Below are 69,073 nucleotides of genomic sequence, written 5' to 3' on the forward strand. Positions count from 1 at the left end.
CTGGAAGCTTTTATCATAGAGAGCTGAGAGCCGATGATGGAAAACACTATAAATTTTGCAAAACAAAAAACATCAACTAAACCTTTACAGAATTTCATGCACCAGAGGATGGAGCAGGTTAATTATATCTGCATGAGCATCATTGGCAGAATCCACAAAAAACAATGGAGCTCCTCTATTTTTCAGGTTTTAGAGTGTGAATACATAGAATTTCCAGGCTTAACCTTATTGTACTAATAAAGGCAGATGCCTGCATGATAATCTGATTTATTCTGATTTATTTGAAATTGTAACGCTTATACTTATGATACTTCCTCTCTATTTGAATGCATTTTGCTTATAAAAATAGTGGTAAACAGTCACAAAATCAAGACAAGTATGATGTGAATGCAGATGTCTAAACTTCAAAATTCTCGCAATCGTTGCAGATAATTTGTTTCCTGAAAACATACCTGGATGCAAACAGCACTTCTTACCTGCCCATTCTTCATCGGCCAGTCCTAATTTTATCCTTCACATGAGCTCTTTCAGGCTGGCCTCCATCCATGGTCCAAAAAATGTGATTATATATGTAGAGGCAAGGCTCTCCTCTCCTGACCAAAAAGCAAATCCTCTATCATCTCAGATAGTCTCTGTGTGTGTGCGCGCACTCTAAAAAATAATCAAAACACACGCCAAACAATGGTTGTAAAAAAAAAAAAAAAAGCAAGGGAGTTGTGATTTACAAAGACAAAATGAAAACACTGACTTGTGATGCTAAAGGGAATGGTATCATGGCAGAATAAAAAAAAAAGTGCAGAAAAAGCGCAACATTACAGCAGTGAGATTCTGCAAATCACTGCCAAATCCCTTAAAAGCTCTCCCTCTCTCTCTATCTACTCTTGTTCTTTTTCCTCTGTGTGCATCTCTGTCCAGGCACTCCCCCCTTTCCTCTCTCTCTCTCTCTCTCTCTCTCCCTCTCACTCTGTATCTGTTGAACCCTCTCCTCACTCGTTCTCTCAGCACACTAATGGCCACAGATTGGGATTATCATGCAGGCGTCTGCAAAGAAAGCACTAGGTGGACTAGCCCACATATTTTTTTTTCATACGGCTGAACCACATGCAGACCTCCCCCCTCAGTGCATGATGGAACTCCGTCACTTTAAGAGATTAAATGAGCAGCAATTTGATTCATACTCTCTCTCTCTGACAAACACACACATACACACACACACACACACTGCACTTTTGCACACCTGTCAACATTAGCACAATGTAGAACATATCAGAGAACAAAATAGATTTCTACAGCACAGAATGCTACTGGATTAGATTTATTATTGATTTGAGTTGCTGCTCTGGGAAAAGCAGATCAGTTTGCATCTTATCTGTCAATTTGAAACTTGAACGAAGTATAAATGTACCAATATAGACACCTCAAAGAGGGCATGACGTAGGCTATTTCATTATGAGTCATTTGGAGAATCACAAACAAAACACAAATTGTTTGTCCTTTACATGTTATTTTTAATTTCAAGTTGATACACATAAGAAAAGCTGTTCATCTAATCAGTGAACCCATGAAAAGTCTGAGGTTTGCCTGTACTCAGAAGGAACAATACCACAATGTAAAAATACTTGATTACAAGTTAAGGACCAATGCTCCATTTAAGTATTATCAGGGTGAAACAAGACACTTTTTGTTCAAATCTACCCTAAAAAGACTGATTTCTCCAAGCCGTCCTCCACTTTGGTGTATTCCAGGTGAGACTTGAAGTACTGGCTTTTGTATCGCGGGCTGTTACGAATGTACTCCAGGTAGTCGGGGGTTCCAGGGCAGATAACATTATCTGCCAACAAGATGCTGCCCTTCTTTAGGAGGCCACACTCCTGATTAAAAAAATTAAAAAGTGATCATCATGGCAGAAATGTTTGATCAGTATAAAAAGAGCAAACTTGCCTCCATCAGCTTTGTATCAGGAAGGTAACGATCTTTCCAGTGATCCAAGAAAACCAAATCAAATGTTTCCACCCCAAACTGCTCCTTCATTTTGGGGATTAAGTCACCAGATGCTCCTTCAACTAGCTGGATCTAGAAAGAAGAAGAAAAAACATGGTTTCATCTAACCTATACATCAAGAGTTTAATTTAATTAAATTCTACATTTACCTTGTCCTCTAATCCTGCCCAAGCAATGACCTGACGAGCAATTTTTGCCACTTTTGGGTTAAATTCAAGAGTGATAAACTTGGCACCAGGTGGAAGCAGACGGGCAATCCGCACTGTGGAGTACCCACAGTAGGTTCCCAGCTCCAGCACAGTGGATGGATTTACTTCAGACACCACTGAATCCAGTATGCAGCCTATGGCACACAAATAATACCAAAACGTTCAGAGAAGTTAAGTAAGGTAAGGTTTTATGCATGTACATACTGATATAATAAGCAATCAGTACCTTTCTCATCCCCCACATTCATAGCCCACTCTTTGTGTCTGCAGAACTGATCAATGGCATTTATCACGCTGCGAGGGTCCCCTCTGGTGGCATTCTTCTGTACTGCATGTAGGAGACGCTGGAGGAAACAAAAAACACACTTACAGTGCTTCTGTCTCTTCCGTCAGGTTTGTTTATTCTTTTAAGAAGATTGTGAACAATACTGTACACAGTACAGAACAGTACAGTACATAAGTATGGCCTCTCCAAACTCTGATGTAGAAATGGGCCTTCTTTTACAGCGTTTAAGTTATCACTACTTGGCAACTGCCATGAACTATGCACCTTTTTTATAGGTAGAGCATGTACAGGGCACACCTTTTTTCTAGTAGTAAGACAATCACAGGTTGAGGAATAAGCTCTTTGTACTTCCCTGAAAACACCATGCATATTTGAACAATGACCTTTAACAGAAACATTGAAGAACCTCTTTGCTAACTGTGAAGTGTATGACTTTGTGTTTGTATTGGGGCTGTAGAGAGAACAGCGGCAGTGTTCACTGTGTCTCAGATATTGTTCTTGTAGCTCTTGTAGCAGTGACATCACTGGCTCTCAAAAGAACTGTGAGCAGTTTTATTTGCTGCTTGCTTGTATTGCAAAATTTCTTACATGTTATTTAAAATAAATAAATAAATGCAGAGCATGTTGCAGTGCACCAAATGCACACAAATTCCCAGTCAAGTTTGCACTATGATGCTTGCAGAGCTAAAAATGGATTACACCTTAATGGCATATACATAAACTAAATTATCTGACTAGACTGTGTTATGATATTGTTTTCGGTTGGTCTTGTTTTCTAATTATTCCTTAGTTTCCTGGTTATTTCAGAATATTTGTATTTTCATGTTTTTTGGGGGTATTTCCTGTTTTATTTTGAAAGAATGTTGCCCTGTGTATTCCTGTGTTTTACTTCCTCTTGTGTTTCCCTCCAGTGTGATTACCTGCCCCGCCTTGATTGTGTTGCCCTGTGTCTTGTTACATAAGTGTATTTAAATCTTGTCCTCCGCTTTGTCTTTATCAGTTCATCTGTTTAATTTACTGTCATCACACTGTGTTGTTACTGCATATATGCTGTGTTCCCTCTGTGTTCCTCTTTCTCCCATGTGTCACCAGTTCTTCGTCCCCCCTTGGATTACCTGTGTCGGTGTTTTAGTTTGATTCAGTTTTTTCCTGTCTTTCTATAACCTGCTTCCTCTGTCATCATCTCATGTTCCTGCTTAATATTACACTGCTCTCCTTTTTCTCTGCCTTCTTCTCTCTGATTTCATTCCCCCTTTCTGTATCATCTTGCTGTCTTTCTCTGCAGCTCTCCATTGTGTAGAAATGATTGTATAAATTGTGTACATAAATGTGTCTCAAAATGTTGTGCCTATAGATTTTACTGCCAGAGAACACAAGTCGGCTCAGTTTGCATTGAACAGCACACTGGATGTCAATTTTATCCTGGACACACTGAAGAGTACCTACTCTTCCTCTCTCTCTACTCTTCCATCACTTCATCTCCTTCTCTTACTAGTTTTGTATTTCCTCCCTTCAGAAAGCTGAGCTTTGACTCCTGGTGTCTTTGAAGAAAGTGCATACACGGTCACTTGATATTTTTATGCAAATGTTACTCAAATAGAGCAAGCAGATCATTTTTGTAACTGATGTTTTGCCAGTTAGTGGCTACAGGCTGAAGTAAGATGGAACTTTCTGCATCCACCTATGTGCTCGTGTTGATTTTGACATATTCTAGATGGTAATTAATGTCCAAATAAACCAGCATACACCATCAATACAGATGGTCCATTGTCACAAAGATCTGACCCTGAGAAATATAAGGCAGTTAAAGCTGTATAGATGTTAATAATTAAGTGCTCATTGAGTGTGTGTGGCTACAAAGCTTTATCTTCTGTCAGCCTCAATCATCATCACTCAAGCTCCTGTGCTTGCAGGACTACAATATGCTAATCCAGTTATTTGTATGTAAGAGCTGATCTTCTAAGAGGTGAGTGTTTATGGAAGGCACACCTGAGGCCGTGTGGACCGGGTCAGCATGTCCAGCATTCGTTCCTCAATGATGTCATGCCAAAGCAGTGCCAGTCCAGTGTGGTACTGCACAACAGCAGGGATCACCCATCTGTACAGAACATACAGAAGAGCTGCTCCACCAATGCAACTGTAAAGAAGAGTCAGCAACATCCTGCAAGACAGAGAAGGTAAACACTCATTCAGCAGGGCTGAGGAGAGGAGCAGTGATAAATGTGCCACAGACACAGTGCAAAACAGCACATCTGCATTGAATTAATGAAAGCTCTCATGTCTCCCCTCACCCCCTTTGTGTCAGGCTAATGAGATGGGTGTTTACTATGCAGAGTACAATACTGTTACTGCTCCTAGTTTCATCTGCTGCTGATGTTATCACTACAGACTGTCATTTAATATCAACAGCAATAAGCACTAGTACACACAAACACTGACAACCTTTTCCACTCTTAGATATCCGAGGCACAAATGAAAAGGGCAGCAACAGAGCAAAATCAAAAAAAGAGGAGAGAAGCACTGCCAGAAGCCCAAACAAGAGCCCCCAGTGTGGGAAAGCAGGCTGGAAACGACTCTACGATGCACTCATGATGCAACTGTGAAAGACCACTGTTGGTTGAGGTAATTCCTTTTGATTTGGAGTTTGAGTTGCATGGCAACTGGCTGGGGGTTAAGAGCAGTGTCACAGAAGGCAGAGCACCATGACTTTAACCTTTACCTTGGGTTCTTTCCAACATATACCATATGCAGAGCCTTGGTTAAAAAAAACAAACACTCTTGCATCTTTTTTCATTCTGTGGACACATTGTGCCAACTCACATGCTGAGCATACTATCTACCTGAACTAAAAAGAAAACATAGACACTTTTTTGCAAAAATAACATGACTGGTATGCCTCTGCAGAGCCAGTTTGCCACTAAATGTAAGCTTTGTTCTTCCACAATTTCACAATCCTACAAGCACACTCAGTCCAAAACAGGAATTAAAACCAGACTCGTGCTCTCTTTCTTGCAAAACAGGAACAAAGTCTCATCAGGAATAAAAAGAAAAGCAACTCTTGCATTTTTTATTAGAATCAAAAAGAAAATAAAGACTTACATGCATGGGTAGGTGGCGTTCCCTTTTCTGTCCTCACCTTGTCTTGCTGCGAGAGGAAAGGCTGTGAGTTTTCTAACAGCCGGACATATGCTTGCATTTACATGCCACTAACTCCTCCCTTCTCTTCCTTCCATCCCCCTACTGGGAGCTGTGCAGAATGTGAGCATGGAAGGAATGTACAACAGAGCTAATCTCAACAGTCAACACATGCGCATACACACTCACTCAGCAATCACAGCAGTCACAGAAAAGCAGGGCATTTAATGGTTTAATACGGTTAAATCTGAGTGCAGTTTCTACAAGTAATATTATTTTATACATTGTGGATGTTTTTCTTTAGAAGTGTCTTAATTGAAGTTACACAATCTGTTTTAAATAAACCACCATATAAACATCTTTCTGAATAAATCTCATCCCTTCTTCTGGTTATAGTTGCATTTTCATTACTTAAACAAACAACGTTTACTTTCTGTGATTTAAATGTAAAAAAAAAAAAAAAAACATTCCAAACTCAAGGTCTTTGCAATCATATATGAGGGCACATATTCAGCAAAACAAACCTTAATTTTGCCATTGTAGAGCCTGACATATACTTCCATTAAAAGATCAAGACTTGAATGAAAAAGTATGTTCATGATGCCAGCACCAGGTTACACCCACAGCAGGCCTATGTCACAGATATAGTCTGCTGAGCTCTAGGTGAGGCCACTGTTAGTAGGAGGCAAGCCATGGGTGTTTCAGACACTGGGCAGCTGTGGCTCTTTTCTCTGGCAGCATCTCCAACATGGTCAAGAGGAACGAACTGAACTGCATAGCTTCCTCCCGTGGCCACTCATACTTATCCAGCAGGATCTCAAACAAGCTCCATGGTTTCAGCTTTGAGATATGCCGCAGTTGTCCTAAAGAAAGTAAAAGGAAGACTCATGAATCAGGGTGATAAACCAGGACGCCAACTAATCTCTACCCACTTCATTATCCTCCCCCACATATTACATCAATGACCAATAGCTAAGAAAAGACTACAGGCCCTGATCATATCAGCCTCTAGGCCCTTATGTGCTGTGCAACCCAGCTGTCTAGCCTTCTGTTCATCTTCAACTGGACTATGTCTGCCTAAAGGATACCAGTGCTTCAAATTCAAATTCAAAGACATTTTGTTTTAGTACTAGTACCAAAAAAGCCTCCCTGTTTGCCCCAGAACAGAAGAAGCCACCCGAAGTTCACTGATGACACAGACAAATTGTACAGAATTATTATTCTGTATTTTTTAGAATACATGACTTTACCTTTACGACTGAAGTATCGCTTAGAATTTCTCCCTGAGAGGGCAAACTGGGTTGGAAGAGGTCCCAGCAGCTCAATAATGTGGGCAATGTGATCTGGGAGAACATGGGCAGATACTACATTTTAGGCGCATTCATAGTAGTCACGACAAAAAGGGTGTCATAAACAACATCAACCTTCCTCGCGGGAGAATGTGGCTCCTGACTGGGGATCAAACAAATAGTCTCCCGTGGCCAACTCAAACGCCTGCAGGCCACACAAAAAAAATAAAAATAAACAATTGTGAGGACACAATCTGCAATGCTGAAACAAGTGAATAAATAAGAGACACACAGAGACTATCGTCAACACAGGTGCTGTGCTCACCATGCAGGCAGTGCTCCAGATGTCAGCTGGTGTGTCATAATCAGCACCAATCAGGACCTCAACTGAGCGGTACTGACACGTCTGGATGTCTTCAGTAAAATGTTTGTTCTGAAGAAAGATGAGCTTTAGTGTTACATTAAAATTTAACAAAACACCAACTTCATGGATAACATCAAATTCATCCAAATTCCTATGGCTGGTCTGGGTCTTAATTTAGCATACCCTGCAAGCTAAAATTTGCTAATTAGCAGTAACTACAAACCATAGCTTTGAATGCCAAATCTTTGGTCCTAAGTATGGACCAAATTTAAATGAGGCTGTTAAGTGAGAAGACTACAGTTTACAGTTTATTGTGAAGGGTCATGAATGTTTTGGAAAATTTCAGTTGAAATAATTCAGTCTGAGTACTGTACATTGCCATGTTTAGAGGCAAGCTGCAAGCAGGAATAAACCAAATTTAATATATGAACTCTCACTAAAAATATAACATATTTGTTGCATTTTTCCAGCTTCGCTAAATCAAGTATGAAACATGACAACCTTTACTGTGTAATAAAGAGCATGATATGTCTCTCTCTTTTCTTACATCTGCCCACACAGTCTTGTCTCACTGACACTTATGGCAGCTGTGTTTGTCACTGGAGGGCGCTGTATCATCAACTCCGAGGCAATGGAAGCAACCAAACATAATTCTTAAAGGGGAACAAAGTGAGAAACCCAAAGAATCCAAACCACAGAGCTGCAGCTGGACCCGACTTATACTTTAAGCAATCCAATGGAATGTTACTATCTTATTTGGGGTACAGGAATTTCTAAACCAGCTTTAATTAAAACATGGTGTATGTATGCACTTTGTTTACTGACCACCCAGCAGGCATTTCCCAGGTCGGCTATCTTGATGAGGATTTTGTCAGCATTCTGAGGCTTCAGTAAGTCCAGGACTACATCTGAGTCACTAACACCTATGATACAAAAAATGACCCAAATAAACATACTATACTAGTAATATAGTGTTAACACTATAGTACTAGTATAGAGTTAACACTGACCAGAAAGTTTTTACTGAAAGTGGAGATGGCCTGAAAGTTGAAAAACAACTAACCTAATGAAACTGACCTCTAGGAGCGGATGCAGAAGGTCGAGGAGGCACTTTTTCTGCAGTGTGATGTAGTAACACTGATCTGGTGCCACAGACAGGAGCATTGGTGCCACATTCTGACCAGTAGAGGGAGTCTCTGTAGCTTTGTGGATTAGAGTCCAGTCCATCTTCCAACAGCAGAGTCTGTCTGCTTAACTGGAGGTTAGAACCAAAGACCTTAGTGTGACACGTGGAGCTGGGGGTGCCAAAGGGAGCATCACCATCCAGAAGAGGTTTGTCTCGCTTATGTTCAGGCGCAGTATCTTGTTCTCGTCGTTTTCTGTCTTTGCCCATCAGCCGCTTAGTTGGATTCTTGGAAACCTTGCTGGACTGCACCATGAAGTCAGGTGAAAGGTCGAAAACATAAAGAAAAAGAATAAATTGTGCTCAATGAACAAGGAAGTGCAAATCAAGCAAATTACACAATGAGTTCTCTGGCCACATGCATCCTGCATCCTGACAGAATCTGACCATAAATAAACACTCCGATAGACACAGAAATTCTTAAAATAAAATACACATGCATACACACACGATCTATAAGGTAAAAACTGTGACTACCCTGTCACAGCTCTAATTAATAGTGTAGGATTTAAGTCCTACCCTTGTCAGCCTCACATGCACCACAGTGATATAAATTATATATATGTGTTATGACAAAAAATTCAGTGCAGCATGCTGGCATGTGCTCAATCTTTAATAGTTTCACATGCTGTGTTCCAATCATGTTTACAAGATGCAATAAGGATGTATGAGTGTTAAAAAAAGCAAACCAAATCCTCTGTCTTACCCACTCTCCAAGAGTGTGGAAAACACCTGTCAGCTTTCCCAGTAAGTTTGACAAACTCTTGGGAAGTCATAGCAGAAATGCCCAAGTCATACAACTACATTAACCATTTTTACATTGCAGTAATAATAATAATAATAATAATAATGTTTTCACACCTGTTTTTCTCTTGAGGCTTTGTTCACTGGAAGGAAGTGAAAACATCAGCAGGAGGAGCCCCGGGGATGGGGGAAAACCCACCAAAAACAGAAAGCTGATAACATTTTTAAGAACAGGACATAATCTATGATTATGAGCATAGCACCACTAACCTGAAGAGCTGTCAACTGCAGAAGACATAGGCAGCTGCCACAGCTTGGTGCTGGCTGCAAGCCTTTGAATATAAGCCTCATCCACTCTCATGAGGATGTTTTCCGGCTTGATGTCTGTGTGGATAATCTTGCATTTAGTGTGCAAGTAATCTAAACCCTGCAAAACCTATGATAAGGAATAAAAAATGAGTCACTTCTTGTCAACAAGGAGCAATCACAACAGATAATCTAAGAGGGAGTATGATGATAGTAGAATAGAGTAAATGGATGCATAACACCTGTGTGAGGATGCTTTTAACACAGGGCAGGGGGAGGCCTGTGTAGTTGGACTTGATGATCCACCTCAGCAGCTGGTGGCCCAGAACCTCCAGAACCATGCACACATCTGATGAGTAATTAAAGACAATTTCACAATACAGAGAATCTTAACTCAAGTTACATTAACAGAATGTGCACGATGGAGCATCTGTGTAAGGATACGCTCTCCGTTCACTCCAGAGATCCTGAAGTCATCAATGAGGTGCACAATTCTGTCACGTTTTAAATCTTTGGGGTCACTGTCCCTTACCTAATGGACATACATTAGATATATTTTATCTTTGAGGACTTACAATAATGGTGAAGGTAACAGTGAAGATTTAATGATGCAAGAAAAAATGCAAGTTATTGTATTGCTGTATTGTCCAGGTTCTCTAAAACTACCAAACCACTGACACATTTTAGAAGTTTGATCTCATCCAGTGCTGTCTCTGTGAAGGTCTGAGCACTCTTCACCACCTTCAAAGCCACAAAGTGCCTCCTCCTGTAGGCCAACAAATGCAGCAAATATTTAATGTCACCATATTAGGTTGTTAATAGAAAGGTAAAAAGGTCAAATGTGTACTTACACCATATCCCAGCAGAGCCATACAGTTGAGAAGTGACCCCATCCCAACTTTTTGACTACTTGGTAACGGTCAACAAATATTGCTCCAATCTCTACAGGGTAGTATCCACCTGTGTAGCACAGAGCAAACATGAAAGAAAAGATCTACACCCCTGCGTGAAATTTTAGAGTTACGGGCCCGCCTACCTATGCCATAGTCTGCAGGATTTTCCTGTTGCTCATCATATGATCCTAGAGGTTCAGGTGAAGGATTGTTTACAGGTGGAGGGCAGTGTGGTTGACTGCTAGGTTTAGGACTCCTTTTTGGGCACTGGGTTATTTGAGGGCGTGGTTTAATGGGTGGATTCAAAGAACTAGTTGTAAGTAGAGCTGATATAGCAGCAGCATATGATGATGACATGTTTAACTGGAACCTTTGTGACTTTGAGCACAGCTGAAGATGAAGAGCAAGGGCGATAGCACCAGAAGCTATTAAAACAAATAAGGAAATGAATAGAGCAAAAAATGGAAAGAGATTCCTGCTTCACATCTGAAACACGGTCACTGGCTTTGTCTTATTTTGTGTTTTTAACTACTGCCTCCAGTAGGTTGTTTGCAATGACATTTTGGAAGGACCAGTGAATGTTTATGTTTATTTTTAACTAGATGAATGGCATGTCAACGTAAATAGCTCCTGACACTGGCCCTGCTGCAACTGGACTCTTCCTGATATTGCACAGACTACTGCAGTGACAGAGCCAGCACTGGTTTGGACATGAAAGCCACCATATACGTCTAATTTCACTGTCCTGGTTTTTGTCAAGACAGATTAGATACTTAGTCCACGCTCTCACTGTACTCATTGACCTGTTGAGCTTATTTTGTGTGCATGTATGGTAAATAACAAAAGTGTTAAGAGGCACTGATATCTACAGAAGCTCAAGTCAAGGGGAGATTTTTACTTCAAAAATAAGAGTCTAACATATGTTCATGCTATTGCTGCCACTTTTTAATGGACAGTCAATAGAAGATTTAAAACTTAAATAACAAAAATGCTGCTAGCATATTAGCTTTTGAGGGCTTCACCAAAACAAAACTGTTACTGCTAGCTAGCATGTTAATTCACTGCACCTAACAACTAACCAAACATTTACCGGTGCCATGAAGTTAACTGTTACGTTGGCTAGTTTTGTTTTTTGATAAACGGTTTAATATACTGACTACATTTGCCATTTGTAATAAGAAAACAAGTGTTTTATTCTGAAGGTTTTCGCAGGAAGTCGGCTTGTTCTCGTGCTACACCGACTGAAAAGTTTCTGCTCAATAACCACGACGCTACAAAAACTCTGCCAGCGTAATTCCCTTGTAATAAATACTCAACAGCATCAGAGGAGGAGCCCACTTACCCCTGCGTGCAGTGGATCCTGTTTTAGAGTTTGTAACGCAGGAAATAACACGAGCCTGGCACGAGGAGCAGACGCCCTCAGACTCGCGCGCGGTGCTCGAGCTCACGCTCCTCTGTCTGGTCCAGGAATGACTGCAGCTGCTGGCCACCGGAGCTCCGCTTCCAGAGGCGGGAGGAAGTCACTCTCTCATATGTGTAACTACATTAAAAACAATGTTGTGGGTTACCTTAACCCTCATGCATTGTTCGCAAACACTACCCTAATGTGTTGTTCGGGGACAAAAACGTCCTCTAACTTTAACGGTTTTAAAAATATATTAGATAAATATATTTTTGAATTTTTTTTGCATAGACCTTTTAATTAACTTCAGTTCTAATCAACAGTAGTGAAAAAATCATTTTCCCCCAGGATTTTAACCCTTTAATCACCAATTTTATAAGGGGTGGTGCTGAAAATTGAAAAAAAAAACACAAAATGGCTCATTTTTAATAGAAAAGGTGAATGTGGACTGGATTCTTTTGAACCTTTATTACAGTCTTGGTCATGTCAAACATCAGTAAAAAAATTGACTTTATTGCATTATTAGTTTTTGCACAGCACTGGATTTTCTTTTTTTCTCCCTAATGTGTTGTTCGGGGACAAAAACGTCCCCTAACTTTAACGGTTTTAAAAATATATTAGATAAATATTTTTTTGAACTTTTTTTGCATAGACCTTTTAATTAACTTCAGTTCTAATCAACAGTAGTGAAAAAATCATTTCCCCCCAGGATTTTAACCCTTTAATCACCAATTTTATAAGGGGTGGTGCTGAAAATTGAAAAAAAAAACACACAAAATGGCTCATTTTTAATAGAAAAGGTGAATGTGGACTGGATTCTTTTGAACCTTTATTACAGTCTTGGTCATGTCAAACATCAGTAAAAAAATTGACTTTATTGCATTATTAGTTTTTGCACAGCACTGGATTTTCTTTTTTTCTCCCATTTTGTCCCATAGACTTACATTATAAACACACTTTTTTTGACTGCACAGCCATGGCACTACATAATCATGCATTCTTGATTGTTGGTGGTTTACCCTGTTGGTAGGAGGTAACATTTGTGATTTTTACAGTTAACAACTTAATTACCATATTAACCCTTTACCTGCAGGGCTGTGCTCATGTACTGTAGTTTCTGGCTTGTATATGGAGTTATAGGGAGTATTTTAGCACATAATTGTGTGTCTACACACTGTGTGTGTATGTTAGAGAGGAAGAGAGCCATTTGCACACTGATCTTGTTGTCTGTGAGTACACACAACCACAGAGTCTTCATAGTAAACAAAAACAAAGAAAGTGTTGCTATGCATGTGTGGCCCTTTGATGTCTACAGGTGCAGACTAAACAAAACAAAAAGGCAAGTGGTCTTACATGTGACCTTGTGGTCATTTGATGGTGAGAAGAGCAGAAAGCAACATGAAGAGAGGATTCACTTGTGCACAATCTCTGGAAATGATTGTGCAGCCTGGCTCTATGAAGGGCCAGGCTGTGAAGCTGTGAAGGCTGCACAAGTAGATCCGTCACTTGTTCACAAGCGAATCCTTCATTCGTTCACAAGTGAATCCTTCACTCATGCACAGGTGAATCCTCTCTTCATGCTGCTTGCTGCTCTTGTCACCATTAAATGACCAGGAGGATGCATGCAAGTCCACTAGTGTTTTTGTTTTGTTTAGTCTGAACCTCTCAGCATCAAAGGGCCCGTCACTTACTTTTAGGGCTGCAACAAATTTACTTTACTTTACTTTACTAAACTACTTTTAATACTAATTTTAGTAGGGGACTAAACTGTAGATTAGATTTGGTTAGTCAATGATTATTTAATATGTTATCAAGTTATCTATCTATGGTGTCTAGTTAGTAACATGCACATGTACGTATGGTCGTGTGGAGCGCAACACACCATGGAAAAGGGGCACTTAGACTTCACTTAGAATAATTCAGTGATCTCAACTGAGACACTAACCTAAAAGTAAAGTCACTCTACTGGAGGACGTGTTTTCCGAAAGCTAAAAAAAAAAAAAAACAGCTATTTTACCCATCCACAACTTCAGACGCCAGAACTCCTGGATGTTTTCATTTTACATGCTTATGCATTGCCGTTGTACGTCTGAATTAGGTACACTTCACTTACTTAGTAACTTTATTTTCCTGACTTTCCTTCCCTGACAGTGTGCAAATGGCTCTCTTCCTCTCTAACATACACACACAGTGTGTAGACACACAATTATGTGCTAAAATACTCCCTATAACTCCATATACAAGCCGGAAACTACACTACATGAGCACAGGCCTGCAGGTAAAGGGTTAATATGGTAATTAAGTTGTTAACTGTAAAAATCACAAATGTTACCTCCTACCAACAGGGTAAACCACCAACAATCAAGAATGCATGATTATTTAGTGCCATGGCTGTGCAGTCAAAAAAAGTGTGTTTATAATGTAAGTCTATGGGACAAAATGGGAGAAAAAAAGAAAATCCAGTGCTGTGCAAAAACTAATAATGCAATAAAGTCAATTTTTTTACTGATGTTTGACATGACCAAGACTGTAATAAAGGTTAAAAAGAATCCAGTCCACATTCACCTTTTCTATTAAAAATGAGCCATTTTGTGTTTTTTTTTTTCAATTTTCAGCACCACCCCTTATAAAATTGGTGATTAAAGGGTTAAAATCTTGGGGGAAAATGATTTTTTCACTACTGTTGATTAGAACTGAAGTTAATTAAAAGGTCTATGCAAAAAAATTTCAAAAAAATATTTATCTAATATATTTTTAAAACCGTTAAAGTTAGGGGACGTTTTTGTCCCCGAACAACACATTAGGGGGTAAAATTTGCCCACAGTGTACCGTTGACCTATGAAAAATTTTAAAGTCATATTAACAAAATTTATGTAAAATTAAGCTTATTGAGGAAAAATGATTCAATTTGTCCACATATTGACAAAGTTATGGCCAAAATAAACAGAAAAATTTCTCTCAGAGGACAAAAATGTCCCGAACAACACATGAGGGTTAATTTCACTGCAGACTTTATGCCATTTAAGACCAATAACATTTTCCTTTAGATGACTCACAGTGACATGTTTTCACAGGCTCATACTGAATGAGTGTGACCTTCACACATATCACAAAATCACCAACTAGGACATGATTTTTAAAAAAAAAAAAATAATAATAATAAAACCATGTAGATTAAAATAATTATTTCTTAAACCATAGAGCAAATCCTACTAAAATAAAAATGAAATTCCAGTTTTACACATGTTTGAAAAATGATTTTAAAAAAAAATGTAATAACATAAGTCACTACTCAAAGCAGGAAGCCATGATGCACACTAAAATGTGGTTCAATAATTCACTTTCACTTAAAAAAAAGTAAAATGAAAATAAATTAAAAATTACATGATTCACAGATTGGATTAGTCTTCATTGTTTTTTTTGCTCTGACAAATGATCATTACAGTGACAAACAAAAAAACAAATTCAATCATTCATTTCAACATGACACTTTATTTAGTAGAATGAATGCACAATCTCATACATACAGCTCAGAGCAGGCCATTTCATTCTGACAGGCCTGTAATAAGGAGAAGAGAAGAGAAAACAGCTGCACTTAAATATCATTTTTTTTAAAAATCAAATATTAACACTTCACACTGCTGAACGAAATGGTTTCAACACACATTACCAGGTCCCGCACTGATGAGAAAGGGCTACAGTAGATAGCTACAAAATGTTACAGGTTCATAAATATAATATAGTTTGAATACATTTGCTTCAGAGCTAAATTTATATTCATTTATTTTGAACTTATAGAGTACATTATATGAAAAATACCTTTATGACCCCCAGTGCACAGCAGTTTGGTCTTTGATTTCAGGTTTTAACGAGCTAGAAGGAGCTCTATGGAGCTGGAAACTAAGAGGACATGAACACATCAGACAGCAGAAAGAAAAAAAAAACAGGCAACACTCAGCAGTGCTACAGTTTGTATATTCCCGTAGAAAAAAAACACGACATATAATACACATAAAGAATTACATTCAAATGAGTACTGAGATGGCAAAAGAGCAAGTACATGAAATGAAGAACAAACTGAACTTGTGAAAAAGTCTGTTACATTCTGGTATGCCAAAATACAATATTTTCAGTGTCCTTGAGGAATTTATACCTTCTTCTGATTTGTTTACATCAAAGAATGCTATTGAGGCCGATTACAGTAACTTTAGGGCATTATGTTAAAAGAAAGATGAGAGGAAAGTCATGAGACATTCATACCCGCAAGCTAAAATTTGCTAATTAGCAGTAACTACAAACCATAGCTTTGAATGCCAAATCTTTGGTCCTAAGTATGGACCAAATTTAAATGAGGCTGTTAAATGAGAAGACTACAGTTTACAGTTTATTGTGAAGGGTCATGAATGTTTTGGAAAATTTCATTTGAAATAATTCAGTCTGAGTACTGTACATTGCCATGTTTAGAGGCAAGCTGCAAGCAGGAATAAACCAAATTTAATATATGAACTCTCACTAAAAATATAACATATTTGTTGCATTTTTCCAGCTTCGCTAAATCAAGTATGAAACATGACAACCTTCACTGTGTAATAAAGAGCATGATATGTCTCTCTCTTTTCTTACATCTGCCCACACAGTCTTGTCTCACTGACACTTATGGCAGCTGTGTTTGTCACTGGAGGGCGCTGTATCATCAACTCTGAGGCAATGGAAGCAACCAAACATAATTCTTAAAGGGGAACAAAGTGAGAAACCCAAAGAATCCAAACCACAGAGCTGCAGCTGGACCCGACTTATACTTTAAGCAATCCAATGGAATGTTACTATCTTATTTGGGGTACAGGAATTTCTAAACCAGCTTTGATTTCAGGTTTTAACGAGCTAGAAGGAGCTCTATGGAGCTGGAAACTAAGAGGACATGAACACATCAGACAGCAGAAAGAAAAAAAAAACAGGCAACACTCAGCAGTGCTACAGTTTGTATATTCCCGTAGAAAAAAAAACACGACATATAATACACATAAAGAATTACATTCAAATGAGTACTGAGATGGCAAAAGAGCAAGTACATGAAATGAAGAACAAACTGAACTTGTGAAAAAGTCTGTTACATTCTGGTATGCCAAAATACAATATTTTCAGTGTCCTTGAGGAATTTATACCTTCTTCTGATTTGTTTACATCAAAGAATGCTATTGAGGCCGATTACAGTAACTTTATGGCATTATGTTAAAAGAAAGATGAGAGGAAAGTCATGAGACATTCAAATATCAGCTAGTATCAGTTCTCATGAACACATTTCCTGGTGTGAGGCCTGCTCACACCGTCATTTCGACCTCAGTTTTTGCAACCTCTTAAATAGTGCTCGCGGGGGTGTAAGGAGTGGGGGGAGGTTACTTTGAATAAATATTTATTATGTGGTTAGTTTAAAAATTACATTGTTAGTACAGGAATAAAATGTTAGCATGACACTCTTCAGTACAAACCACACTATGTACAGACTAACAGACAGACCTTCAGCAGATGTCAAAAAAAGTCACTTTCCTTAATGTTGCCCCATTATAAACCCTGTCTAAACCTTCCCACTGTCTCATCTCTCTGGGTGACAATAGGGAATTAAGGCTTAAGATGTTCATAAAGTGCTCTGTATGACACTAAAATCCTCCACAACGAAATGTAGAAAAACTGACTTGATATGAGTTAATTGCTGTCATACAGTCATGTGCTACTGCTACACAGTAGATCTCAGTACAGCCCTACGTGTTTCCTAAAACGGGTCTAATTGTTCTGTCAGCGCCAGCACAGAAAAAGCTACATTTTCAGCCAGCACCGAGCTGAATCCAGAAAATAACCACTCGTCAACAAAAATCACAATATTTATGACATCATTCCAAATACCCAAATTGACTGACATCTTAAAATGCTTTCAGATTTTGATTAGGCCAAGCTCACAGAGGCTCAATGTTAGCACTTTAAAGTTTTCCAACCAAGGTTTAGTTTTGATATTAAAACATAGGCACTCCCATCTGTCTGCTACACCAGTATGCTACAGTTCATTGCCCGTTTTTTTTTTTAACAAATGTGAAAAATATGAATGGCTGTGAAACAGACGGCAGATGAGGACTGAAGCATGTTTTTGCGTTTTATATATTTTACAAACACACATTCACCAGCATGTAATAATACTTTTCAAATGAAGTGAACGCATGAGTAATGAGCAATAAATTACCTCTTTTATATAACTTTTTTATGTGTCAGAAGATACAAAATAGTTATTTAGAGTTGTATATATTCTGTAAAAAAGTAGATCTAGGGACATTTCTCAGGGTTATTAGGAAGGATATAACTGCTTGTGTTGGACCAGAAATAGTTATTTATGAAGTACAGCATGACCATATTGGTGTTATATGCACTACTGCATCAGTGCACATCCACATGAGAACACTGGGTCTGAAGTCCATACTGGTGGCCTTTTCATACTGTACAGCTACAGTTTTTCATTTACTCCAGTCTCTTTCTGCTGAGGTTGCAATGTTTTGCTTTGCTGCTGAGGTCACATTGTGTGCGTAGTCATGTAAGTATGTGAGGCTACAGTGTTTTTGCTCATATAATGCAGTGTGTGTGTGTGTGTGTGTGTGTTTTCTGCTGCTTCAGACCAAGGTACCTGGATCTGCAGTGGGCTCCTTGGAAGTCATCTCTTGTGTCTCTGGGTCAGGAGTCTCCTGATAGAGAGAGAACTCCATTGACCTGTGGGGGGAGACAAAATAAATCAATACAGTGGTCTGAAAACTCCAGACATGCAGTAGACAGTAAAATCCCTGCAAGAACACAATCTCAGAGATAAAATCTGTGAAATGTGGTCAGAATGTAGCCGAGCTTGGACAGGACCATCTTCACCCTCTGTCACACCTTATTTTTAGGGTTATATCTGGATGTTTGGATGAGGCAGCAGGAGATAGTGCTGACAAAGCAAACAGTTACACAACATCAATAATAATAAAAACAAAAAACTGACAACAACAATGCCAGTTAAGGAATGGCACTATCCACTGCCAAAGTTTTGATGCCAGTTTCCAGTAAGAAAAAATATTAAATTAACATTAATTTATCATTATCAACATTACAAATGGTGAGATCAGGAATACATATATACAGGAATACATATAGCATACAGCAGTAAGCCTTATGCCTATTGTCTCTGTGACTCTGTAACTTCTGTAACTGTGATGTTGTCATACTGAATGTGTACATATGTGTACACACATGATTCTGCATTGTACTGTACTGACCTTCCATGCAGTGGGTGACCATGGAAGCTGGCTGACTGGGGTATCTGAGGCCTTTGGGTGTTGCCTGGTTCACCTTGAACAGACTGGGTCTGGTGAACCAGTGGGTGGGGGTGGGAGAGACGAGATATCCCTGCCTCATGGCCCTTTGAAGCAGCAGGAGGATAGCCAAGAGCATTCCTCAGGTACCAGTCCCTTAGTCCCTCCAGAGCCAGGGCTTTATGCAGGCTTCTTGTTGATTCTTCTGGGGTTGGAAGAGAGAATTGTGGGGGTCTGCGCCCAAAGGAGGGACCAGACAGCTCTGTTTGATAGGGGTGCAGGTTGGGGATGGAGGATGTGGTGGTGCCAGAGGCAGGAAGGGGAGACTCATATGCCGATAACAAGATGGCATCTTGGGGATGTTGCTGCAAAGGAATAAAGGGCCCACAAGATTTGGTTCTGGTAACTTTAACCCTGCGTAGCTCAGCCTGGGACCCTCTAAGGACCATGGGGCTGTATGGTGGTGCAGCACTGGGAAGGTGCATTTGGGAGTGGGAAAATCCATTGGCATGAGGAGGCACCGCTGCAGTGGAGGAGCGAGGAGAGGCCATGTCCTGCCAGATCCTGCCTGTGGACTGATACAGGTGATGTTGCACTTGCATTCTCTGCTGTTTCCCCCAGATATAGTCCATCAATACCTCATTGTAGCCTCCACTTGCCCCCCTGCCCCCCATAGACAGACGCATTTTGACCTGTTCTGCAGAGCTGTCCACCTGTCTCTCAGGGCTGCCCAGGTGAATGTGCCGCAACTTGCCATCAGTCAGTGTCTCTGAGCTTTTGTAGGGCCCTCCTCTCTGTGGCATCCCATTTCTGGGTGCAGGATCATCTGGGAGGCTCGATCTGTCCAGCAGAGCCTCAGAGCTGTTGCTGCGCCTGGCTCGAGAACTGTACGGGCAGCCTCGGCGGTCAGAAGAGGAGCCCTCTTGAGCCAGTGGAATCATGTATGGCACATCTAGGCTGCCAGACCACTGCTTCAAACCATTACCACCTGATGCATCTGACCTAAGAGATTGAGCACAACCACAGCTTAAATGTAAAAATGTTAAATGTTAAATTAAAACCATGAAACTACATTTCACAGAAACATACACAGTTACTTATGCTCAAAGTCCAAAGAATAAACTAATACCTTGCTGGCAGCTAAACTTGACACTAATTGTTATTCCAACCCCGACTCTGTCTCTGCATTCAGTGAAGTCATTAAACTATTTCCAACCACACAGTTATCATAGGCGGCCGTGCTGCAGCAGACAGAACCCAGTGTCACACACTACCTGACATGAACGCTGATAGGAGCAGTTCGGGCCAACAGAGGAGTCGCTGGCACACTTCTGCCTTCAACATTTGAAGCACTTCTAGGTAATGAGTGAGTAGGGCTGTGAAAGTAACACAAGGTGAAGATGATTACTTGTGTATGCAGTACTGATCAGGCTGGATGTAGAACAAGGTCACTTTAGCATAAGTACCTAACAGAGCTTGTGACAGAGTTGCGGCGTGTCCTCATCTCATAGTAAATCTCTACTGGGGACAGCTTCCTGCTAATTCTGTGGTCAGGGCTGCCCACAGTGAGCCGAGGCTGAGACAGAGAACGCTGGTCAGCAGCCACACTGGGGGAAGACTCTGTTGGGAGTAGAAAAACAAAGATATAAACTTCTATTATAGCCCCATTACTGATGACTAAAAACTTTCATTAAGGCACTGCAAACATGTGTGGTCCACATTGGATTCATTTTTGCAGACTTTTTTTGCTGCTTTGTTAAGCTCATTGTGAATATGAATATACAATACAGTACTCGGCAGAAAGAGAGAGACGTTTATATGCAGTTTGACTCACCATTGTCATGGGATGTTGAATCTGACATGGAGCTGGTGCTCTCTGACATGACAGTATCCTCTGAAGGACAGACAAACTATTCAGGTCACACACAAGTCAGCAGCATGAAGTGTAGAGTCTTTAACATGACAGCATTTGTTTTGTTATTTAGTGTTTTGGTGTGTCTTATGTGCTGTGTAATCATACCTGTATGACAGCCTCGATGGACCGTCCTCTTGCTGTTTGAGACATTTCGGTCTGATTCTGAGTGTCTGTACAGAGTACCGGTGAAAATGGCTTTCATCTGCTTCCTTTGGGCAGCCTCATCCTGCAGCCAGGACAGCCAACCATGTTAGGCCACAAATACACACAGCAATACAGCTGCTGCGTAAACACAATTGATATTCAAGGTGTTGACTTACCTCTGTCTTGGTGCTGGGCACCAGGCCAGCTCTGCGCTGCACCGGTGGGGGTTTCTCTCCTGTCTCCAGGGGGAAAGCACGGGGCAACTTCCCAGTCAGCTCCTGTAGAAGACATTCATGAGTAACTAAATTTCATTCTCAATGGCCTGTAAGGGCCAAAGCATTACACTTAATGGATTACTTTCAGTGTCAGGAAAATCATCTCTACAAATGACAGTAATAGAAATGCCAGAAATCATGCTGCTATCATTATCATAATTCACCTCTAAAGCAGAACAAAGAGCAACACCGAGAACACAAATGATAACTTCCGAATCCTAAAATAGGAACGCAGAGTGAATCACCAGACATCCAGCTGAAACACAGCGACGTGTTAAACAGCTGTTAAAGAAAAGCTGAGGCAGCTGTGACTTCATTAACATGCACTGACAGGGTCACAGGAGCAATCAAGCAAAGACAAATAAGCAGCCCATCTGAGTATGAGAAAAATATCAGGTTGTCAACAAGGTGCAAGCTGCATCTGAGCTCGAAGCAACGCAAGTGTTCTGTAAAGCCAAAATACAATAAATTATAACATAACCTACAGATATCATTTAAAATCTTGAGATGTACAGAGTGAGAACACCGAATCATGTATGTTCAAAGTGAGTGCTGCTCACCGCTTCCTGCAAGCACACTTGTCTGAGCTCTCCCACCCTGGCGTTGAGGAGAGCCTCCAGCGTCTGTTTCCTCTCTTGCAGAGCAGCAATCCTCTCAGCCTGCAGTTTGCTGTCCTGGCAGCCTTGAACATCTATGTAGCACAACACATTTTCATAAGGCATCCAAGAGTGATGTAACAACAATAGCTGGATCAGTCGCTTAAATTTAGATGTGAAGAACCTTTCAAACTAGATCTCAGCAAATTAACGCTGCAGTCTTTTGTCTTTGTTTATACTGTGTCACAGTGTTGCATTTTGACATGCTGTCTATTCTCAGCTAACAGTGTTCTGATAAGATTATCTGGCAGCTGTGGTGGTAAGTGAACAATATGCCTTCACAGATACAGCTGTTTTTTCAGCTGGCTGTTCCCTTGAGAAAAACAGACAGAAGAAAAAACACAAGCTGATAGGAGTTGTCGGGCAATTTCAGGCTTGTCCAGACACAACCGTGTTAAGTCTTCACACTCTGAAAGACATCATTACTCACCAGGAGCCCCCAGACCCATGGACGTGATCAGATGTCCTTTGACCTCCATGTGACGTAACTCTTTTCAACTCACACTCCCAGCCACACCCTCACCTGATGAAGACAAACAAAGGCTTAACTGAGGCTCAATATATATATACAGTATATATAATCTTTTTTATATAGATTTTTCTCTCTGACCTTGCAGCCATGTGTTGTGTTGAGGCGTAGAATGAGTTGCATTTCTCGTAGGTTAGCAGTGGATAAGCATGTGTCAATCCTAGATCAGACGACACAGGGGACCATCAGGGGGAGCCGCTGCGCCACTGCTCAGGTGTCTAAAACTAAATCCTAAAAAAAAGAGATCAGAAGTTATATATTTATATATTATTTATATATATATATATATATATATATATATATATATATATATATATATATATATATATATATATAATATATATATATATATATATATATATATATATATATATATAAATAATATATAAATATATAACTTCCTATCGTCAGATTTAGCAGGGTCTAAGATGATAAAGAAAATCTATTAAAAGGTTAGATTTTACTTAAAGTACCTTGAACCTAGATTTTATATAAAGTCACATTCGTGCTTTTAATACAAAACGTTTAAGAACTGTCTGAATATAACTTGCATAAAAGGCATACAGTGATAAAAAGTGATACTCTATAATTAGCTCTAAGATGCAATTAGCAACCAGTTAATTTGCAAAAAGAAGGACAATGAGACATGATTAGTAATATTAATAATGTATGAACAGAGAGAGAGGGAGAAACCTAATCCCAGTGTGTGTTTCATGTCTCAAAAGCTTCCACTACCAAAAGAGGGGCAGCCAGAGAACAGAGCCAGAAGCAAGGTGAAGGAATAAATAACACAGACAAAGGGGAATAACAGCAAACGTTCAGTGTGGATCCCTCTTAGCTCCTGTCATAAATATCAAGCTTTATGTGAATTCACTTTCCAGGAAGATGCCTTTACTATATTTTAATCCTTGGCATATCAGATGATCTATTCATCTAGTGAGAAAAAAATAGAAAAACTATTTAGAAAAGCAGAACCTTAGACACTGTGAGCAATGTTTCGTGCACTTTTTCACACATAATGGAGGTTCATTACAAAGCCACTTTCCTAATACCCAACAGAGAATTGACATCCAAAAATAGAGATAGCGTTTTCTGCCAAAAGCCTCTCACTTATCGTTGTGCACAAATCGCTGCCATAAACAAGCATCTTGCTGTCTTCCTGCCAGTCGAGTAAATCATAAAACGACTCCATTCAGCCACCAGATCTAGACGGAAGGCCTCAAGGGCTGGATAAGAATTACCCTTCCCAAGATTGCTTCTGTCTTTGAAAAGGAAACATTTATCTATCAGTTAGTCTGAGCAGCTGTCTCAAAGTTCTGCTCACAGCCGACCAGCTTTTCGCTTTTTGGGGCCAGTGAGACAGTGTTCAGTTTTCCTGACTCAAACACCATAAAGAATGAGGCTCACTTTCTGTGAAGACATACTTCAAATACTTGCACAGAGTTTGCGTTGGCTCCTGTCCTGGAACTGAACCAGTAACTGCTGTTTGCTCCTGTACGTGTGAAAACCCCCAGCATGCTTGACCTCCTGTTGAAGTAGGAGCCTTTCATACAAACAAGTGGCACAGTTACAACGACTACTCAGACAAAAGCTCGTCACATGAATCCTGTTACACAAAACCCATGATGATCAGATTTTAAGTTAATCTAATATCCTGTAGAGCAGTTTTCACCTGGGAATGTACAAGGCAATGACATCTCTGTTCTCTGTTGGTCAGCAGAGCAATAAAACTCTCTGAGAGAAAAGAGAAGACAGACACAGACATTTGGTATTCCTCTGGGCCATCTCTGGGTGGCTGAACACCAGAGCCAAAGGGCTGCCATGTCTCTTAAGAACGGCTTTGAAATGTGGTGCTATCCTTTTCAGTTGGTAAAATGTGTCCACTACCTCCTGATAAAATAATGACTCCTTTAACACTGTCTTTCTTCACTGATGTAAAACGCCTTGTATATCTTTCAGTACAGCACAGTGGTTTTGTTGCTGAAGTGTATATGAGTTTACACAGTGGTCTGTGTGTGTGTGTATTTGGCTTTGCACGGATGTCAGTGCCCTCAACAAAACGCTGTGTCTGTGTGACCATAAGCTACAGTGGCTCCACATGTGCGGTGAAACCAAAACTGACATTGAATTTAAATAAAGGCTGTTCAATTATCAGTGTAAAGACCAGAATGTGAAAAGGAAGCTGCAGTGCAGAACAACCCTGTGAACAAATCTTCCACCCAGACAAAGTAGTATGATAACAACTACATGTCATGTCTTTATCCTAAGCCCATCTTTCCAAAATGTAACTCATCTTCCTCTTTTCTTTGTGTGAAATTTAAAAACTTTAAGCATATATTGACTAAATTATTTTAAAGAAATGCTTATGTGATTTGTGCATATCTTATGTATCTAGTGGCTTTACATTGAGTCAGCGAGTCAAGATTAAAGCACATAAACAAAAAAAATAAAAGAAATGCAAGGAACTGTTTGTGCAGCAATTTGTCTCATATGCAGCAACACAGTGCATGTTTTATAAAAAAATATTATATAAAGGACGGAAACACTATGATACAGTAATTGCTTCATAATCAGGGCTAAAGGAACAGTAAGGACCAACTGCAACAGGTCGCCCTTTAAGCACTACCATGTCTAACAAATTACACGCCTGAGAGGATCAGTGCTCTCACTAGTCGAAGTCTAACTTTGTGAACATCTGGTGTGCAGATGTGTGCAGAAGTGCAGGTACAACAACACAAAAGGGCATCACATTCCAGAGAGAAGCCTGCAGGAGAGATGGCAGGACAATGAAGACCCAGATAATCGGCATCAGGGTAAAAAGGATCAAAGGAGATGTGAATGCAAGAAATCTGAACGCCACGCCATCATCAAACACGTGTTGACTTAGTGTGTGTGGGGGCTCAGGATGGTGGTACAGATAGCACAGAGGGAGCCATGTTGATTAAAACATGAGCTGTGCAATGAGAGTGAGCTGCAGCTCGCATCACACGAATGCAAATCAGGGAGGAGTTTAATATTCAAGTCCAAAGGGCTAAACACTGAAGCCTGTAAGGTAGGTCTGATCCTACCATGTTCACACAAGGAACTGCACTGCACTGCCTTCAGCTGAGACATAATACATATTAGATTGCAACACTCACAGCGAAGCTCAGTTCTGACAGGCAACAGTTTTCTATCATCCCTTGATAAACACGATGCCTCCCAGCTCCTAAAGCGATACCCTCTCTCTGCTGTCGGCTTTTGTCCGGCCTGAGAGACCCAGAAACAGAAAACTCTTGTCTGCGGCATTTACAACCAATGTATGCATGACTTACTAGTGCATGTGTCTTCTTAACATGTTTCTGCATCACATTTGCCACACAGTTTGTTTGTTGATGTCTTCAAAGCAGCTGAGATGTAAAAGAGCAGCTGAAATCTCACCTCGGAACAGGTGAGGCCGGCAGCCCTTATGTTGACTGTTGGTGTTGACACAGCTGCTGCTGTTGTCAACTTACACTTGGTAACCAGAGCAGTGTTACAACTATACAGCTCCTGTTAGAGTCCCACAGCGGTTCCTGAGGAGTCAAAAGTAGGCAAACAGAATGTGCAGCTTAACATACATGTCAGACTACCATGACAACACTTCCCTGTTTGTTTCCTCAATGCACCTGACTGTAAAAAGACCTTTATCTGCACTCTCTCCATCTTCCAAGGACACTATACACCCAATGAATGATGAGAAGCAGAATGTAGAAAATAATAGATGTAATCCAAGGGTCTATGAATGAGATCAGACACTCAGAGGATGAACAACCTCCACCTTAGCAATCCCATCCAAAGAACTGTGCAGGGCTTATGGGAGGTCAGGTGACCCCACCCTCCATGAACCCCCAACAATAATATGATCTCTTCTTGCTCTCTCTGTATCCATGAAATACTGATTTACAGCGCACTTATCAGCGCATAGCAGGGCAGCTTATAGGACTAATCGACTCCACTCCATTTCTCCTCTCTGGCCTTGACACTCACCATTGCACGTTTGACACAACAACCATAGGCATAAACAAAGCAAACCTGGTGATCACTATCCACCTGGATTCTGCTAAGCTGAGGTGGGGGGAGTAATAAAGAAAGGAATGTGGCTCTAATGTCCGAGGGGATCATTCCTATACATTTTCCCTCTGCTCTGTAACACCTGAAGGGATTTCTGTATGTATTCCAACGCTGTTTCTCTGCTCCATGGGGGCTGTAATCCGCTTTGTTGATTTTGGAAGCAGCTCAGAGTTTTCCTTTTGTTCAGATTTATGAAGTGAAGCCACAGACATGCAGTTACATTCACTACTGTGTGAAGCCTGATCTGGCTCTGGTTTTAAAGAAACATGGGTGAATTCTTAATCTATCTGTGATACTACTCCAATTTACCAGAATCTGGACATCAAGTCCCTTCAATCAGTGAATGCTAAGGCATTAAAAAAAGCCTGTTTCTATTTTAAATCTATGTAAATGTGCGGACAAAGCGGTTTGATGATTTCACTGTGTGCCCACATGTTTGTAAATCACTCAAATTGTGTCACTTCACATCTTGAGGGCATCATAAGCTAGAGTATTGTCACCTTCAGTGACAAAATGGCAAAAGAAGACAATTGTGTTGGCACTAATCTGGGTCAAGTTCCAATTCCATGGTAGCTGATTGAATTGTAACACCCAGAAAAGCGTGAAAACCACAAGGCTGCTTTATAGAAAAGCTACCTATTTGAAGATAACAGAGAAGGGTGAAAACAAACACCAGCAAGTGTCACAATCCCCCTGATCAAGATGAAACAGCACAAATGGTCTAAGACACCCCTTCCATAAAACAGAAACCTCTTGTAAATGGCCTGTTGTTCCCAGCAAATAAAACAGCCCTCAGATCAGGAGCAATCAGCACTTTCAGGCAGCCCAGAGGAAAATCCTCTTCTGAAAACAGAGAGGTGTTTCCCAGACAGACCAAAAGGAGGGACAGCAGTGAATCACCCCGAAGGCACTGACCGGCCAGCATTTGGATGAGCTGCTTTACACATCCTGACAGACATCCTTGTTCAGGAATCTGTTAATAATAGGACTTAGCCCTGCTGCATGAGAACAAGCAGCATCTATTAATGTGAACAGTGGAACCAATAAGGCCCTAAAGACACAGCTGTATATAGCAGGATGCTTCTGCCTACATCGCTCCATAACAATGCAGCAACAGGGGGAAGTTGTGTATTCCCAGGAAGCTTGACACAGTTTTTTTTCTGCTCATTGAATTTTAGACCTGCCTTATATATGCAGCATATGTACAATGAGCGCTGTCCCTGCATTCAGTGCAGGCTACAGACGTGTAGCTCAGTGTGAGAAGCATGTGTTCCCACATAAGCCCGGCTGCAGCCATCCTGCTGCATCTGCACGGTGCCTTCAGACGGCAGCGCCGGCTGACAATAATAAAACACACAGCACTCATTAATGGAAGCAGGAACATATCGCAGGTGTGTCACTGACTGCCACGATGACAACCCGTCTTTTACGTGAGGAAGCCTACACGTCCAGTTCGCTCTCTTCTTTAGTAACGTCTTACTAAAGATGCATTTTAAACAGAGACAGAAAAACTGCACTGAAAAATATGTATTTATAAACGCCTACTTAAAATTAACAAGACATCTTGAAGCAGAGCCTCCTCTTACCAGAGAGCATGACCGAAGCCTTCGGAGGTCTCCATGGTCCTCTGTGGAAAAACCAAGCTGAGAAAAACCATCCCACCGTGACACCACAGGACGAAACGCGTTAATTAACTAAATGTGCGCTTATAGTTCGTGAAGAGAAGCCATTCGTCGTTCCTGGTGGCTTCGTATCCCAATTATAATTCAGCAGCAGCAGCCTCGCGACCTCCGCTGCGTCGGAGCGCTGCGCATCTCAGCAGACCCGCTCCGAGACAGGAGAAAGGATGAAAACACTGCGATTCCACGCAGCCAGCTGTCTGTCACACACGCCCCTCCCACATGCTACATGCCTACAACGTACGCTCTGCGTGCTCCGATACACAGGCTGCACATATCCAGTTGTTGCACAGACACGCGCACGGTGAAGCCGAATCAAAAAAAACAAAAAGCGTGAATTCACGTGAGGCGTTCAGGGTTCTCTCTCCACTGTCCGACATTATTATTACCGCGTTACTGCGCGTACAGCACATTTTTATTCAGTCACAAAAACCATATGTTTGTGTGTATGAAGTGCAGCTAATTTTCTGCCCTGATATTTAAATCAAATAACTAAATATTTCTTAACAATATCATAATACTTGACAACAGTTCTTAATAATACACCCTATTTCAGTTTAATCAGAATCAGATTTTTTTTGAGGGAGGAACATTCAGCCACCTCACCACTAGGTGCCACTTAGTGCTACACAATCCTTTATTACAGTTTTTTCAGTCGCTAACAAGCATTTGTCCAAACAACTGTCACATTTTCAGAACTCTTAATACAATGTGCACCGAATCGGTCTGTTGTGACCATACCATTCACACATTTCATGTCGTTTTCGCACAATATGCAGTCAGTAAACACATTTCTACAATGCTTACGTTTTAACAGATAAGCTGTACCCACCACCAAAATGATGCAACATTTTTGTCTTTTTTACAAATGTTAGCACACAACACACCACAATAAAACAACAATATTCCAAACCTATAAAACCTCTACTTCTGCAACAATATCAGCTCAAAAACAACACATCAGCTCAAAAATAAGCTGATAATTACCAAACAGCTCAATAATTGACAAACAGCTGATTTATGTTGCATAAATTGGGCCAACCGCAGCTGATTGTAGACTGGATAGCAGCGGCAGGTGCTGAGAATTCTTCAATGAAATTGACACATAAAGGAGGACCTTGAGGAGTGATGTTTTTGGGAGCGTACACATGAAAAGACAAACAAAGTAATGTCTGGACGAGGGTTCAATCTGGCCAAAAGGCGTCAGCAAGGACGGAATGTTATAGGTAAAAGGGCCACAGCTGAAGTGTCAGGACAGAGAAAGGCAAACATCACAATGTGTGCAGCATTAGGAAATACTGGGTTGATCCATCATAGATGTCCGATTGGACCTACAATACCGAGCGCCTTTTTTTAGCACCTGGTTCCAAAGCAGGATCAGGAGGGAGAGGACATGAGGATCTTTGTCATCACCTGGGGCAATGTGGCTTTCCATCACAACCATCAAGCCATCACAACATGGTTTGAAGTCCACCCAAGACTGGTCCGTCTCTTCCTTCCACCCTATTCACCTTTTCTCATTCCCATAGAGGAGTTTTTTTTCTTCATGGAGGTGGAAGGTTTTTGACCATCAGCCACATGGCCAGATGTTACTCCTTGATGCCATGGATGCAGGGACACTGCAGTTGAAGACTGCCAAGCATGGATCCGTCATACCAAGCGGTTTTATCCCAGGTGTATCACCTTGGATGATGACGATGTTGACGAAAACACCCCCCCCCCCCATCTGAGCCTTTTTGTTGCTGTTTTTTGTGTGTGTATTCAGAATGATCTTTTATGTTTCATTAATATTTTGTTCACTCTAAGCAATAAAACGTTTTCTGTTCTATCATAAACAATATTTCTACTGTGGGTCCTGTTGTATACAATGAAAAAACTGGCTTTTTACTGGAATGCTTTAGAATGTGAACATTAGGTGGACATATAGTTCCCAACCAAGACATGTAGTGTAAAAATGGTGGATTGCATGTTTTGCATGCAAAGACCTGTAAAACTGAAACATCAAAGTCTATTCAGTTTTTGTAATGCCAACAGTTGCCAGGATTTTTAAGCTTGGTGCACTTTGATTGACTGCATGTACCTTGTGAACTGAAAACATGTGTTTTTCTGTGACAGAATAATTTCATTTTGAGTCTGATTTCCAGTGTTTTGGTAAAGTTAGTGTGTTAGAGAAAGATGTATTGTATTTTCAAACGAAGAGTTAGTGTACATTTAACAAAATGTGTTTTTGAAAATAAAATTAACCGTTTGGTCAATTGTGTTTTGTCGGTGTGTGTCTGTGTTAAGAGTTTAGAAAAAGTATCTGAAGAATGGGTAAGTGCTTGTTAGCGATTGAAAAAAAACTGTAATTTATAGGTATTAGCTGTGGTTTAATTTTTAAAAAAACTTAAAAAGTTACAATATATAATAAAATAAAACAATTTAAATGACTCAACCAACAAGAACTGCCCTTAACTTTAACATTTGCAGTTTGTGAAGCAAACATCCTAAAAAGTTTACAAAAGTTCAAGAAATATAGTCAGAAAATGAAAACTCTTCAAATATGTTTTAATAAAAAGCTAAGGCTAAAGAATAGTCCTTTTTAAAGAATAAGAAACAGATTCCAAATAAATTAAAAAGTTTTACAAATACTTGAAAAAAACTAAATAACAATAATAAATTCATATAATTCTGTGAAGAATTCATAAAGTTTCACATTTTTAAGTCACTGAGTTATTACACTACACCCCAAAAGACAGGGATCAGAGAAAAACAAAATTATTATATATTTTTTTCAAAAATCATATTACTTAAAACAAACAACAAGATGGAAGGAAGGGGGCAGACTTCCATAAAACCAATGAACACAGCATTTTAGCTACAACATCAATTTTATCTGAGGAGATCCTTTTAGAAAAAAATCGTTAAACACACACATAGAACAGACCGTGGACCTGGCCTTCACCAACCTGTGCTTTGAACGTATGCACCGGCCACAGGCCAAACATGTTCTAATCCTCCTTCTGCTCAGAACAGTCTCACTATGCACATTGTACAGTTTTTCTTGCAGTAGTTTTAAGAATTTTTTTTTTTTAAAACTGACTCATTTAAATATGACAGCTGAAATTCAGAATTATGTCCTGATTCCATTTCTCATTTTACTTTAAAATAGCACAGGGTCAAAAAGAGAATAATTAGATTTATAACATCAATAATACAAATAATAGTCAAGTGATATCAAGGATTAAATATAAGGAAATAACAGAATACTTCACTTCTTCTCAAAACTTCGACACTAGCTGATCATTTATGTAATTTAATGTGATTGGACTCCATCTCATAGAATAGGCACCTCAAATGGGAGTTTTTGACTTTGATACTAACATACAGTCCTTTAGCCATGGAGCCGTGCCTTTTCCTTAATGTTCTTTTATCAAAAACTATTACAAATGTATTAACAAATTCAAAAGGTCCATGGAGTAAGAAAAGATGTTCTGTAACCGTTTCCAATAAATCAGACTACTATCAGTATAAAAATCCTTTCCTGCCTCCTTTGTTTCCATTTCTGCATACTGAATGCACAATAATTTAGAGATAAAATTAGTTAGTAATTGCAAACAAAACTCTTGCATTTCTGTATATTTAAACAGAGAACAGGCTACATTCATGTACCAAACAAAAAAGAATTAACAAACAAGCACAACTGATGCAACATTTTGTATCTATAATGGAAATTCTCAGCAAGAGGATGGAAACTATACTTTAATTGAACACGATGCACATTACACAGGCTTGGCAACATCATGACAGCCAATGCTGCTGGTGTAAGTGTAATAATGGAGATTTATTTTTTGGATACAGAATTTGGGACTATTACGCCCGCTAAATCATACGGTAACTGTGACAGGTGAGGTAAAAGGTATATTCCTCAAGTAAGTGTGGATCAATCAACGGCACACGAATCAAACAGCTCTTTCAATCACCAATTCTCTAACACTCAACACCATAGGAAAACCATAGACTAGCATAAGAAAAGATTTCAGAAGAAACGCCTGGATTATACTGTCATAGCTCCTGGAATGCCTTTGGTGAATTTTTAAAAATCATACTATTACAGGTCAGAGGTAAGTCTGTAAAATGGCATGTGTATTATTACCAAAAATTAAACAAAACAATAAAGTTGTACCAGAAACCCACCTGTTTTTTTTTTCCTGTTGAAGTTAAAGTCCTCGCAGTGCTCTGCAGTGAATACATATGCTAACGTTCTTCTTAACCAAAAAATCACAAGTTGACGCCCGCTCCAGTATGATCGGGTCCTTATCTGGTAACGGTTGTTTGGGGGGCAATCCCTGACACACAGCATACTTCTCCAGACCCAAGAGCAGATTGACCACCTCAGTGACTGAGGTTAAGCGTGCTGGGTAGCTGTCATACAGCGGGTGTGTGGGGAGCAGCGGCTGCTTCTGGACAGTGACCTGATAGCAGAAGCCTGGGTCGATCAGCACCATGGTGTCAGTCATGCTGGACTGCTTAGAACACTGGATAAGCTGCAGCTGTGGGCCCTCCACCATTATGGCATACCATAGGATCGGAAGCACAGAGGAGCGTAATGAGTGTAGTAGTTTTATGAGCTGGTTATCCATGTCCATGCCGCTTCCAGCCGAGTTATCAGCCAGACTGAAGATCTGTGTAATCTGCAGAAAACAACAGATCATATACATACATGCACTAAAGAAACAATATGGTATCCACATCATAAGAATAGTCAGGGCAGGGACCTTACCATGGGTAACTCATCCTCTTCCTCTTCTTTAGCATGCCTTTGAGCATGTGATCTCTCTGCATCCCATCTTTTTTGCTGGTCCTACATGGACAAAGGTGAACTCTTGACTTGCGATAGCTTACAAAGTTCTGTTAGTGTTATCTAAAGTACTGCCAAATTTATAGATTAGTGGGAGGGTCCACTAGCTGAAGGTTGCAACTTGCGGTCATCATATTTCAAAAAAAAATTTCCTCTGCAAGTAAAATTCTTTTTTGTTAAGTCTGGTGGCTCTGAGGAGAGCCTAGATCAACATAATGACCTCTGTCCCTCACTGGAGTCTGGGGGATCAGGTTGGACTCTTCATGGTTACAACATGCACTTCGATATATTCGAAGTATTGTCAAGCTAAAACAAAACGGTATTGGTAATGTGAACTGGACCATCGGGTATTTTGATCATGTGAAACCAAAAGAACAAACTGAAGGACAGCCAAAAAGACAGGGGTGACAAGTGGACAGCACAAACGGCTTGGCAGGAAAAATGCATCCATCTCATTTTCAAGGACGTTGAATTCACTTTTGCAGGTGGCCTGGTGCCAGGCATTTACAACACATACCATATAACTGCAACATCCCTAGTTTAGAACTGTCTAAGGATGGGGGACTTAGTTACCTACACATCCATCAGTGCAGTTAAAGACACAATGCAATCAAGGCTAAATGCCCAAAATCTTAAACTGGTCCATAAGAGAGTTCTGAGCATTCACACACTGCATTATCACACACCAGTGAAACAGACTGCACAGACACAGTTGGATCCAGGCCTGGTTTTTGTAGCACAGAGCCAGACCCTCAGGCCAAAGAACAGCTTGACAACAGATACATAAGGAAATGGACAAAACGCCAAAAGAGCCCATCATGGCGCATGATCAGTCTTGCTCAGTGCTATTATTAAGCTTTAGGCAGCAATGATTTGTACACAATCACTCAGAAAAGTGAAACAACTAATGATTACCAGCGGAACGTAAACTTACTGGTTGTGAGCTGTTATGGTTGCTGATGTGAGGGACTCTGTCAGACATTCCATTCCGCACACCAAAATCCAAATCATTCAATTGCTGAAAGACAATGTTTTGTTTAGTTATGTTTGTTTGTTTTACAGATGAAAGGAAACTGTAAAATGAAAATGTGGTAAAAATCTGCTTTCAGACCTGCATAGATTGGTTGTCTCTTACATTCCCATCTGAAGAGCTCCAATTCATCTACATCAGACAATTGTAAGCAAATCAATAAGAATTCGTTTCTGTAGTCCTATCTGCAGGGAAATGACTACAGCTACAAGCAATTGCTGTACGCTCACCGGCTGAAAATTACAGTCATCATCTTCATTGTCAGTGGCATCCAAATCAAAGTGTGGCCCCTTGTTTTTCTTCAAACTGGACTTCCGGCTGTATGTATAATGAGGTCTGGGCCTACCAGGTAGACCCGAGCCATCCGCCCCATACTCGCCTTGACCCATCTGGAAAGGCAGCAAATGTCTCTGCCAAATAAAAGCACAGGAATGTTTGAAAATGATGCCGCAGACCTACAAACAGCTACTGGCAGGGTCTCACCATCGCCTGCCTCTGACACTGACGTAGCCGACACTTCTGCCTCTTCTTGTTGCTACCTCCAAACTTTGGTTTGTCTATACAGAAATCACACGCACCACAGTCCTTCCTGCACAGGCAGGCCTTGCATTCTCCACAAGAACGCCGCTTCCGCTTCTTATGCCACTGAAAACAAGAAGAAGACAATCAATCATTCATATTTTTTAATTTTTACGTGCTTAACTTGAGTAAGAAAACAGCAGAGCAGAAACACAAGGAAAAAAACAAATAAATAAAAATAACTGCTGCAATGTGAGGTGACAAATGGTTCATGGTATACATAAAGATGTGAGGAGGTTTGGTTTGGCGCTTTTTTAATAGAAGGAGAGTTAGCACCCCCAACTGTCGAATGTGCCCAGTTCCAATGGTGTGCACTTGTTTCTCAAAATTCTGCTTATTGAATGAAAACTTGGCTAATTCTTGAAACTGCTCATTAAACATGAATCATCCTGTAAGCCTGTCAACGCACACTTATTGGGACAGTTGGGCAAAACGATCATGGGCACACTACTACATCAAAACTCACATCATCGTCGTCATCAGTCGACAGTTCATCCTCATCCTCCATATCGATGTTGACTGAGAAGTTTTCTGTGTCACTGCTTTTGAGGCTGGGTTGCTGCATGAAGCAAAGATTATCAGCAGTAATGGTGGGAAAACTATTATAATAATTATTAGTTTTTTTTAATACTGTGAAAAATATTGGTGTACCTGTGAGTCTGTAACTTCACTCTGTAAAATGAGATGTGAAACATATTATCAGAGTATAAAACACTAAGTGAACTGTAGAGGCTTTTTATTACCTGGTAACTCATACTGTCATCAAATGTGTCTGGGATGTCACTGTAAGATTTTTGGTGAATGAAGCTTCCGCTCCCAGATTCCTGGTGGAATACACATATATGATGCAACCATAACAAAAATACTAAAAAAACGCTGGTGTGTAGTTTACACACACAGTAGCTTACCTTGCGGATGGGACATATACATCGGCGTTTCCGGCACAAGCGTTTCCGGGTATCAGGGCTCTGCATTCCATGCTTGCAGTTAGCACACTGTCCACAGTTGACAGTGTTGTGACATCCCACACACTGACCGCAGGGAATCCACTATCAATGAGTACATTTACATATTGTAATTAAGCACAGAATCAAAATTACAGAGGATTTATATATTTGTGCACAAAGTTTGTTGGGAGACAGGGCTTTACCTTTCTGAAACGAATCATCGGATGCTCTCTTGACTTTGATGATGCTGCAATAAAAATAAAAACAAGCATAAACAACAAGAGCCTCTGAATTATAACTCAGCAAACATTTGTACTGACATACCCCAACAGGAGGGACAAAAGGGCCTCTTTCTTTGTTTGTCATACCATGTGCCTGTAAAGGAAACACTACATCTGGCACAGATCCTGCAGACAAACATGATGATCCATTCATTCAAGTGCCCTTTTATTAGAATTACAACAACACTGGATATAAGTAATGATGGACTCACAGAGTGCTGTCCTCTTTTCCGATTTCTCCATTTATGGAGGGAAATGGAAGTGGCTTGGATGATGAGGGGGGAGGAAGTCTAATTTTATGTTCTCCTGGTGGATCCTCGTTTCGATTCGAAGTTCCAAAAGTAGTGCTTGAGGACAAATTGGTCTGGTTAGACTGGACACCTTTGGACCCCAGACTTGGGGTGAGTCTGTGGAGAGAGTCAGGCGTTTCCGCCCCCTCTCCATGCTCCATAAAACTAGACTCTGAGGAAGAACGTTCCCGGATCTTTCTCTGGAGGGATCAAATAATGCAAATAACTCACTCTGTGCTCAACAGCAAAAATGCGTTTTACCTTCAAGTGATGCAAGCAGGAATACCTTGATCCTGTGTCGTACTCGTGGGGGCGGCGCCTCGCCATCATAGAATGTGCCCGTCTTGTATTCAAACTTTGACACGTCAAGATTCATCACTGTGGCAAGTTCTACTTTGCTTCTTACTCGATCACCTCGTGGACTGCAGAGGAGAAGAAACTTACATCTTTACAACACTTTCACACGTTGACTTCTGACATCTCATGTTCACTACCACATAAAAAGAGACATTTTTAAAGGGCATTTTCTGACAAATGACAAATCATTCAGAATTTTTCAGCTTGTGAACTGTCACACTAATGGTCTGAATCCAGCTAATCCCTTAACATCATTTCAGATGACAGCAGAGATGGGGACTCGAGTCGGAGACTCTGACCCAAGTCGCACTTAAGTCGCACAAAACAAAGACTTGTGACTTGGGTGTTGTGACTCCTGAACAATGTTCACTTCATGGATTTATTTATTTAATTATTTCAGTTTTTACAATGTGTAATTACGTGCAACGTAAAGGGAAACTTTATTTTTATTTTCATTATGAGTCATTTATTTGTTATTTGTCTTGATTTATTGGTAGGGGCCTAGGAGGCAGTCGAGTTAGAATAGCTAACTATTAGCAAGCTAGCTAAGTACACTTCTTGCATTTGGGGAAAGATATTACTGTATAATGATGGTAGAGGATGCTTTCAATCTAATAAGAGAATGTTCATTTCAGTTATTTTGTCTGCACCTATGTTTTTTATATTATGCTGTAAATAATGTACTGTTTATTACTGTTATACTGTTTAATGTTTTCTGTTAGAGGGATATTTTTAGTATGCTTTAGAGTGCCTGTATTTTGCTGCTGCAATAGCGAAATTAGCTTGGGATAAATAAAGTATTTTTATTCTATTCTATTCGAGACTTGAGACTTGATTTGGGACAAAAGACTTGAATATCTCTGGATGGTAGCTGTGAACTGTGACCACCCTGATATTTGACAGCATTTACCTTAAGTAATAGACATCCTTCTGTCCAATGCTAGATCCTGAGCGCCGGACAACTTCTTTGCGTTTCCAACCCTGTCCAAGCGCCGGCCATTCAACCCATCCTTCATCAGGGTGTGATCGTTTACCCCGAGGCATCTTAGGCCTGAATTTAAACAATACAATTCAAACATTAGAAATCTTGACATCACTTAAAGAAAAACAGATGCAACATGAAGCTCTTGAAGAACATATCAGTATAAGGAGCTATATTGTGTTATAATCACAGTCTTTCGACACTTTGAGGCCGAGATGCCTAAAGGCCTGATTGGATTTAACCCAAATAAAGAAAATGTGCTGCATGGTAAACCACCAGTACATCACTACTACCTGCCAAGGTACGTAGTCCAATGAGAATGCTGTTTAATAGCACAAGTGCAAGTGATCTGAATCCTGAATAACAGCATATTACAACACTTTAACCTGACCATGGATAACAATATTCAACCTACTGATACATCTTCTTGATGGTCTTCTCACTGCCTCCGACACTCTCACTCCTTTCACTTTCCCCTGCCAGGCTTTCTTCCTCTGGATCATTCCTACTAGCGCTGTCGGCGTCATCATCATCATCTTCAAGGGGCTCAAACCAGTCCACAGGTGGCTCACCTCCACCACCAGCCTTTCTGTCTTCTTCTTCCACCTCTGCTGGCGTTTCCTTAGCTGGATCTGTGCTTGGGGTTTCCTCTGTGCCGGACAGCTCAGAGGTGTTGTCTCTTTCGCTGCTCTTCTTTTCTGTCCTTTGGTCCACATCTTCTTCCACTGGCTCTTTGCCAGGCAGAAGAGTCTCAACAGGTTTCTGGTTCATTGATGCACCAGTTCAGGCTAAGAAGTGTACAATGTGTTTTCCTGTAGAATAGGAATAAAATCCTCTACAAGACGTCTTGCATCCCTTTCAAGACTTTCAGGTAATTTCCACTGTCCCCAGATTTAGCCACTTGATCCTGGCCTCGTTTGGGAGTGCAGATGGAAACTGCTTAATATTTCTCAATAGAACCTGGACAAAAAGGGATTATGCGTATATACAGGAAGTAAGTAACATGTGTTCAATAGGTTGACGGTTATATTAATGTAAAACGGCACAGATACAAAAGCATAAACACGCCAGTAGCAAACCTTATGGATAACATATGACTGTAGCAGACATTAGCCTATAATGTTAGCCACATTAGCTAACCTTCGCTCTTCTAAGTGCTGTAATTGCTGATCAGAATTTCGTATATTGATCCTGACAGTATAGAAACTACATTATTAAAGTGCCGCAAAACACGATGTCAATACCACACAAACAAGGTTAGTCCGAGTATAAATACTGTAGGTTGGTAGTAGGTAGCGTTAGCTATAGCAGCTATAGCAGCTCTAGCACTCTTCCATGGTTGTTTTCCATGGCGAAATTAGTGAGCTGAGAGCTGTCCCTTCTAGATGGCTTAAATCTGCGAACAAGTGGGTTTAAACACAGTCACACACCTTCAAGTGCAATATTGCACTGACGCTTGGTACTTGGCACTCCAGTTAACACCTAGCTTCCCCTTCACGCTACGAGGTAAGGCTAACAGTTGAGTTTGCGCATTCGGTGACCACCGGGTGTTATGCTGAGTTTTGCATGCCTGCCGAGAAATACATCCCCCGTCGCGGGAACGCGCACACCGTTAAAGCAGCGTAGTAGTGCATCGTCTGCTTTAGCTGTGTGCGCGTTCCCGCGATGGGGGAATGCATTTCTCGGCAGGCATGCAAGTCGGCATAACACCGGACGTTTCCAACAACGGCAAAACACCAAAGATGAAAATCCACCTGGTCACAGCTACAATCACAGGCAGACCACTTCTATACAACACACTAACGGCCTGTTAACAGTTACAATTACTGAGTTGTTTTTCATTTTAGGGATTTTGTTTTCATAGAACTCGAGTGTAAGACCTAGTAGTCACCACAATAAAGCAAACAAATCACTTTAAATCCCGTGACGTCGTTCAATGGTTTATAACTTTATTTCGACGCATGGTTTGCTTATTTTACATAGCAGATTACTCAAAGTTATCATTTTTAGCGTTACAAAGTAAATACTGGACCGCGCACATGAGTGAGTGATCCCTCTCATCGCGCTGAGAATGTGTTTAACTGTGCTGCATTCATCAGAGAGAATGGAGAGTACGAAATCACTGAGGTAGTAGTTGATATGGGTTATATTAAAGGCGTTGCTAATGAAATTGTGTGAATGTATGCATATTTACAAATCCTATATACTGATTTCCACAAAAATTTAGAAGGCACACACAAATGCCACAAAAATAAAAAAAACAATTTTAACCTCACAGCCAAAGAACATAAGATTACAATTGAGGAATGTTTTGTCCAGGTCAGACTTTTTAATTATGCTAACATGTACCCAAATATTTCTGTTGTTCCTTATCTACATTTCTCCTCTTTCTTATATAGGCATCTTCTTTCCTTTTATTGAGGGCGGTAAGAGGCTATACATGGCAGTACATCAGGCAATAAAATCCAGATCACACACATACATACACCATCTGCAGAAAGGTGTTCATAGTAAAAACAGCAGTCTACAATCAGCAGTAGTTAATCTACTATCAGGAAAATATATATTATAATACACACATTTTAAAATAATTATCTAGGTACAAAATCATTTTCATCACATCAGTTATTAAGTTCAGCACTCAAGTATCTTGTTATGTACAACGATATGCAGATACAAGAACAGAAGCGGGTTTATGTCGACTACCTATCCTTGTTGCTACGAAGATCGGTCGTCACAGGGTCGTGCTGAATGGTCTGGTGCAACATCAGAGCGAGCAGACCAGCTCTGTTGGTCATAGCTGTCCTGACATTGCGCTCCTGTTCGAAGAGCTCGTCCAATTTGTACCACTGGTGGTGGAAGAGACAAGAAACTGGTTAGTGAACCAGCAGACTTTCCTCTAAACACATGAAAGCAGCCACCAAGAAGTCGGACTCACCACCCTGACTCGCTCCAAGTCCACCTCAGCTCTCCGAAGCTTTTCCCAGTTGTAATGCTTGTTGCACTTCCTTTTGGAGACTCTGCAGTATTCTCCTGTCAGCTCAAACACATTCTTCACCAGGGGGCATCCACATACTTCATCTACTGGAATCTGCTCACCAAACCGATAAACACCAAATTACATTTAGACCATGTTAGTAAGTAGGCAGTTCATTTACAAATGACACAAGGGAGTCCACCAACCTTGGGATCTCTAGAATGTTCTGGACACAAAACCTGCAGCCTCTTGCAATACGTCTTGCTTTGTGGGTTGTACACATCACAGAAGAGCCTGGTTGCCCTGCAAGAAAAATACATTTGTTACACTTCTAAACTACAGAACGTACAACAAACTTCGACAGAAAATTGCTTTTACTCACCCTTCTATTCTTGTAGGGTACATGGAACCAAAGGAGGTCTGACTCTCATACTGTTACAGAAATATGAGGGGGGAAATGTGTGAGGCAGATGCTGAGCTTTTGTTGGTGTAAAGAGAATATACTCACATTCCTAATAGTAGCAACAGAAATAAGAGAAATAATCACCTTTGCATAACATCTCTCCATATGTCTCAGTGCCACTTTTGGATTGACAGGGTGACTACAAGATACACAGAAGATCTGCAGGTCTGTGTCCTCACTGTCACCTTCATTCACCTGCAAACAGAAACCAAAGCAAAGTTCTTCTTCTATTTTTTTCCCCTTCAGTCACATAGCAAAATATTTATTCGCATATGAGAACAAAACAGGCGCACTGTAGAGGCCTGGCTCACCTCCTCATCCTGCTGTACAGCCTGCTGCTTTGCCTTGGCGATGATGCCCTCCAGTTCGTGGAAGCGTCGCTCCATGTCAGTGAGACGTAGTCGGGCGTTCTGCTGTTCCCGGCGGATTCGCTCAAGCTGCTTCTTACCGTGCTCCTCAGCAATGCATGGACTCTGTTGCCACTGCTGGATACGTTGAGGGAGGATCTCATAGATCCGGCTGTGGATCGACAACATAACATCAAACATACACTTGTAAAAACATTATGTAAGGATTTAAAGCTTCTCTCACTAGTGGTGGAAATTATCTAACTATTTCATAAGTTGAGAACCAAAGTCAGCAGCAAAATATGAGTGTATGAACGGTGAAAGGAGGTCTTACTTAGCAGCTAACTTCATGCCACATTCCTCAGAGCAGTACTTCGAGTTGGTTCTTGCTGCTTCCACACAGTTCGGCCCCAGACACTGACGTGGTCCTCCACTCTCCCGCGAATCCCCCTTTTCGATGTGTCTGGTTCTGTCTTTATGCTTTTGCTTCTGCTTATGGCGACGTGACTCTTTCTATAATTGTTTATATAAAAAGACACAGCAGATCAGACACTACCACCCACGTTCATACAATTTACCATGTTACCATAAGGACAGGAAATTCGTCTTACTTTTTTGTCAACCTTCTTTTCTCGTCTCTTGATGTGCTTCACTTTTATGGCTTTCTTACGCATGACAGGGCTAAATGGTAGCTCATCATCTTCATCACTTCCCCATGCCTGTGTGAGGAGAGTCAATAACTACTCATCAGATATGGCTGTTAAATAATTATAAAATAAGCGTCATGTGCTTCAATATATTCACAATGTACCATGTTGTCCTCCAGTCCTGCCGCCATGTATTGTTGATAGAGATCTGCCTCACTGTCATAGTCTTCAGAGTACCGTCTCCGTCTGTGGTGGGAATTGTCCCTTCTCTCTCGCAAAGAGAATTCCTCATCTTTGACACGCAGCATTTTCTGTACAAAAATAAAACCCAGGAGGTTGGGTATTTTATGAGGCTACCACAATGGATTGGCCAAATATCTACGAAACACATACCACACAACTAAAAACAGATCTTCTGTTTTCAAAGTATGCTTTGTGTGACATACCCTGGCTCGTACTTCACACTGCCTGAACCTGCACTTCTGTCTGATCTTGTTGGGGCCTCCAAACTTCTTCATGTCCTTGCAGAAGTCACACTGGGCACAGTCTTCGGTCCTCCTACAGGGCTCACATTCCCCACACATACGCACAGAACGCTTCACCTGAACAATATTAAACAAAGGTCACCCATGAATCCTCATCGTTCATTTAACTGTTTAATATTCTTAAAAAAATCATATCACTAACTTTAGATCCACGCCGCCTTTCACTCTTGTAGTCTGGAGTACTTGGGGTGCTGTACTGTTTATCAGTTCTATCAGAGTCTGGTTCCCTCTCACGGTTTTTCTTAGATCGGTACTTCACTTCCAATGAGGAATTTTTATCTGTTGAACAAAAAGATAAATAAGCAAAATCCAATTAATGTGACAAAGGAACAACTACTGTGATAAAATAAAAAAAAATTAAAAACAATGCTCACCTCTGCATCTCATGCAGTACCATTCCCGGATTGCTTTTGCCATCTTCTCAGTAATGTTGATACAGTGTCCATGAAACCACTCATTGCAATTGTCACAGCCTCTGTTGGGAAGCAAATGTAAAACCATGTGTGAAAGCATGCATACACATCATCTACAAATCAACAGCAATGGTGACATTAACTTACATCATGAAGCAGTTGATGTCTGGTTTTCGACAAATACAGTATAGTGGTGCATTCTCCCCCTCTATACTGCTGCTCCCAGGTCCTGGCATAGGTTCAAAGTCTGACATTTCGCTGTCCTAAAATGTATAAGCACAAGGCACTTTACACCAGTGATAGCTGACTGCTGGGCTGCAGGATATTTTTATTAAGGAGAGAAACACGTTTGTTTTTTAGAACATTGTACTACACTGCTCAGTTACTGTGGAACACAGTTGCTGTTGGTTGTTGGTAGTTGGCAGTTGTTGGTAAATGCAGCGTGGGACGGCTAATAGCGGTATATGGGTATGTTACAGAAGCCATCAGAACGTGTAGGTGTTTGCACTGGTCTAAACAGGACCCGACTGCAGCTGAAACGAGATCGTTTGCTAGTGGGCATCTCACCTGAGTTCTGACGCATTTACCATCATATTATACACAGTATGGACTTGTGGTGTCCTTAAGTCCTGAGGACTACTTGATGTATACAACATTATGTTCAGTACAGTATATTAGAAGTTGTCGTCGACGTTAAAATTAACTTAAGACACTTAAACTATATGCTAAAGTTAGCTCGCAAGCTAGCTAGCAGTAGCTAAAATGACGTGTGACAACTAGTATACTTAGTGTAAAATGTAATAAAGGAACACAGAGTTGTGCAATGCTGTCAGTTAGTTCCTATCATTCAGCACAGTATATACAATGTATCTCACCGATACAACGTACATAAATAAGTTGGATCCTAACATGTTCCTGTCGGAGCGTAAAAGACTGTGAAACACTTTGGGCCCAATCAAAATATAAAACTTTTCCAACTCAGAAGTCTGACTGAAAACAAAATAGTTTTACGCATACTTACCATTATGTGAGGCTGCACAGCAGTTTGCTGTATAGGGTTACAGCAGAAACAACACAGTAATGCTTTAGCTCGACTGCTAGCGTTATGCTAAGATTTACACGGATGTAACTTCGTCCGCAATCGGATGCTCTTGTTACAACTCGAAAATATTTCATTGGTCGGTGTTCTTCTTCTTTGGTTGTAGATTAACAGCCAACTGTGCCACAACGCCACCTTTGGGCTGGTTACAAAAAATATGTTTACCAAAAGAAACCTCGCACACAAAATGTGACGTTTCAAAGTCTCAAAATCGCTAAATAACTAAATAAAAATAAGAATAAAATAAATACAAATTTAGTACAGTCATTCTGTGGTTTCCGTTTCTTTCTCTACACGCACGGACACACAGAGGCACACAAAGAGACACACACACAACACAGGAAAAGGGAGAGAGAGCAAGACAGGGAGAGAGAGGGAGAGGGAGGCTGTGAAAGGGTCTGTGTGATTAGGCTGAATAAAACATTTTTGACGAAGGCTGCACGCTGGGTTTTTCTACTGCTAAAATATGCCATGAAAAGTAAGTGCAATATCAATATTTCCTATAACAGAGAAACAAAGTACAATGTATGGTTGTCTTTAATAAATGCCTTAAAATATCTCCTAAATGCAGATTTAGAGACACAGTGTTCTATTAGATGTTAAACTATTAGAATATATTTATTTATTAAATGCAAATATTTTTTTCAATTTGACACAAAAAGGCAAAATGTATATAATATAATACATATTTTATCAAATCATTAATACATGATTTAATAAAATAACACAAATTCCACATCACACAAAGGAAATAGTACTTGAAGACATTATTAATGATAGCAAAATCACAATAGCGCTTTCTCTGTCAGGATGTCCTGATGCTGCCTTTAATCTACATCATGAATCATCATCAATGTTTCCAAAGTGGAGATTAATAATAGATTAACTTTCAATTTCCAAGATGTCCACTCATCACTAACAGCCACAAAACCTTAGCTACACATCTAACCCTGTGATACCTCTTGTGGTAAGGGGTGGGGGATTTATTACAGCATTAATAAATAAATTGTGCTAATTAGTTATAATATAGATCATTTTTAGTTAAGCGAATTAGCTTGTATATTGTTTATTCCCTCTTTTGTGGTTGTTATTGTTGGTGGTGTTGGTGTTGTTGTTGTTTGAAGATATTGAAGCAGATAATTAATTTAAGCGTATGACAAGATGGAAGACAAGCTGCCCTCAAGAGATATGAATGAAGAGATGGACGATAGAGGTGAGAAGAATCCACAAACCACCACTGCTTCACAGTCACCCGTTACACTCAACTTCATCAGAGATCAGACAGGTATATGTTCACAAAGGAGAGAGAAGAAGGGGTGAATTGCAGTTTTTTAGGAGAGTTTGGATTTCTGTGTGCCATTTTTCAGAATATTTTTCAGAGCACGTCTTCATTGAGGAATCAGAATTATCTTCAGTTGACATCCCTGTGAATGTACTTTCACAGGAAATAACAGGTGAGCTGTTTATTGAATTCTCTTTTCCTTTAAAAGCAGTTTTCATGAGGATGTGTTTTCTGTTTACTTTTATGTCCGGCACAGAAACTCCTATTTGCAACCTGCAAAATAAACCAATGAGTAAAACGGAGTCCATCTCTGGCCCATGTTCTGTTGAGAATGAGGAACCAAAACCTTATCTTCTCCCTTCGGCTGACGCATGCACCATCCTGGAAGTGAGCCAGTCCTTCACATTAACCAGCAGGAGTCAAGAAAGCCTCCAAACCTCCACACACACTGAGCCTGAGGGAGAAGGTAAGGACACCACGGTGTATTCCTGTCTGATCTCCTCTTTCTTATGTGTGCCTCACTACCGCACTGGTCTTCTTTCCCATGTAAGACCTTTGTGCTGCAATCCTCTTGGCCTGCCTCTTCTGCCATCCATTAGACTGCCTGTTGGCCACGTTAAGAGGGTGCAACAGCTGCATCTGGGCATTGTGCTCATCCTTCTGTGGCTGTGAGCCCACCATCCTGCAGCCTCTCTTGGACATCATCCATCACTGTGACCTCTGTGGTGTTCGCTGCTTCCTGTGTGACTGTCCTGTCTGTGACATCTGCCTCCAGGCTACAGAGTGCTTGGACCTTGCTATGGAAATCTCCCAAATGCTTTACCACTGATGTTTAAAAAAGGAAAACATCCAGACACAACTCAACAAGAATCATTTATTTGTTAAAATCCTTTGAAAGCCAACTTGTAGGGACAAGACACATGTGTTTATGTATAACAGTCAATGTTAGCACATCAGGGAACCACATGGTTTGAGCAGTTATGCATGAGCTGACCGTAAGTAGTATAGGGCCAGTGTGTAGGACTTATTGACATCTAGTGGTGAGACTGCATCATACAATCAAATGCATATAACTTTTTTGTCCAACTGTACAGGAGAACATGTGATGGCTGACACTTTAACACTGAATAAAAACACAATTATGAATATATTATTTTTTTTGCTAATAAATCCCACACAATGGTCCTTTAATTTCATGGGAGTATAAACAACACTAATAGCAACAATGAGTGATGGAGTAGAGCTGTTTTTAGCTAAAACCATACAGCACCTCAGAGAACTGACTGAAGAGGAGAGAACACCTAAAAATAACGATAACCAATATCATTCAAAACCATCAGATACATACAGATGTTTATTGGCTTCTTTAACTATCTGTTGGAGACATCGGTGTTAAAAAAACAACAAAACAAAAGCAGGTACTTTATCAAACACATATTGAATAACTATACATATAGGTGTGTTAAGCGCCTAACAAATTAAATGCCTTTCTAACCTTAATTTTCTAGAATAATAATTGCATTGCAGGTTCCACTCAACACAAACTTATACATTATTAGAGAGGTGAAACTAGTGGTTGGTTTAAAAGGGTCAGAGGGTCAGAGCCCCCTGAGTTAACATTACAATGAGCTATAGAGCATTATCAGGTATATCATTTTTGATCCTGACCCCACCCTCCAAAACCCACCCCACCCCACCCAAAAAAAAAACAAAACAAAACCAAACAGTCTTAGTACAACATGCTAAATGGTAGTCACTCAGTGATCATCACGGTTAATCGACGCAAACGGTTACTGACAACATTTATTAGTCTGGAGAAACCACTTGTCAATTTATCAGGTATCAAAAAAACATGTCAACTACAGTACTATTGTAAAAGGATAAAATTTTGCATTTCTCATACATCTTGCATTTCTATAGACAGAGTGAATATTTTAAAAAATAAAAAAAACTGATTCGTAAATTTGTAGCTACACTGGAAGAAAACAAAATCCTGCTTTGGCTAACTAGCTGCAGCAGCAAGTGATTTTCCACTGCTTTTAAGGTTCATTACAAATACATGCGATCTGGGCATTAGCTGTCCACTGTGTGTAGTAGTAATAAAACAGACAAAAGCTTTCAGAAAATGCATAGACTGCCATAAAATAAGGTGCAATAAAATTGCTTATAATAAAATTCTCTTATATACAATATGCAGTAAATACTTCACAATGTGCCAATTCACTTTACAAAAATCCCTTCTGTAGCTGCTGGTGAAATAACCCACCATGGATGAGCATGCTATGAACAAACCCTGATTCCAGTCAGTTGAAGAAAGAAAGAAACAAAAACTGTATAATGGCAGCTCTTCAACAGTTGTTTATGCAAAAGACACCTCACAGCTTTCCTCCCTACAAATAAAATAAGTATGTAATAAATTCAAGCAAAATTTGAAACCTCTTAAATCTCTGAAGAAATCTTAAAAACTATGAAAGAATGTTTTATTTTTAATGCTAGGTCCATGCCTCTATTATACAATATTCCATTTTAATAAGATTGCATTTAAAATCCAGACTAATCATCTGACCAGCTCCAAACAGGAACAACAATAATAATAAGGTCTGTGTGGCATAAAAAAATCCAAGAACTTACTGTCCTGATGTTCACGTTAGTTTTGTTCTTAATGACAGCTACTTTTAAGCTCAGTCCTATAAACAGACTTGTATTATTTAAGTACAGACTGCAGCCCCTGACATTCTTGTCCCTACAGACACTCTCTGACAGCACACAGCTCATCATAAGTCCTACCAGCTCATAAGTCCTCATCCATTTCAAGGCTGCTCCTGCGACTGCTGGTTTTCGAGGCACCTGGTGACAAAGGGGAAAACAGTGGCTCAGCCACTGTTTCTGGAGACAGCGTGCACCCATCATCCATAAGAATATCTCCCAATCCCACATCAGGGTAGAGAGCTGAAGCAGAGCTGTCATCGAGCTCAGCAAAACTCAGACTGCCCAGGTCCAGCGGGCTGCTGATGGTGACTCCTGCAGGAGAGTCTGAGGATGGTGGGGACAGGAAGGAGGCTGGCAAAGGCTGTCCAATGGCTCCAAGACTGAGGAGGTTCTGGGTGGAAGGTCCTCCTGTGTTGGGAGGCAGTGACTGGCCGCTTTGTGGAACTGCCTGCTGCTGCGGGAGCAGTGAGGGATCAGAGCTCAGAGTAGATGACATGCTGCTGGAGGTCGAGAGGCCATGGAGCCTTGCCTGCATTTCCAATTCCTTAAGAGAGAGGAGCATGTATACATTAAGATAGGTGCACAGGTGTGCTGTTTTTTACATTTAAAAGACTTAAAATGTCTGCACTTGTTTTTTGCAAACTGACAGTGAAACAAACATCAGAGTTTTATTGTGTTAGAATAGATTGACTATATACACATAATTGTTGTTTTTCAAGAAAACTCTATAATTGCTTCAACAAGTCCTGACACAACAAGTCCAGATGCCTTGCTTCAATTGTCTCAATGAATATGACCTGGATGGAGAATCTTCATCAACTTATCACACACAATCCTGTCATCATCACAAGTTGTTAAACACTGACCTGGATGCGTAACAATAGACTGTGGTTCACTTGCTCGAGCTTTTTCTGTCGCATCTCTACATCCTTGGACCTGTGCTGTTCCTTCTGTAACTTCCTAATGTAGTCCACAGAAGCTTTCAGAATGGTGCCTTTGTTCCAACGCATCTCTCTGTCAGGAAACACAGCAGAAATACACAACATTCTAGCTTACTGGCAATAAAATAAAAACATTTAAATGCTGTAATTTTAAAAGTGCTATATGACTAAGCAGAAAGAAGTCAATATCATAATAATTACGGGTCGCTTGACTTGGGTATCAGAGTACCCAGCTCCTTTATACGATCATTTATGTTGAATCTTCGTCTTCTTTCAACTGCAAGCAAGAAAGAAAAACCAAGACATGAGTTTTCCTTCAACAATCAGCTGACAGTAAGCAGGCTTGCATGAACATGTAGCTCGATGCTAGGATCTTAAGATTGCATTATGCTGTCACATCCGCTCCATCAGTATTCTGTCTTCAAATTCAATTAAGAAGTGAAAGTACTGGTGTTATTGGACAGTCAACTTACTGAGGTTATGGTTGTCTTTCTTTTGCCTTTCTTTTAATAGTGCTTTGGCATCTGCATCTGTGAAACACATTCATACAAAAAAGTTATTCAACACCATAAAAAGTTTAAATAACAAAATAAACAAAACAAAAACATCTTTATGAATGTAAATTCGTGTACCAGTAATTTCCCTTTTGATTTTCGGAAGATCAGCAGGGCAGGAGTTGCTGACTGTAAGAGTAGGTGCTGCCATTCCAGGGCTATGGTAGACATCCAATAGATTTCCTGGGAGCTACACAACAAACAAAATCTTAAAATCTGAATAGAAAGTGATTAATATAATCCCCTAAGGGCAAATATGCTGTAAGGACATCTTCCCCATTCCTGTGTCAGTTTAAAGCAACCAGTTCAGAGCAACCAGTTCCTCAAGTTCAAAATAAGACTCACAGCTGCGTTGGTGCTATTACTGTAAATGCTGCACTACGCAACAAAATGTAAGACAATACAAAAATATTTTAACGTATGTTTTAATGCCCCTTAAGCATAACAGTTTCAGCCACCTACACTATCTTCTATTTTCACATACTGAATCATACCAATTCAAACTTAGCTTAAAAAGCATTTACCTGACTCTGCTTCTTTTTCTTATCCTCCAAAAGCATCACCATAATCCTCATTTTTTTGTGCTGCAGTAAAACTTTGTCACGCACTACCTTTCCTACAAATTAGTGTACAGGGCACTATTTATGAGCACAATCCACTTTGTCTCGCTGCTTTCTCTTGCTCTGACTGATAGTCTTACTCCGCCCAGGCAGCACTTTTGTGACGAATGGTAACTGTGTGCCAGAAGTGTATATTTACTCCTACAACTTCAGAATTTCACACATAAAAGAGACTGTCCATTCAAAGAAAGAAAACCCACAAAGGAAAAAAAAGAGAGCCTGAAATTCAGTGTTATTCTGTCACTGTACAAATAACACTAGACGAAACTTTCAAAAGGAAGTATTCCAAATCGAATAAAATGCATTGTTCATCATACCGTGCTTGGCAACTGAAGACCTGAGTCAATCAATGTAATGATGTCGTCATTAAAACTGGATTCAAGACTAATGATGTCATCAATCACATCATCAATCTAGATAAAGAAAAATAAACAAAAATATATATATATTAGTGTTCTGTAGTCTAAAACAGTCTGCATTCCAACATGAAGAACTACTATACAGAGGCCTGATTTCAAAGAGAGGGGTATGCGCATGGTTAAACTGTAGGTGCAGTATTTAACATCTTATTGTGACAACAGGCCAACAAGGGTATGATAATAAAAGGCATGCATCATCACAGTGGGACCTTCAGCCATGTCATTACAGAACAAACACAAAGTCATTTAACAAGAAGTGAGCAGATATTTAACTTCCCTAAAACACACTGTTGGTCTGCAGAAAGGCAACACTTCACATGGTTGTGTAATTTGCTGTACCAGCAAAATAAAACCCATTAAACTGCTAGTATCAAAAGACTTTTTCATACTTCCTCCTTGTTGGATCCGATGTTAAGCAGAGCCATAGGGCTGTTAGGGGCACTGCTGGCAGTAGGGGCTACTTCAGGGGCAGAACTGGACTGCGGCACTGGGGATACACCCAGAGTCTGAGTAACCGCCTTATTTCCCAGAGTGGTGGAGAGGTACTGCTTCACCTGTTGCCTCTGTGCTTGCTGGATGTGGTACTTGGTGGGGTTCTCCAAGTGGGTCTGCACCTGCACATTTAAACAGTTATTATGGATTTCTGTTTTCATATAAAACCTAAAGCAGTTAGGTTTAAAGGATTTTAAAAAATTGCCATTCAAAAATTGCCATATCATAAAGCCACTCTTACTTTGAGCACCTCCACAGGCACCTGTGCTGGAGGGGGACGGGCAGCATTTGGGGGCAGAGTGACAGAGATAGCTGGAGTTGAGTCAGAGGCCCGGAGCTGAGAGGCAGTGGCCTGCTGCTGAGCCTCACGTCTCTCCTGCTCCTGGGCTTGCTCTCTCATCAGCTGCTGTCGCAGCAACACACGTGACGACATGGCTGAGGCTGATCCAAACCTTGGGATGGAGCTGGGAACAAATGACGAAACAAGAAGAGCAAGTATTTATAACACATGTTGATGAAGATTCTCAGTCATCTAGGTCATCATACGTAGAGAAGATTGAAGCAAGGCGTCTGGACTTGTAGAGTTTTCTTGAAGACGTTTCGCTGCTCATCCAAGCAGCTTCATCAGTTCTAACTGTTTGGTGGGGAAACATGGTTTATATGTGGTTACAGACCTCAGTGGGTGGGTCTGGGTAAAACTTAAATATTTATTACACAGTCCTTGGGATCAGTCATTGTAGCATTGTGCATTCTAATTATGTTTTTTGTTGCATATCCAAATGTTACAGCCATACTCTATTTAAATGTATCAACATTTAAGATGTCTCAGAACCTGGCTTGACCTTAACCTGAACATGTAATTCAGGCACATAAAGCCTTCTGTCAGCAGCATCAAGACCAGGTACAAACAGAATCATTGCTATTCGGGCTGTCCTGAAAACTGAGCATTCTAAAGCCTTACAACAGCTGCCTGTAAAACACTTCTTACTCTTACAGAAATATCCCCATCAGCTCAACTTGATTCAACTGCCACAAAGTCACAAAGTCAGTACAGATTCATGTTAAGATTTCCTGCACACGAAGCAGGACTGGATCCAGGTAATGGACATCCAGTGTTCTCCAGGGTCATCATTTACTGCATAAATTGCTACACTGATGTTTTTTAAGCTGTAAATTCAGTGGTAAGACAGATACTCTCTATTTTTCTTTCAATGAGCCAGAATTATTGACTTGCCATTATTAAAAGTGTCTTAGTGTTAGAAGTATGATTCAGTAACTATAGCATCAGTTCCAAAATCCAGTTTCATTGACTGATATATATATATATATATATATTCTATGTCCAAAGAGTTACAGGAGTTTGGAAACTATCTTACTCGTGAACTACTGGTAAACACTATACACTATAGTATAGGGCTTTTTAACTTGTTAACGTTAATGTTCTGGTGGTCGTTTATACTGGTTCCACTGGTGGTTGTTGCTAGCGTACTTTTAGCCGTTTTCGTAACCTCTATTTTTGGCGAGCTGTGGTTGTACTGTCATGACTTAGCTAGCAGAGTTCACTCGACTGCTCAGTGTTGCTAACGGGCCCACACCTACGGTCCTAGTGTGGATATGTAACGGGGGGTTGTGTAAGGTTTACATTGTCTTAACAGCCATACAACGACCAATTGGAAAATAATTGCGTTATTTCAAGCGTTCCGAGAGAAATAATCACAAAGTCAAAACGGGAAGCGACACCTTAGCTAACTAGCTAGTTAGCAATCGTTAGTTGCTTAACTAGCTAATGCTACATAGCTAAGTAACTGAAGATACATACTGCTGAAGTAGATTTGGTTTACGTTATCACATCCATACATCCACGTAGCCCTCCGTTTTCTTTGCCATCTCGTAAGGTTGATTAAAAAACAAACGCAATTGTCACTACCCTCGGCACCTCACTGTTGTTTACCTCGTCCCGACGCGCTGATGTCATCATACGCATATTACCCGGAAGTGGTTGAAAGCTGTAACGCTGTAATTTTAAAAGCAGCTGTTTGTAATGATTGTTAGAAAATGTTTACAAGATTAACGAGCCTATTGTCCCTAAAACTAAACGCCTTGCAAATGGCACCTACATACAACAAACAACATATCTGAATGATGCAAGAGATTTGACACAAACACATGTAATAGTCATTTAAACCTTTATTAGTGTATCAGCTGTCTGAAAATGAAAAGTCCATTGCTGATGTCAGTGTGTCTGAGAGTTTGGTGGCAATTTTGTCTGGAAAGAAAAGAAAAAGAATACATTTTATTAATGTAATTTAAAATTCAGCAGTGTCAGACGTAGAGTGAAAAATATCACCAATAAGCCTGGCTAAGCTTCATTGAAGATTGAAGATATGAGATATTTTGTATCTGGTCTAATATGGAGTTGTACAGTTTGTAATAGTTTGATATAAATGAATGAACTGAAACATCTCAAACAGACCACGCAAGATGTACGATGTAAAACTGAGACCAAAAAATGTATACAAACCAGCTCTTTTCTGTTGCTTCTTCATCTTCTTTCTGGCGGCCATGAGTGCCTGGCCCTGCTGCAGAGGATCTACATTCAAGATATCCTTCAGATCTGGAGCCTTGGGTCCAGCAGTATTTGCAGGTAAGTCATTCTTCTTCTGTGATTTTATTTCCACTGTCATTGGACCAAACTGTACCGTGAGGGATAGAACAAAAGACAGAAAGACTGAGCAAGATGGCCTCTGTTACTACTCATTATCACTTAGATCAAAGCTGTTTGTTACCTCTGAATCCTGTTCATCCTCCATTGATTCAGTTTCATCTTTAATGGCTGCTTCTTCCATTGAGCCTCTTTCCATGTGCAGGTCAACCTGCCCCCCCTCTGTCATTCCAGTTGTTTCCATGCAGAATCCCATTTGAACGTCAGGACAAGATGACACTGAAACACAAGAAGTAAATAAAGCATTTTTAATTACAAAATTATTTATTTATTCCTACTATAAAGAGGTCATCTGCTTTCATCATCATCATCATCATCATCATCATCATCACAGTATTCAACTAGTGAATGCATCCTGTCAAGAGTTTACATGTTAGTAGATGTTAGGAGAGAACATGCACTCAAAATAATTTTCATTGGTCTTGTTTATGTTGTGTTTACCTGCAAGCACTTCCTGGTTGCCTTTTTCCAGCTCATCCCAGTCAAAGGCTTTACCCATCTCTGTAACAATCTCAGCACTGACATGTGTGGGAAGAGTGTGCGTCTCTGGCGGGTGCGTGAAGTAGCTGATCCTTCCCCTGAATAATAGAACACAATAATATTAACACAGTTCTAAGAACACACATTGGTTTAACATTTTTTTAAATACAGCGATTTTTACTAACCCTGTCCAGTCCATTAGCACACTTTTAGCTGCTTTGTCCGAGTCAGGCAGTCCTCCCTTCCTTAGTTTGCCTTGCCGACGAGCAAGCAAGGCCAAAAACTCCAAAGGTGTATGAAAGTCTGGAACACCATAGTGCTCCATAATCTGTACATCCAACAGTGTAAGTGTGTAACACAATCCTCCATCATCCATGTTGAAGTGGTGACATCACATACCTGCGTCTTGTTGCAGCGTCGGAGGATGGCCTCAACTGGTGGGAGTGGATCTACGAGCTGTTCAATTTTCACGCAGTTCCGAAGAATCATTGCCGCATCTGTGGTGGATGTTGCCATGACAATGCCAGGGCAATCTAGAAGCTTAATGTGTTTGTCCAAATGTACCTCTTGAAGACATCTGAAAGACAAAAAAAATTATCATTAACAGTATTAAGACCACAGCCAACTCATGAATAATGAGGGGGCATTTTTCTTTATACACATACACATTTTGATCTTTGTATAAGAAAAAAAATTTGTATCAAAGTCATTTGTCATTAAAGTTGTACTTTAATGACAACAACATTACTTTGTTACGTTACATGAAGAAATCAACAGAGTTATCTGGATAGTAGTCCATCTCTGTTCAGACTTACTTGGTGACACCAGGTGTGGCTCCAACATTACATGCTCGTGCCCTTTTCAGACTGTTGATCAAACTGCTCTTTCCTACATTAGGGAAACCTGAAAGCAGTATTGCACAAAATAAATTCATCTTGCACAACAACAAAAATCATGTTGATCATTTGTCTATACAAGCCATTTTCAGGTGTTCTCATGTTTTACACATTTGACTAGTAATGACTGGGACCCTGGCTGACTTTAAAAGACATGTGACCTGCTGCTTCTGTGACACCAATATGTGGCCTGTACAGACAATCAGGTGAAACTGGATGTGGTGCTTACCCACAACACCTACAGTGATGGCCGTCTTTATATCCAGGTTGCGGCAGTAGTTGCCGAGTAGCTTCATTAAGCACTCTGCCCCAATGCAAGCGCTGCTGCTGAGAAGCTCTGCGGGGGCTTGTATCACAGGCACATTACTGCGTTTCTACCATTGCAGCCGACATAGAATGACAAATAGTGTCCATGTTAAATGCATATTTTGTATAGTATAATAGCGCTTTCATGTTTCATGTTTAAATGATGTGTTACTTCTTACCAAGTTCTTAGTCTGCTGCTGAGTCGATGCTTTGAAAGCCACAGTGGGAAACTCGTTTCGTAGATATTTAATCCACTTTTCCACAATATCCTTTGACACCAAATCTATAATCAAATTAAAACTACTTCATATTTTACAGACAAATATAAAATAATGTTGTTAGTAGGTTACTTACCAATTTTATTAAGAACTAAAACTATTTTCTTGTTTGTTCCACTTTGAATAACTGCCTGTTCTACCTGAGGGCATCTGCAGCCGAGGGGGTCACGTGCATCCAAGACTTCCAAAATCACATCTGAGGCCTCCACCACCTTAAAACACATTGAAAAAAAACACAGTCAAAGTGTGATCAAGTCTACTCTACTCTGATTTATTTTGTCTAAACGTGCTGCAGTAACAGGTAAGTCACATACCTTTTTAAATTCTCTATAATAGGCCTTTCTTGAATTCTCATTTTCAAAGTTTACATGCTTCTCCAAACTCTGCATTTCTGTCTCCTGTAAGCACCAAGAAAATAAATGTTAATTCAGCAGCAAATAATATTGTATGCTGCTACCTAAGCAAGCTAATATTTACCCTCTGTTCAAACTCTCTTTGTCGTTGTAGGATGTCATTTTGAAAGCTTTGCAAATTCCTCCTCTTCATCAGCTCTCGTTCTCTGGACAATTTCTGTTTTTCCTGGAGGTCTTGAAGCTAAAGCAGAAAGATACCTTAAGCATTATCTGCACTGCATCCTCAAATATAGTCAACACAGGGACTTACCCTTTGCTTCCGGACCTCCTCTGGTTTTCTGTGGTCCTTAACATGCTGCTCTGTCCGTCCTGAGGCATCGCTCTTCCGTCCATCTTTAGCCTGCAGAATATGTCATAATTATATGTTTATTATAATTTCAAAAATTAAAATGCATCACAATAGAACCTGTGAAGAAAACGAAATGATTTACTAACAAACCACATCTGTGACACTTTAACTAACAAAGCTCTCTGTAAGTCTAATCTAATAAAAGACATTTAGAAATATATTTTCCAAGATCTTCTTAAGGGTCCCAGCTTTCAAAATGTGTTATTCTATTTAAATACAACACAATATAAAATTACAATATAGAGTTGCTAACGTTGTTATTGACAGTAATCACAACACATGTTTACGTGAAGCACTTTGGTCTGTTACACATCTGTCTACCCCAGTGAAGTGTCAAGACTACGCTCCAGCACGGAGTTAGCCACACAGGCATAGCCCGGTTCTTACCTTACATTTACCGAGGAAGCCGAGGCGTTTGGCGCGTTTCTGTTCTGTAAAATGCAACACACGACAACACTAGTCTTGTAGAACCACACATGGTTATTCAAAAAGGCCATACTTTTACACATAGGAGATAAATACGTACTAGCTTTAGACATGACTTCTCCCAAGTCCTGTTCCCCTCTCACTTCACGTGTGTGGCAAGAGGTTGGCCATGCGCGGATGGTGACGTCACGTATAGCATCCGGGTACATGTCAAAATAAAAGCCTTTAAATTTATAACATCGAAACCTCAAAATTGTGTCCAAACCGAGTGTATACTGAGAGTATATAGATATAGAACGATATTGTTATTGTCATTATTTAATTAACTTTAGCGCAAAATAAAGAAAAATAAATAAACCTTTTTGTCCCGGGTCAATTGACGCGCCTGCGCGTCTTTTTCACATGGCCAATTTAAGATCACGTGGCAGCAAGAAACAGCGTCGCTGAGTCTCTGTTTTAGTTTGTGTTAAAAGTGGGGACTTCAAACTATATACAGGTTTTTAAATTGTTTTAATATGTCAAGTAAAACCCGAGTTATGATAAAAAAATATAAACGTTTTTTCATGAACATTTTCGCCACATTCGCTGGGTGTTTACTGCGAGTTTTACGCGAGCAGATACAGGAAACACCGGCGACATGACACCCTCTTTGCTATTGGTGGAAAAATGCACCACGTCAACCAATCAGGAAATGGTTATGGGACCACGTGGTATTTAGTTGCTAAGGGAAGATTGTGGGAGAAAAGCCGGCGAATGACAGATAGTGATAGCGATAGCGAGTTTGGACAAGCGACAGATTTCAGATATTTAGCGTGTTTGGAGTGTGTAGTTAGTGTGTGGTGAAGTGTGTTTAGTGTGTAGTGCAGTGTGATCTAGTTGTTTTAGTGTTTTGTGCGTCATGAGACGGTTTTTGAATGTGGAGCAGGCAGTGCAGCTCTTCTTTGAGCTGGAATGCGCAGAGGGAGACACGGGGACAGCGTCTGAGCCAGAGAGTGAGTTTGATGACGAAGTGGATGATCCGTCTTTTGTTTTGGAAGAGGAGATAGAGAATGACGAGCCCCCGATGTGTGCACCGAGAGCTACTGGTCGGTCTACACAGAGGAAGGCACGGCTTGGCACGCCCAGCAGGTCCAGATCTCCGCTGACTCCGGTAGCAGAGCCACGCCTCCTCTCTGAGCCCTGGAAGACACAGGACGATCCTGACACTGCCCCATCTGTAAGCAGGTTTTAGCCTCGCCGAACACCAGGAGTCCAGGTGGAAACATTTTCCTCCCAGAGTCCAAAAGACCTATATGTCGTTGGTGTCACTGCCAAGTCTCCAGGACTACTGGAGACAGAATCATATTTTGTCTGTGCCTCTTCCAGCCAAAGTGATGGCAAGAGACAGGTTCCGCTCCATATTTTGGAATATCCACCTCAGTGACCCTGAGGAGGATGTGGAAAATGACAGAAAGAAAGGAACAGCAGGTCATGACAAACTGTTCAGAGTCAGGCCTCTGTATGATGACATCCTCAGTGCCTGCCTGGCCTATTACCACCCGAGGAGGGAGCTGGCTGTGGATGAAAGGATGGTGGCAACTAAAGCAAAAACTGGCATGACACAATATATAAAGGACAAGCCAACTAAATGGGGGATGAAACTTTTTGTATTGGCTGAGTCAAGCAGTGGCTACACCATCAGGTTCAGCATTTATACAGGCAAGTCTGTGACTGCAAGTGAGCATGGGCTGTCTTATGATGCTGTAATGAGCCTTATTCAGCCATCCTGTCTTGGCACTGGTTACCACATTTACATGGACAATTTTTACACCAGTCCCAAACTGTTGATGGACCTGGCCAGCATGAAGTTCGGAGCATGTGGCACCTACAGGGAGAGCAGAAAAGGATGCCCCAGAGGGAGGGGAAATGCTCTCACCAAGAAATGTGGAAGAGGGTCTGTGAGATGGATCAGAGAGGGCCCACTTCTGTTTGTGAAGTGGATGGACACACGGGAGGTGTCTGTATGCTCCACCATCCATCCTGCATTTTCTGGAGAGACTGTGTCAAGGCGGGTGAAGAACAGAGATGGTCGTTGGGCTGTGAGAGACATTCCCTGTCCTACAGCAGTCACAGCCTACAATAAGAACATGGGTGGTGTTGACCTGTCAGACCAGCTCATTCAGTATTATTCAACCCACAGAAAAACCGCACGCTGGTACAAGACCATATTGCTGCACCTCCTAGACATTGCAACAACAAATGCCTACATCTTGCACCGTGAGATGAGCAGTGTCAAGGAGGTGCAGCCTATGACACACAAAGATTTCATGGTGGAGCTGGTGTGTCAGCTTTGTGGCATGGACAAAGAGGGTGTTCCCCAGAGCAGGAGAGCTGACCACATCCCTGTGGCCATTGTCAGTGAAACAGATCCCGGCCAAAAAGCCACCAAAGGAAGGCTAAAATGCAGACGTTGCCTCCAGGTGGACAAAAGGAGGAGTGACACACCCTGGAAGTGTCAGGCCTGTGATGTGCCCCTCTGTGTTGTGGTGGACAGGAACTGCTTTTTCAAGTGGCACAAATAATTTGTGTGACACCTGTACTGTGTATAATACTTGTAAATAGCTGTACAAAAAAACGCCGGAGGCATTTACTGCATTCAAGGGTAAATAGTTGTAAATAATTTTGTTTTTTGCTACATTTGTTCATATTTTTTTTGACATTTACAATTTGCATAAGCATTCTAAGTTATAAAAATGGTTTGTTAAACATGTTGTGTGGTTTGCACAGTAAAAAATCTAACTTTTTCCCACTCGGATTTTATATTTTTTGTGTGATTTTAGGTCCAGTGTGTTAACACAGTATGTCAAAATGAAAAAATAACACCATAATCACACTTGTGGGGTTGTACTGAAAAGAATGACACTAAACAAAGCAAGGTGAACCATTTTTAAGCTGAAATATAAAGATAAAATTTAAAGTAGTCAAAACGGACCATTATACATATGACTCCAGAGGGTAAAGTATTTAATTTATCGTCTTGTTTTAGAACAACTGCTTTAATTATATGATGATAATGTGGAACATTACATTTAGTTTTGGGGGAACAAATTGTTCCATATTCTAAGTGAAAACTGATCAGCCCTGCCATTCTGAGTCAGATCTACATAATCTGAGTTTGTGCTTATTGATGATTTTATAAATTTCTTTGACCCAATGAATACTAAAATGTGTTTATTTCTTTTAAGCATTAGAGGCAGCTTAGAGGTAGTTTCCCCATGCAGACACTTTGATTGCTCTCAATATTGTAGGTGAAGATTTCTCACGTCCTCAAACACCAAATGAGATTAGAGGAACACCTAAGGCTGTTCTGCGAAACTGATCAGCTCGTTTGTGTGTAGCATGTTGCTCCGTAAACCTGTAATCTCTCCGGACTGACAGTTCACCCACAAGAAAAGGAGAGATTTACAAAAGCTGGTCTAATTTAATCAGTGCATCAGTCTTTTCTGTATCAGTGCAGGAAGGTTAAGATCTCCATGTGGCAGCAACTCTGGTTGAAAGATATATGTACCTTAATGTACATTGATGCAAATCATTAGCAAGTCATATTAATTATTAGCCTTCTTTTTAACATTTTCTGCAGACACATCTGTCTATCAGTCTCACTAAATGTGCTCAAACAAAGATGGTTCCAACTTCCAGCATTACCTTATCGTTAATATATATAAATTTTGTCAATATTAGACTGAAATCATCATCAGGATGAGGCAAGACAGGAGCAATCTTGGACACCTGCCTCACACAATCAGCCTCTTTGCTACTTTCCAAGTCTGGAACATGTGAATCCCTGTGTTTTATTTACTGGTACTCTACAAGTGTTGCTAGACATCACCGATATGGATTTCTGATGTAATAAAAAAAGAGAAGAGAAAAACTTGAAGTATGCTTGATATTTTTATATTCATTTGAAAAAAAGACAGTGATATGATTCATTCATTTTATGTATTTTTTTTTACATTTTTACATTTGCCAGAAAGCTATATTTACTAAAAAATGAAATTAAACAATAAATATTTACTGTACAAATCAAGATAGTTCTCAGTTGTCTTCCAAAATGGAGAACATGGAGGTTTATGCAGGAGCCACAGAGGAGACCTCTGTCTTTGATGTGGAGACTTCAGAGCCATCATCCACTTGTTTGCCAAAGAGCTGCATGATGCATGAGCGGAACTGAAATGATAAAAATTGTATGTTAGACAATTGAAACAAAGTGCAAGGTAAGTTGTGAGCTGAGCTGTGTGACTGTTGTGATTACCTGTCGGTTCATGAAGACATAGATGATTGGATTGTAGATGGTGGCGCTCTTGGCAAAGTATGCAGGCATGGCAGCAGCCAGGGGATGGAAGGCATATCCAGGATTAGCTGCGGCAAAGCAGGCAAAAAAGGTGTAAGGTCCCCAGCAGACGATGTAAGCAATGATCATGACAACGATCATCCTGGACACTTCTTTCTCAGCTTTCTGGGTGGATTCTGATTCCTGCTGCTGCATGGCAACCTGTGGTGGACAAACCAAGTGTCAGATTGTGCCAACCTGGGGTCTACATTGATTAGTGTGTGAAACTGCATATGAGAGAACTTACACTATGGATGGCCCACCACACTGCAAGGTAGCACAGGATGATAATACTCAAGGGAATGAAGCAGCATGTAATCATGAGGACAATCATGTAGGACTGGACACCGGGGTCCTCACTGCCACTGAATACATCAGGTCCACAAGAAGTCTTCAGTCCATGAGGCCAGTACCTGACACACACAAAAAATGCTGAGTTCCTCTTTCCACCAAATAATCCTTTTGTAAATGCAACATATCAAAATACCACCTACCTGCTCCATCCAAAGATGGGGGGAGCACACCAGAAAGCTGCCCAGGCCCAGGAGAAGATAATTCCAGCTGAAGCCCATTTGCCATCAAACTTGACATTTCCGAAAGGCTTGCACACAACGATCCACCTCTCCCAGGAGATAACAGTCAGGGACCAGAGAGCAGCAATACCTGTATGAAGAAGCAGGGCACTCAGTGAATGCATTCAACTTACAGTTTGCTGACATGTGAATAAAATCTTTCCTAAAACACTTACCACAGGTTGCAACAGTATAGCCCTCAAAGACACACATAGGGTGTCCCAGGATAAAATAACCGAAAAACTGGTTGCAAACACTGATGGTGCTGGCAAAAACTGTCTCTCCAAGATCAGCAATGGCAAGATTCACCAAGATCCAGTTCAGGGGGTGACGGAGTTTCTTGAACTTTGCTGTGGCCACCAACACAAGACCGTTGGTGAAGACTGATAAAACGACTACGACAAGCATCCAGAGTGTTGAAAGATTGTAGACCCATCGTGGAGCAATGTGGTAGTTGGGCCCCTCAAAGGGATCTGGGAAAAAAGAATACGTTTTGCACTTCAGAATCTTCTTTGGTCACACAAAACATGACATTTTATACAGAGCACCTATACTTTGTGTTGAACATATTTGAATCAGCCTCTCTAGAGAAGAAGCATCTCTGTACTTTACATAGTTCTAAACTGACTGTGCAAAAACATTTTTACCAGTATAGTCAGTTTTGAAGCCCCTAAAAAGACACTCCATGACTTGAATAAAATGAATTGAAATTGAATTGAAATTACATGAATAAAGTCATACTGTACCTTTGGTGTTGTTGCTGTTTGTGTAAACAAAGGCAGAGCCTCTTGTTGTATCTTCATGGTACCGCCTGGCAGCGAATGACTGTTTTCCCCACTCTTCTGCCATTCTGCTCTTGGGAGGAGGCCCTCAGTTGTCAGTCTTTCTTGTCACTTGCAACCTCCTGGTGTGACTGGTGTTACAAACCTGACTTTAGCTTTTATACCTGTGCTTCACAGACCTCTGATTGGATTTGGTCACAATCAAATTACCGGCGTTTTGCGCACACTTGCCAGCGATAGTCAGCTGTGAGCCAATAAACTTATTCTGAACTGTAATTAAAACTATCAGCTAATGAGGTTAAGACACAAAACGGCGGAATAATCTTGTTTGAAAGTGGATTTCCGTCCACCCGGTTAAAATGAGGATTAGCTGTGAGACCCTTGGCTAACACAATAAAATGTCAATTTTTAGTGATCAGTGTAAGTTAGTACCCAACATTGTCTAGAACATATAACAGTGTAATAATGAAAAAGTAATAGAACTCACATGTGCATCAAATGATCTTAAACCTTAAACTAAATTTTTTAACACATTTTGGAAGCAGACATGAGTAATATTAACAGATTCACAATTCAGTCAGACTCAGCATCTATTGCATGTATGTAAAGTTTATGCACAAAAATGAACTTCATTTGTTTCACTTGTTTTCTTGACACCTAAGGTAAGTGTGTGGACTCTGGTTGGCATGAAAGGACGGTCTATTCTTAAAGCAGCTTTAGTGATGAAGATCCACGCCAGTTGTCAACATGTGAGGGAAGTAAGACACCTCTAATCCCTCCGGAAAGACGGTTCACTTCAGAACATTTTCAGCTGACCTTTGAGCCTTCAACTCACGTCATAGTCCTTATGGTAAAGGTGAAGGTGGTAGCACGTCCTGATTTATGAGATTATAAAGGACTGAGAGGATGGACTGAATGCAAATGTTAAGACTAATTAACATACCGTAAAAATATATGTTTTGCATGTGTCGTTAAGCTGCAGCCTGGTTAAACTAGTCAGGCCAAGTATGTTGCAGGCGTGCAAGAATTGCATTGCTTAATAACCGATTCGCTTTATTTGGTTGTAGAAAAAAATAGATGATGGAAAATTGAGTCACTTTTTTTAAACACTATTTTTATTGTCAGTTTCATGCTGTACCTCTGCTCTGGCTAATGTCAGTGGGTGACAGCTGCCTCTTCCCAAAATCTCCCTAGTTCTGCGTATACCCAACGAGATAGTGGATCTTCAGGGGATAAGAGCAGGTAGTGATTAGTGAATTTGGTGCTCTCCTGGATATTTAATTACTGTCTTAACTGGCTGGTGCCCTCCTAATCCATCAGCCAGCCTTTTGACATTATCATGTCGTATCTGCCGGTATGTGCTGCTTTTCATTGTCAAAAACATTGCACATAAATTTTGCATTCATTTGATGCTTTTTATTTTTTTCAGTTAATAGCATTCTTCTGCTGCTACATCAAGATATCTTAGTCTTGTAAGGTCACATGATCCTAATGAGTGACCTGAAGATTGGATTTGTGGGGATTCAGTCTTAAACACTTTGCTGTCAAAAATCCCCAATTTCTAGGAAGTGTAATACCACACCAGGTCATACGGCACTCCCCTCTCTTATACTCTACAAATTATATTTTAAAGTTAGTGTAACTACTGTAAGACTAACTGTTTAAAAGGAGACCAGGTGCTTTCTTGTTGCTCTCATTTTTAAATAAGGTTAACGCCACTGCTAAATTTGGCGTTTCATCTGGTCCACATTGTGTTATCATTGTATCTTGTTACACTTCTATGTGAAATTTTCAGGTGATTTGTCTGTACAATGTTGTACTAGTTACTGTCCAGTCACCTTTTGACCTTTGACCCCCACATTGTAATCATTTAATTCTGGAATCCTGGGCTATGTCCAGAATCATCCACTCGCTAAAAACTATACATGGGGAGTTCTGTGTAGGGCACTATATAGTAGAATCATCAACACTTTTGGACACTACTGTAGTCATCAATAACTACTTTATTGCTGTCGCATGTAAAATCATGCCAGTCTCTGCTGGCTAAACAAGCTATGTCGCCAGCAATCAAAATCAATCAATCATTTGTGCTGAAAAATGTTCTATAATGCAACTAACAAAACAAACTTGTTATATTAGTTAAATGGATCACTGTATTTGTAAGGCAGGTTGCGACCCTCCCATTCCCGTTCTTCGCGCCGGGCTGCTATTTAGCTTCTGTGCAATAGATGACAGTACATATTGCTACTGTAGTAACCATCGGTTTTACACTACTTTTCACGATGCATCGTGGGATACATTGAGGGCAGTGACATGTTTGTGATCTGATAATTAAACTAAGTCACTCACACACAATTTTAAATAAAAACACAAACTGTTTACACTGCAATGCGATCATGTTACTCCGTTGTTGCTCCCTCTTGCCTTGATGATCTCTATTAGTGTTGAACACAGTTTGGTAATTTAGTAGAAAGCTTGAGTCTGAATCCAAATGGGTCAGGATGAAGTAACCAGTCCTGTGCCAGATGGGTCAAAAGTTACATTGTTACTTTTTTCCAAACTATTTGTACCATTTTATATATTGGGCTTTTTTAATAGTGGAAAATGAGGAGTTTTCTGATTTTAAAAAGGAAAGAGGTGCAAGCCACAGCATCTTTGTTTACTGCACAAAGGTTTGTTATGGTGAACTGTACATTGTACATTGCACCAGTAGGACTATTTTTAAAAGAACTGAAAATCAGTTTAGAAGTTAAAGTTAAATTGATAAATGACTCTTTGTCTTTGGTTTGGTTTTGTGTGTTGTCCATGTTGCCATGAATGACTGGGACACTATATAGCACAATCTTAATCTTGTTGATGTTACTTGATCCAAAGAATTAGGTAAAGAATGTAATACGAATGCAGTTAGGGACAGTCTGAACAACTTTTATGCAATGCTATGATCTTGATAACCATTTGGGCAGCACATCATTAACAGGTGTCTGTTCACCAATTCATTTCTGAAGATTGATCTTTCATGATTAGTCTGTGTGCACCGAGTTTAATTTACACCTCACACAGTGAGAATTACATCTCATAGTATCTTATTTTAAAGAAACCTGCAACGTTGTTCCAATCATAAATGGCAGGCAGGTTCAGAACCAGTGATAAAACTGGTGATATGACCGTATTTCTTGCTGAAAGGGAGTAGCTATAGTGTGACAGCTCCTCTCTTTGTCAGGCTGAACCTCGGTCCTGACCCAGTGAAACACAAGTGAAGATTCCTCAGTCCGACTGATCAAAGCAGATTATATGGACAGCTGAGGTTCCTCCACAAAACAGATTAACACAAAGTAATTGCTTCTGGCATGCTAACGCTGTAACCCTATAATCTCTCCGGAACGACAGTTCACTTCAGGAGAAAACTGAGGTAAAGCAAAGCTGCTATAGTGGTTTATTTTAATCCTGGGAATCTGTGTTTTTGTTGAGTGCACCTCTTGCGCAGTTAGCTGGCTCACGGATTTGATAAGAACTTTATGTGGGACAGTCTTTAACATCATGAAGAGGACAGACCCTGAAACTGAAGGAATCTGTAAAGTTGTAGTAAAGCCTGTAGTTCATGTAGTTGTAGGTGAACTTTATGGATGCTTTGCAGCATCTTTGACATCAATCAGAGGGTGGAGCTGGTAATGGATAGATATTTTTTCCTCGTGATGCTGTGATGTTTCGAGGGTAGGTCTGGAATTCCGCTAGTTCTGAACTATTCGTTTTTGGTAAAAGTTCACTACTAGCAGAACTCGGATTTGCTCCCGACTACCGACGGGAATCTCCATGACCACAATGACCAGGTGTGAGGATCTGGTTCACCATTCGCTGTGCTGAACAGCAGGTGGTCAACGCATAGCCACAGTTAATGACTGTAAATAATTACACTGCTGTGAAGTGAACCAAATCCACCCTTTGCCGCTCATATGGGTTTGTGTTCACTCCACATCAGGTAATATTACTCTTGATTTGGTGTAACCTGTCACTTTGAATATGTAAATGACCAGACTTTTCTTCTTTGCTTTGTTTTCTCCCTGCAGCACAGATGACAGAGTGCAAAGTACTGAGGCAGTTCTAAGAGTGGTATTTCCAACTTTGATTTTTCTGGTGTATTATGGTTTGTATTCATGTCTACATTTATTTTTTTGTAATGAATGTTAGCCTACTAATACATGCTTGTTACAACATAAATCATGCTAATATTTTATTGGATATGAATCTTTTACAACACCACAGGATCTTGTGGAGCTGTTTGTCTAAAGCTCTTTCATTTAAACCCTTTATTTTGTCAAAAAAACTTGAAATGTAGTACGTGTGTGTGTGTATGTATGTGTGTGTGTAGGTGTGACAACAAAATGATAAAAACAAAGCTGGAAAAATGCTGTGATTATTGTGGTTGTGTACTTGTGATCACTCACAGCTGTGCAGGTCCAGCACAGCGCTGATGTGCAGGAGGCTTACTCATTGAGTATGGTGCCATCTGTAGATCATATACTGCATGTGCCAACGATCTGTGCAGCACACACTTCCATCCCACCTGAAGGAAGCTGCCGTTTGAAAGTCCTCACAGTATCAGGAAAGTGGAAAAACTGTGCACACTATGGCAACTGTGTGTAACCTGAAAATATACTTGTGTACAAATTCTCTTTTCTGTTTACTTTCAGGCATTACAACAAACCCAGTAAATAATATGCAAATGTTAGTATGGCTTTGTGTCTTTGTGACAGACTTACACAGAGTGTGTGTTAAGCCCTCACATGGTAAAGCACTTATAAATGTGATATTTTCTAATATATCTTAACAGAAATAACTAAAGCTTGTGATTTTTTTTGAAAAACATCATTATTTTTGAATTTTACAATCCATTTTTAGCTTCTGCACAAACTTTGAAAAATAATGTTTTAGATAATTTTCTCCATGTTTTTTTCTTCTTCAAACAAAACTTTCAAACTAAAAAATAAAAATAACAGCAATCCACATTTGTTTCGAAGGCTTAAAAACTTTGATTAATCTCTGCGCTAATGTTTCTGTCTTCCTAGGGTGTCTCTACACTGGCAACACCCACATTGTATTGGAAGCTTAGGCAAATTAACACTAGTTAAAGGGCGAAATAGGTGAGTGCTACATGCTACATCAAAAACTGTTTTGAATGATTTAATAGAATCAGGTGCTCTTCAGGATGAAGGGGCAAATAAAATGTATGGAAAAATAACAATCAAGTGACTTGGCTGATCAAAAACAAACATTATTATTGCATTTCCTTAAATAATGGTGATCTGCACATGTTAATGTCCCTTTTCTCCACTGAGCCCAACTGTCTCATTAGCTGATCCATACTCGGGTGATGCTAAGACAGAGTGTCAGCAGGCTTTTCGTGATAACTTATTAGTAAATTTGTGCCAATATACTGTAGGGTGACTTCAGACAGGCTGTCTGCCAAAAAATGGCCCCAGACTTACATAGACCTACCTGCATTGAGAGGAGGATGGTTGAGGGAAGCATATGGCAGCACCACAGTAACCACCAACCTGGTGACCCCCTCTCTGCCTTCTGATAGAGGAAGACTCAGCCTGGGCAGATCAGAGTCAGTATTGATATGATACATTATAAATGTGGAACTAACATGTTTTACATCATATCTGTCGCATTAGCTTTCTATTATTATCATATTCAAGAAAAACTCATTAAAAATACTCCAACAAATAAAGTTGAGATGCTGTTTCATTAAAAAGTGCATTCAATAAACCTTAATCCAGAAGATGACACATAGTCATCTTCTGGATGGGAAATCTGATCTACTTTTAAAATAAAACAAAAATACAACATGCTTCCAGGAAAATATTATTTTACTTTAATTTTCATGCTATGCTGATGATTGATTGCACTAAACCATCAGTACAACTGTGAGGAACGTCTGTGTTATTTATATTTCTATTATATATATTATTATATTTATTATTATTTATTTGACAAGGATATGTCCTTTCACTTGGATATTGAACAGACAGATTTCTTTCACCTGCACAATCTTACTAGATCTGGAGTGTCTTGTGTTAGAGTGATGCTGGAAACCCATGCATTTGTCATTTCTAGGCTGAATTACTCTAATGCAATATTAGGATGTCCAAAAAAAATCTGAAGTGTAGCAGAAAGAGTACTGATAGGTATTAGGAAGAGAGAACACTGCACTCCACCCATTTTGGATCACTCTCTCT

The 69,073-nt window shown here is 40.2% G+C and overlaps 8 protein-coding genes across 10 annotated transcripts; all 8 read right to left on the bottom strand.

Moving 5' to 3' along the window:
• Positions 1-1,306: 1,306 nt before the first annotated feature.
• On the bottom strand, positions 1,307-5,744 carry comtb (catechol-O-methyltransferase b). Its single transcript, XM_028404896.1, has 6 exons — positions 5,596-5,744; positions 4,486-4,657; positions 2,437-2,554; positions 2,151-2,344; positions 1,942-2,073; positions 1,307-1,871 (listed from the first exon to the last, which is right to left on the bottom strand). Coding segments are annotated over exons 1-6 (798 nt in total). The 5' UTR covers positions 5,598-5,744; the 3' UTR covers positions 1,307-1,691.
• A 112-nt stretch (positions 5,745-5,856) lies between these two features.
• Positions 5,857-11,879, bottom strand: LOC114435276 (SRSF protein kinase 2-like). 2 transcript variants are annotated; one of them, XM_028404892.1, is made up of 15 exons: positions 11,753-11,879; positions 10,554-10,835; positions 10,369-10,477; positions 10,196-10,283; positions 9,962-10,049; positions 9,760-9,866; positions 9,482-9,647; positions 9,329-9,354; positions 9,174-9,230; positions 8,362-8,713; positions 8,110-8,207; positions 7,246-7,353; positions 7,056-7,125; positions 6,882-6,974; positions 5,857-6,494 (listed from the first exon to the last, which is right to left on the bottom strand). In XM_028404892.1, exons 2-15 carry the CDS (start codon positions 10,765-10,767, stop codon positions 6,307-6,309), a joined length of 1,764 nt encoding a protein of 587 aa, XP_028260693.1. In that variant the 5' UTR covers positions 10,768-10,835; positions 11,753-11,879; the 3' UTR covers positions 5,857-6,306. The 2 variants fall into 2 exon arrangements, with proteins under 2 accessions (XP_028260693.1, XP_028260694.1); XM_028404893.1 differs by lacking the exon at positions 9,174-9,230.
• Positions 11,880-18,130: 6,251 nt separating this feature from the next.
• ccdc120b (coiled-coil domain containing 120b) lies at positions 18,131-28,448 on the bottom strand. The gene is made up of 11 exons (XM_028406673.1): positions 28,335-28,448; positions 22,738-22,887; positions 22,558-22,650; positions 22,032-22,162; positions 21,373-21,474; positions 21,158-21,278; positions 20,972-21,031; positions 20,604-20,757; positions 20,412-20,513; positions 19,102-20,139; positions 18,131-18,559 (listed from the first exon to the last, which is right to left on the bottom strand). The coding sequence occupies exons 3-11, from the start codon at positions 22,604-22,606 to the stop codon at positions 18,463-18,465; spliced, it is 1,854 nt and encodes a 617-aa protein (XP_028262474.1). The 5' UTR covers positions 22,607-22,650; positions 22,738-22,887; positions 28,335-28,448; the 3' UTR covers positions 18,131-18,462.
• Positions 28,449-31,117: 2,669 nt separating this feature from the next.
• mbd1b (methyl-CpG binding domain protein 1b) lies at positions 31,118-39,300 on the bottom strand. Of its 2 annotated transcripts, XM_028407047.1 has the most exons (17): positions 39,164-39,300; positions 38,149-38,693; positions 37,662-37,802; positions 36,681-36,816; positions 36,317-36,594; positions 36,148-36,230; positions 36,027-36,070; positions 35,785-35,925; positions 35,620-35,700; positions 35,528-35,548; positions 35,343-35,435; positions 34,781-34,942; positions 34,528-34,707; positions 34,379-34,429; positions 34,202-34,285; positions 33,190-33,270; positions 31,119-33,100 (listed from the first exon to the last, which is right to left on the bottom strand). In XM_028407047.1, the coding sequence occupies exons 2-17, from the start codon at positions 38,502-38,504 to the stop codon at positions 32,627-32,629; spliced, it is 2,406 nt and encodes an 801-aa protein (XP_028262848.1). In that variant the 5' UTR covers positions 38,505-38,693; positions 39,164-39,300; the 3' UTR covers positions 31,119-32,626. The 2 variants fall into 2 exon arrangements, with proteins under 2 accessions (XP_028262849.1, XP_028262848.1); XM_028407048.1 differs by lacking the exon at positions 35,528-35,548 and having other exon boundaries at positions 31,118-33,100.
• Positions 39,301-40,037: 737 nt separating this feature from the next.
• cxxc1b (CXXC finger protein 1b) lies at positions 40,038-44,280 on the bottom strand. The gene is made up of 14 exons (XM_028406056.1): positions 44,147-44,280; positions 43,273-43,388; positions 43,087-43,187; positions 42,855-42,991; positions 42,614-42,769; positions 42,332-42,478; positions 42,132-42,239; positions 41,855-42,033; positions 41,485-41,692; positions 41,258-41,368; positions 41,093-41,142; positions 40,917-41,013; positions 40,672-40,824; positions 40,038-40,582 (listed from the first exon to the last, which is right to left on the bottom strand). Exons 1-14 carry the CDS (start codon positions 44,147-44,149, stop codon positions 40,436-40,438), a joined length of 1,713 nt encoding a protein of 570 aa, XP_028261857.1. The 5' UTR covers positions 44,150-44,280; the 3' UTR covers positions 40,038-40,435.
• Positions 44,281-47,199: 2,919 nt separating this feature from the next.
• Positions 47,200-53,234, bottom strand: tfe3b (transcription factor binding to IGHM enhancer 3b). The gene is made up of 9 exons (XM_028406043.1): positions 53,061-53,234; positions 51,483-51,705; positions 51,139-51,363; positions 50,648-50,743; positions 49,789-49,900; positions 49,630-49,686; positions 49,358-49,433; positions 49,082-49,229; positions 47,200-48,759 (listed from the first exon to the last, which is right to left on the bottom strand). The coding sequence occupies exons 2-9, from the start codon at positions 51,672-51,674 to the stop codon at positions 48,298-48,300; spliced, it is 1,368 nt and encodes a 455-aa protein (XP_028261844.1). The 5' UTR covers positions 51,675-51,705; positions 53,061-53,234; the 3' UTR covers positions 47,200-48,297.
• A 176-nt stretch (positions 53,235-53,410) lies between these two features.
• On the bottom strand, positions 53,411-57,296 carry gnl3l (G protein nucleolar 3 like). The gene is made up of 15 exons (XM_028406159.1): positions 57,212-57,296; positions 57,073-57,116; positions 56,587-56,676; positions 56,401-56,517; positions 56,238-56,321; positions 56,000-56,135; positions 55,825-55,928; positions 55,569-55,713; positions 55,259-55,346; positions 54,843-55,020; positions 54,629-54,771; positions 54,405-54,541; positions 54,028-54,182; positions 53,763-53,934; positions 53,411-53,507 (listed from the first exon to the last, which is right to left on the bottom strand). Exons 1-15 carry the CDS (start codon positions 57,222-57,224, stop codon positions 53,440-53,442), a joined length of 1,674 nt encoding a protein of 557 aa, XP_028261960.1. The 5' UTR covers positions 57,225-57,296; the 3' UTR covers positions 53,411-53,439.
• A 3,922-nt stretch (positions 57,297-61,218) lies between these two features.
• LOC114436100 (red-sensitive opsin) lies at positions 61,219-62,901 on the bottom strand. The gene is made up of 6 exons (XM_028406187.1): positions 62,799-62,901; positions 62,229-62,525; positions 61,975-62,143; positions 61,728-61,893; positions 61,403-61,642; positions 61,219-61,317 (listed from the first exon to the last, which is right to left on the bottom strand). The coding sequence occupies exons 1-6, from the start codon at positions 62,899-62,901 to the stop codon at positions 61,219-61,221; spliced, it is 1,074 nt and encodes a 357-aa protein (XP_028261988.1).
• Positions 62,902-69,073: the final 6,172 nt, after the last annotated feature.

This window comes from Parambassis ranga, chromosome 5 (genome assembly GCF_900634625.1).
Source record: "Parambassis ranga chromosome 5, fParRan2.1, whole genome shotgun sequence".
NCBI classification, from domain to species: Eukaryota; Metazoa; Chordata; class Actinopteri; family Ambassidae; genus Parambassis; species Parambassis ranga.

Bases quoted from the DNA above. Each gene is read 5' to 3' on its own strand.
- comtb (XM_028404896.1), bottom strand. The intron at 2,555-4,485 runs GTGTGCCTTCCA...TGTTTCCTCCAG, and splicing joins CCCGGTCCACACGGCCTCAG to CGTCTCCTACATGCAGTACA. The intron at 1,872-1,941 runs GCAAGTTTGCTC...TTTTTTAATCAG, and splicing joins CTGATACAAAGCTGATGGAG to GAGTGTGGCCTCCTAAAGAA.
- LOC114435276 (XM_028404892.1), bottom strand. From the start codon at position 10,767: ATGTCATCATCATATGCTGCTGCTATATCAGCTCTACTTACAACTAGT. The intron at 10,478-10,553 runs GTAGGCGGGCCC...TGTGCTACACAG, and splicing joins TCCTGCAGACTATGGCATAG to GTGGATACTACCCTGTAGAG. The intron at 10,050-10,195 runs GTCAGTGGTTTG...TATGTCCATTAG, and splicing joins AGATCAAACTTCTAAAATGT to GTAAGGGACAGTGACCCCAA.
- ccdc120b (XM_028406673.1), bottom strand. From the start codon at position 22,606: ATGGAGGTCAAAGGACATCTGATCACGTCCATGGGTCTGGGGGCTCCT. The intron at 22,163-22,557 runs GTGAGTAATGAT...TGTGCTACATAG, and splicing joins CATGGGTCTGGGGGCTCCTG to ATGTTCAAGGCTGCCAGGAC. The intron at 20,140-20,411 runs GTAGTGTGTGAC...TCAATCTCTTAG, and splicing joins CCTATCAGCGTTCATGTCAG to GTCAGATGCATCAGGTGGTA.
- mbd1b (XM_028407047.1), bottom strand. From the start codon at position 38,504: ATGAACCAGAAACCTGTTGAGACTCTTCTGCCTGGCAAAGAGCCAGTG. The intron at 36,071-36,147 runs GTATGTCAGTAC...TTTTTATTGCAG, and splicing joins CTTTTGTCCCTCCTGTTGGG to CATCATCAAAGTCAAGAGAG. The intron at 35,549-35,619 runs GTAATAAAAAGC...CTCATTTTACAG, and splicing joins ATGACAGTATGAGTTACCAG to AGTGAAGTTACAGACTCACA.
- cxxc1b (XM_028406056.1), bottom strand. The intron at 42,479-42,613 runs GTATGTCACACA...ATTTTTGTACAG, and splicing joins AGTGTGAAGTACGAGCCAGG to AAAATGCTGCGTGTCAAAGA. The intron at 40,825-40,916 runs GTTGGTGGACTC...TTTGGTGAGCAG, and splicing joins AACATTCTAGAGATCCCAAG to ATTCCAGTAGATGAAGTATG.
- tfe3b (XM_028406043.1), bottom strand. From the start codon at position 51,674: ATGTCGTCACGTGTGTTGCTGCGACAGCAGCTGATGAGAGAGCAAGCC. The intron at 50,744-51,138 runs GTATGAAAAAGT...TTCTTTATCTAG, and splicing joins TCGGATCCAACAAGGAGGAA to ATTGATGATGTGATTGATGA. The intron at 49,434-49,629 runs GTAAGTTGACTG...TCTTGCTTGCAG, and splicing joins GAAAGACAACCATAACCTCA to TTGAAAGAAGACGAAGATTC.
- gnl3l (XM_028406159.1), bottom strand. The intron at 56,518-56,586 runs GTAAGTCCCTGT...TTTCTGCTTTAG, and splicing joins AGGAGGTCCGGAAGCAAAGG to CTTCAAGACCTCCAGGAAAA. The intron at 54,183-54,404 runs GTAAACACAACA...CTTGTGTTTCAG, and splicing joins CAACCAGGAAGTGCTTGCAG to TGTCATCTTGTCCTGACGTT.
- LOC114436100 (XM_028406187.1), bottom strand. From the start codon at position 62,901: ATGGCAGAAGAGTGGGGAAAACAGTCATTCGCTGCCAGGCGGTACCAT. The intron at 62,144-62,228 runs GTAAGTGTTTTA...TTCTTCATACAG, and splicing joins CTATACTGTTGCAACCTGTG to GTATTGCTGCTCTCTGGTCC. The intron at 61,318-61,402 runs GTAATCACAACA...TTATCATTTCAG, and splicing joins ATGTCTTCATGAACCGACAG to TTCCGCTCATGCATCATGCA.